At 44.0% G+C, this 61,591-nt stretch overlaps 2 protein-coding genes across 6 annotated transcripts in view; both read right to left on the minus strand.

The window, feature by feature from the left end:
* The window catches only part of ARRB1 (arrestin beta 1), a 171,521-nt gene extending 157,635 nt beyond the window's left edge, over positions 1 to 13,886 (minus strand). For both annotated transcript variants that reach the window (XM_042459400.1, XM_042459398.1), the window contains exon 1: positions 13,715 to 13,886. In XM_042459400.1, coding sequence (XP_042315334.1) covers positions 13,715 to 13,734 — 20 coding nt within the window. In that variant the 5' untranslated portion in view covers positions 13,735 to 13,886. The remainder of the gene's footprint in view (positions 1 to 13,714) is intronic.
* Positions 13,887 to 21,880: 7,994 nt separating this feature from the next.
* ATG16L2 (autophagy related 16 like 2) lies at positions 21,881 to 60,711 on the minus strand. 4 transcript variants are annotated; one of them, XM_042460023.1, is made up of 16 exons: positions 60,581 to 60,711; positions 58,701 to 58,774; positions 57,614 to 57,856; positions 55,180 to 55,245; positions 53,890 to 53,985; positions 52,345 to 52,407; positions 45,928 to 46,036; positions 40,485 to 40,590; positions 39,759 to 39,829; positions 36,715 to 36,786; positions 30,529 to 30,649; positions 30,275 to 30,380; positions 29,283 to 29,432; positions 27,743 to 27,790; positions 25,242 to 25,343; positions 21,881 to 22,735 (listed from the first exon to the last, which is right to left on the minus strand). In XM_042460023.1, the coding sequence occupies exons 1-16, from the start codon at positions 60,683 to 60,685 to the stop codon at positions 22,648 to 22,650; spliced, it is 1,620 nt and encodes a 539-aa protein (XP_042315957.1). In that variant the 5' UTR covers positions 60,686 to 60,711; the 3' UTR covers positions 21,881 to 22,647. The 4 variants fall into 4 exon arrangements, 3 of the variants coding, with proteins under 3 accessions (XP_042315957.1, XP_042315959.1, XP_042315958.1); XM_042460025.1 differs by lacking the exon at positions 52,345 to 52,407; XM_042460024.1 differs by lacking the exon at positions 27,743 to 27,790.
* Positions 60,712 to 61,591: the final 880 nt, after the last annotated feature.

Below are 61,591 nucleotides of genomic sequence, written 5' to 3' on the forward strand. Positions count from 1 at the left end.
AAGTCAACAGGTTTCACGAGAAACAAAGTCATGCCAGACCAACTGATCTCTTTCTTTGATAAAAAATTACCAGCTTGGTAGATGAAGGAATGCTGTGGATATAGTATATCTTGATTTCACGAAGGCCTTTGACAGGTTTCCCATGGACATCTTGCAAACAAGCTTGTAAAATGTGGGCTGGACAAGGCAACTGTTAAGTGGATTTTGTAATTGATTGACCGGCCAACCCAAAGGGTGGCTCAAAATTGCACCTTTCATCCTGGAGGAGTGAACCAGTGGGGCGTCCCCACAGGGCTCTGTCTGGGCCCAGTGCTATTCAACATCTTTATCACATGACTTGGAGGAAAAAATTGGCGGAATACTTATCAAATTGCATGATGACACTATAACGTTCAGGCAGCATAGTAATACTCCAGAGGACAGGATCAAAATTCAAAATGACCTGAATAGACTAGAAGCTGGGCAGAGCTAACAGAATGAAACTTCACACAGGGAGAAATGTAAGGTACTGCACTTAGGGCGAAAAAATGAAATGCACATAATAGGTGGGAGACACCTGGCTTAAGGAGACAACATGGAAAGGGATCTAGAGTCCAAGTAGACCACAAGTTTTGAACATGAGTCAACAGTTGTGATGATGCGGCAGCTAACAAGGCCAATGCGATTTTAGGCTGCATCAATAGAAGTATCGTATCCGAATCCAGGGAAAGTAAAATAGTGCCACTATATTCTGCTCTGTTCAGGCCCACCTGGAATATTGTGTCCAGTTCTGGCACCCCCAATTCAAAAAGGACATTGAGAAACTGGAGCGTGTCCAAAGGCGGGCGACTAAATGTTGAAAGGTCTGGAAACCTTTGCCCTATGAGGAACGACTCAGGGAGCTGGGGATGTTTAAGCCTGGAGAGAGAGGTTAAGAGGTGATATGATAGCCCCCTATTTAATACTTGAAGGGATGGGATGTCCATATTGAAGGAGGGAGCAAGCTTGTTTTCTGCTGCTCCAGAGACTAGACCGGGCGAAGCAATGGATGCAAGCTACGGAAAAAGGAGATTCCACCTCACATTAGGAGGAATTTCCTGACAGTAAGTGCTGTTCGACGTGGAACACACTTCCTTCGGAGATTTTGTAGTGGCGTCTCCCTCCTTGGAGGTCTTCAAACAGAGGCTGGATGGCCATCTGTCGACGCATGTTTGATCTGGATTTCCCTGCATGGCAGGGGGTTGGACTGGATGGCCCTTGCGGGTCCTTCCAACTCTATGATTCTATGATTCTATGGGATTCTATGTTCGGCCTGGTCAACCAACTACAAATCCACCCTAACAGTTTTATTGTCAACCCTCTCTCAACAGCTTGGACTGCACCGCAATCCCAACATGAGTTAACGGAGGAAACGGAGCATTTGGGAAATCAATTAGCTGATGCTTTCCTTTCTGAAAAAGAAAGAAAGCTCTTGACATTTCTGCACTTTCCCAGCCAAAAGCTCAGCGTAAACATTTTGTTCCCAGTTGGCAGAGAGATGATGGGAAGCACACAGCAGGGCTCCTACAACTCTGTTCGTCCGTTGCAACGAATCCCTACACACTCCTCCATGCATCTTCCCTTCCAAACAATCAATCCAGTTTTTTATGCAAACCCGAAACAGCTCAGAAGGAACAAATCGCCGGCCAACTCTTGTTTCAAATTCCTTTTTATTTTTAGGGCTGGGTGGAGGGTAGATGTACCTTTGAATGGTGGAGGGAGTTTTTTCAATCTGCTGTTGGCCACTTTATCTGATCTTCTTTCTGGTGCCCAGCATGGACACACCACCTTCCAAAACTCCCCTACCATTGATAGATTTCCTCTCCAACCTGGCCTTGGGCACATCCTTCCTCCTGCTTTTGTCCCCAATAACCATTTTATAGCTGAACTTATCACCTCATCCCCAACCCACATGTTTTGCTTTCCATAGATAATTGACCAGTCTATGAAGCTTTGGTCCTTCCTGGGCCCCAGTTCAGTCCAAGTATCTGAGGAAGCAGACCAAGCCTAGGAGTCTTTGTCCTCCTGGGCACAAGTTTACGACATGCATCTGGTGGAAGTAGCCCAGTCTATGATGAAAGCTTTAGTCCTTCCTGGCACCAGTTCCCTCCCATCCATCTGAGGGAAGTAGACCAAGTCTTATGCAATGAATCTGGACAATACTTCACTCCATGCATTTTTAGAGCAGGTGTAGGCCATCATTTTTGAGCCAGGGCCGGGTTGCTGTCCCTCAGAAAAGTTGTGGGGGGGGGGCCAAGGCTGGGGGGGAGGAGCTTAGGAGCTTCCACCCCTCCGGGGGTGGGTGGTGTGGGGTGGGTGGTCTCATGCCAGAGGTGGAGCTTCCATGAAGCCCTGCGGGGAGGAGGAGCGTGTGCCCGCCCCCTCTCCTCCTCGGTCCCTTTCTGGCCAACAACCCCCCCCCCCCAACCTGCCATTCCAAAACACACACAACCGCACATTTGTGCATTCACATGGCTTTACTTAACATGGCTCTTGCATATTTCAGAGGCTTATCCCATAACCAAACCCCTTGGTTTAACACTTAGCATGGTTAACAGGTATGCATTTGAACATGACAAGGTGGTTTCAACCGTTCTTGCACCCAAGTGTACTTCTCAGAAGGTGTACTTGTCAAGGGACTTTGGTTTTTCTTCACTGCGCATGAGTTTAGATAAAATCACAGCAATTTCCATTGGCCATGCCTAGACTAGCTTGCTGATATCAATCTCACCATTAAAAAACCAAACCAAACACCACAGAAACAGGCACTTTGGAACGTCACACTCTCTAGGCTTCAGAAACAGCGCCGTGCACGCCTCTGAAGCAGACTCATATCATTATCGTCCTCGTCTCACGTCCCACAGCATCACACTACATTGTCAAAGCAAGGAGACCTTTTAGCGTTAAAAGCACCAAAAACACACTTTTGAAAGTGACACTCTCTCGCTCAGAAACAGTGCCTGCATGCCTCCAAGCTGACTCATATCATCATCACATCATCCATCACTCACACACACCACCCTCTCGTTGTTAAAAGAAGACCTTTTAGCATTAAAGCACTGAAAAATACACAGAAATACACTTTGGAAAGTCCCAACTGTATCACATTAAGAAAGAGACACCCCCAGACAAACACTCACACTCCTACTTACTTTCATCATCCTTACATCCCTCACTTCCTCCTCTCCTCCTCCCTTACCTCCTCCTCCTCCTACTCTTCCCCTTACTTACTCCTTCATCCTTCCCTTCCTCCATCCTCCGCTCCTTCCTATCTTCCTTCCTTCCTCCTGGTCCCCTTCCTTCCTTCTTTCCTTCCTGCTCCCTCCTTCCTTCCTTCCTTCCTTCCTTCCTTCCTCCCTCCCTCCCTCCCTCCCTCTCCCTCCTCTTCCTCCTCCTCTTCCCCTGCGACCCCCACTTCCTTCTCCCCAGGCCTGCAGCTCTGTAGCAACCGCGGGTGGTTGGGGAGAAGGACGAGGGGGAACCCCCGCCTCCTTCTCCCCAGGCCCCGGCTCTGCAGCAACTGCGGGTTTGGGGAAAAGGACGAGGGGGACCCGCCTCCCTCTGCCCAGGCCGCGGCTGTGGAGCACACCGCCAGGCTTAGGAAAAGGACAAGGGAACCCCACCTCCTTCTCCCCCAGGCCCGCGCCCCAAGCCTTCTCCTCGCCCGTTTCTGGGGGGCCTAAGCCTCTCACAGAGGGGGGGAAGGAGGGCACCGGTGGCAAACGCGCTGATGCGGGTTTGCCGGCGGCCCCAGAGGTTCCCCCCACCCCTGGGAGGGCCGAAGCCTCTCACAGGCGGGGAAGGAGTGTGCGGCGGCGCAATCGGCAGCAGGGCCGACCTGGGGCTGCTCCCATGGTCTCCACGGGCCAGTCCGGCCCGCGGGCCATAGGTTTGCCAACGTGTGCATTAGAGGAACTAACCAAACTCTATGAAAGTTTTCATCCTTCTTAGCACCAGTTCTCTCCATCCATCTGAGGAAGCTGACCAAGATATGAAGCTTCAGTCCTTCCTGGGCATCATTCACTCCATGAATCACAGAGGTAGACCAAGGAGATTATCGCCCAAGTCTGTGAAAGCTTAAGCTACAACATATTTCACCCAGTTAGTCTCCAAGTTGCTAGTAGTCCCTTTGCTACTCTTTGAAGCTGGAGTCATGGAAACCCTGCGCTTCTCCATTCTGGCCCATTCCTAATGCAGGCCGGGTTCCCCACGATCAGGAAGCATTTTGCCATGGATCCTACGAAGCCCCCTTTAGGGACTGTTAGGGACACTCTCGAATACAGACCACTTTATTTAGCTGTCGGTAATGAGCTGCATTTGTGCAGTCTTATTTCAGGAGATTTATGAGGATTTCATTCCTCTCTATGTAGCAGAGCAGCATATTAAACCTGTATCATTGATTTCCTTAGAACACTCAATGAGAATGAACCACGACTCACCCACAATTTTATGCACTCCCAATTGCCATAAAAAAACACCTGATGTGTGGAGGAGAGAGGCATGGCTTGGGAGGGAGACGAACATGGGGTGTGTGTGTTATGCTCCCTTGCAATGAGGCCATGCACCATTGTGGGGTTTGGGAAAAAGGCATCCCCTGGGTCTAAAATGCTCCATGGGCAAGTAAAATGTGGCAAAACCACACTCCTGCCCCCTACATGGCATCAGAGAGCCAAAATGTGATATATTTTGCAGGGAATAGTGAGGCTTTGGCCCAACCAAGGTTTCCACAGAGGGGATAATGTAGCCCCCTAGCTTTTTGACGTTGCCCACCCTGGCAGCATCCTATAGGACCTTGGGATTTGTAGTTGCCTGAGAAACTTAGAATTCCAGCCAGATAGCTCCAATGCCTCCCCAAACTACAAATCCCCGAACTGCCAAGGAATGCCACTGGCAGTTTAAGTGCAATCAATGTGCTAGAATACACAGTGGTGAAGGACATATCCAGGGATACATGTTGCACGCTTCAAAGCTCCACTGCTTCTTCATCAGGCAAAGGTGTTAAAAATCCAAAAGGAGAAAGAAAGAAAGAAAGAAAAGAAAGAAAAGAAGAAAGAAAAGACGAAAGAAATATTTTGACCATGTTAGTCATGCCCTGTATTTTGTTGTTGTCCTCAGTTCAGATGGTCAGAAAGAACTCAGTAGATCAGTCCTCCATGCCTATCTGAGTTGCACAACTTTTTGTCATGACAGTCCAAATGTACACACACTGAGGCTATCCACAATGAAATCACCAATATCAGGCACGTTTTGAGCACCCAGGAGAAGCAGACTAACCATCCTTAAGTGTTAAGGTTGCAAACCAGAAGCTAAGCCTACTTTGCAGGGTTGGAAGGCAGGTTCGCTGAGCTTCTCTTAAAGCCCTACCAGGCAGGTTAGCAATCTTTGCTAGCTATTCCTTGGCCAAACACCCTGCTGGAAACCCATTTTCCTGTTTCTCCCTTACAACCTTCCAAAAAGGACAAACCACCAGACAGATCACTTGTAGAGAGATAAGTATCTTGCTAGGAAAGATGGATCTTCACAGTGAAAAGATGTATCACTGAATATCAAAGTTAGGTCATCATAGGAACATAGAGTTGGAAGAGACAACAAGGGCCACCCAGCTGAACCTCCAGCCATTTCAATGTATGGCACCAAATCCCGTCAGATCTTGGAAGCTAAGATGGTTCAGCCCCGTTAGTCCTTGGATGGGAGACCACCAATGAATATCAGGGCGTGTAAGGCCTATTGCAGAGAAAGGAAGGAACAAACCATCTCTGAGTCTTCCTTGCCTAAGAAAACGCTCTGAAATCCAGGAGTTGCCATAAATCAACAGCCGACTGAAGAACATATGTACATACATATTGCCTAAACACCCTAAAGGCCACCAGATCTCATCTGATCTTGGAGGCTAAGCAGGGTCTGCCCTGGTGAGCCCTTGGATGGAGGACCACCAATGAATACCCGGTGCTATTGGGTCAACTCAGCCAAGAAGCCACAGCGGCCCTGGCTTTGCAAACCTGAGCCATGCTGCCAATACAGCGTCTCTGATTCAGGAGATTGTTGAACTGAAGTTGTCTTGAGGCATATAAACAGCCCGGCCAGCCCACCCTCCCTTTCTCCCGCCCCATATATGTGCAAACCTGGCTTTCAAGCTGCCCAAAGGCGATTTATCAAAAGGCTTAAGTCAGGAAGATGAGAGCAGCAAGGATTACATCCCAGGACAGCCAATCCAATTAAGAGGAGAAAGGCAGTCATTCTTAAAAAAGGAGCCGCAGGCGAGAAAAAAGCACCCGTCCGATAGGCCGACAGCTCCCAGGAGCATCCATACTCCCCTTATAGAACCATAGCATCCTAGAGTGGAAAGCATCCCCAAAGGACATCTGATTCAACCTCCGTCTGCCATGCAGGAACTCACATCAAAGCATCCTCGACAATGGCCATCCAGCCTCTGTTTAAAGGCCTCCAAAGAAGGAAACTCCACTATAATCTCTGAGAGAAGAAGTTTGTTCCACTGTCAAACAGCCCTTATTCTCAGGAAGTTCCTCCTAATGTTGAGCTGGAATTTCTTTTCCTGAGCTTGCATCGCTGTTCTGTATTCCTATTCTCTGGAGCAGCAGAAAAACAGCCTGCTCCTCCTCAATATGACATCCCTTCAAATATTTCAATCACCCTCTTTGGATAGGCTCCAGTTTCTCAGCGTCCTTTTTGAATTGTGGGGCCCAGAATGGACACAATATTCCAGGTGAGGCCTGGGCAAAGCAGAATAGAGTGGCACTATGCTTCCTTCGATCTAGACACGTATACTTCTAGCCTAGAATCGCATGGTCTTTTAGCTGCGCACTCACAACTGTTGACTCATGTTCAACTTGTGGTATGCAAAGACTCCTAGACCCTTTCCATGTAATTTTGTCAAGCCAGGTGTCCCTGTCCTAAATCTATGCATTCATTTGTTTGTTTGCCTCCTAAGTGCACTATCTTACATTCTCTGTGTTGAAATTCATTTTGTTAGCTTTGGCCCCGCTTTCTAATCTATTTGGGTCATTTCGAATTTTGATCCTCTCCTCTGGAGTATTAGCCCCTGCTCCTACTTGTGTGTTGTTGTTGTTGTTGTTGTTGCTTGCGCCATATATCGTTTCTGGCTTATGGTGACTATAGGGGTTTTCTTGGCTATATTGTTCAGAGGAGGTTTGCTATTACCTTCCTGCGAGGCTGAGAGGGTGTGACTTCCCCCAAAATAATATTCTTTTTTAGTGTAGTCATTTTTTGTTAAATATAATGGAAGGAGATGCAAAACTCTTTCCATCATTACAAATGGCTGTGTGCCTTCAAGACAATCCCAAATTATGTCAACCCTAAGAGAAACCTATCACAAGGTATTCTGACAAATTCCTCTTGAAGAAAAGGTTTGCCTTTGCTTCCCTGAGGCTAGAGAGTGTGACTTTCCCAAACACACTCATGTATTTCCAGGCTGAACCGGGATTAAACCCTGATCTCCGATTCATAGTCCAATGCTCAAACCACTACATCAACCAAATATCCCAACTAAAATACTGTCCACATAAAGGGCTGGATGTGTATCTGAAGTATAACATTTTACCAAATGTGTCCAGATAACATCTTACAGCACATGAAAAATATTACTTTCCCAGAAAACCCACATCGCTCCTCCTAAGGGTCGTCCAGATCCAACTTCACCGGTAGTAGAGAAAACTATAACATCCAGAATTCCACAGCACTGAACCACCCCAGTGAAAGCAGCATTAAACTGCATTAATTTTTGCAGTGCAGATGTAGCCACATGATGACATCTTAGTTCCCCCTGCTATGCGAACATTGCATAATCATGCACGAAGACACACCGGAAAGTTTTCAACGCCTTCCCTGTTTCGCAGCGGAAGTTCATTATTGGATGGATTATTTGTTGATTGATTTTCTATCCCTCCTTCACAAGAGCGAGACAAGCGGCTGACAGCATGACCAAACAACCAATACAATTACAGTGGAGAGAGTGGGTTGTAAAATGCAATGGAGCTGATTACGCTAAGCAACAACCCACTAAAAAAAACCACATATATTTACTTCTGCGAGACTCAATGGGGCTTTCTCCTAAAAAAGACATACTGTACTATACTCATACAGGGCTACCTATTGGCCATATAGCAAATCCAGTAACATCCCAACAATGATACCCTTATCAGTCCAACCAAAATGCACAAAATACACGATGCCTATGACTAACATTTTCAGTTTCTTTGTCCTTTTCACCTGGAAGAAGAAAATAGTGTGACTTAGAAGCTTGCACACATATAATTGTGTATTTGGTTGGTCTAATAAAGGTATCACTTGTTGGGAGGTTACGGATTTGTAGTACTCATGTAGGAGTCTAGAAATTTAGCTGAAACAATACAACCCAAAAAAACCTGGGTCAGTTATCCATGGGTCAATGTAAGTACGTATTTTAACCCATATACATATATGTGTGTGTATGTATGGTGAAAGGCAAGTGTTTAACCTGCCCTGGAAGCACCCTTTACTGATGCCTGCTGGAATTTTGTAAGTTCTTTAGCATTATTTTCCTTTACTTCTACTTTCATCCTTCATCACATGCGCCTAAGTTTTACTCTTCACTTAACCATGGGTGATAGCAAAATCCCTATTTTTGCCCTCAAACCTGCCCTCTATTATATGGGGTCAACACCAGACTCATGTATATACAGTATTTAAGCACTGGATTGCACACTCGAATTCTCCAAATATGTGGCCAAAAAAAAAAAAAAAAAAACCCCAAAAAACCAAGGAGGTCAAGATGGCAAATGTTCTTAAGGGGAGGGAGGGTCACGACCAGTTAAGACAAACTGGAGCGTTGCTTTTTCATAGAATCCTAGAGTTGGAAGAGACCCCAAAAAGGGCATCCAGCCACCCCCCCTTCTGCCATGCAGAACTCTCAATCAAGCATCCCCGACAGATGGCCCTCCAGCCTCTGCTTAAAGACCTCCAAGGAAAGAGACTCCACTATACTCGGAGGTAGGCTTCCCATATCCCGCCTGGGGGCGGGACTTTCCCAATTTGGGGCGGGTCCACACGGTCCCGCCCCGATTTGGCCCCGCTCCCGGGACTCCCCCCCAAGTGAGTCCTCCAGGCTTGGCTGGGGCTTGGAGGACGGCTGTCTTCCAAGCCCCAGCCATGTCCTGGGGGCTCCTCCGCGATCGCGGAGTCCTCCAGTCTTGGCTGGGGCTTGGAGGACGGCTGAAGCCAAGCCCCAAACCTTGCCTGGCTGCCTCCGTCTCTGGGGGGGCGAATCCCAGAGGTGGGGGCAAAATGGCGACGGAGGCAGCCAGGCAGGGGAAAGAGCCTTTCCTCTTTCTCCTCCTCCTCTTCTTCTGCCTCCTTTTCTTCCTCCCTCCTCCTCTTCTTCTTCCTCCTCTCCTCCTCCTCCTCTTCTTCCTCCCCTTCTTCCTCTTCCTTCTTTTCCTCCTCTTCTTCATCTTCTTCCTCCTCCTCTTCTTCCCCATCTCTTCTTCTCCTCTTCCTCCTCCTCTGCCTTTTCCACTCTTCCTCCTCTTCAATGCCCAAATATGCTGTTTGGAATGGGGGGGAGGGGGAGGTTAGCCAGAAAGGGAAGTACATTTCTGCCATCTGTCTAGGAACAATGCCAAAATGTCCTCCATTTTGATCATGCCTAAGAAACATGCATTTAGATTAACATTTTGTAAAAAATCATCAATTTTTTTGCGTGTCCTCCATTTTAAAAAATGTGTCCTACATTAGAAAATTTTGTCCTACTTTTGTCCTACATTTGTCCCAGTTTGGAGGTCCAGAATTATGGCAACCCTACTCGGAGGAAGGAGTGTGTTCCACTGTTGAACAGCCCTTACTGTCAGGAAGTTCCTCCTGATGTTGAATGGAATCTCTTTTCCTGGAGCTTGCATCCATTGCTCCGGGTCCTAGTCTCTGGAGCAGCAGAAAACAAGCTTGCTCTCTCCTCAATATGACATCCCTTCAAGTATTTAAACAAGGCTATCATATCACCTCTTAACCTTCTCTTCTCCAGGCTAAACATCCCCAGCTCCCTGAGTTGTTCAGGGCATGGTTTCCAGACCATTCACCAGGGGTTGGCAACCTACGGCCCGCGGGTCAGATCCGGCCCGGTGAGGCCTTGGGACCGGTCCCAGCCCGGTCCTGCTGCCGATTGCCGCCCCCGCCGCAGCTTATGCGCCACTCCAGGTGCCATTTTGAGTTCAGCCCCCCAGTTGTCTGAGGGACAGCAACCCGGCCCCCGGCTCAAAAAGGTTGCCTACCCCTGCACCTTCACCATTTTAGTCGCCCTCCTTTGGACACGCTCCAGTTTCTCAATGTCCTTTTTGAATTGTGGCGCCCAGAACTGGACACAATATTCCAGGTGGGGCCTGACCAAAGCAGAATACAGTGGCACTATTACTTCCCTTGATCTAGACACTATATTTTTATTGATGCAGCCTAAAATTGCATTGGCCTTTTTAGCCGCCGCATCACACCGTTCAATCATGTTCAACTTGTGGTCTACTAGAACTCCTAGATCCCTTTCACATGTTGTCTCCTTAAGCCAGGTGTCCCCCGTAATCCTATATCTGTGCATTTCATTTTTCCACCTAAGTGCAGTACCTTACATTTCTCCGTGTTGAATTTCATTTTGTTAGCTTTGGTCCAGCTTCCTAATCTATTCAGGTCATTTTGAATTTTGATCCTGTCCTCTGGAGTATTAGCTACTCCTCCTACTTTGGTGTCATCTGCAAATTTGATAACCATGCGCTCTATTCTTTCATCTAAGTCATTGATAAAGATGTTGAATAGCACTGGACCCAGGACAGAGCTCTGTGGGACCCCAATGGTCACTTCTCTCCAGGATGAAGAAGAGGAGCCATGGCTGAGCACCCTTTGGGTTTGCATGTGTTTAAGCTGAATTTAAAATTGTGTCTGTAATCTTGGTTGGTTATGTATGTATTGTAATGTAATGTAACATTTGTGTTGCATTTGTTCAGGTGAATATATTTGATATTGGATGTCATGGTTTTTGCGTAATGTGTTAATAGCAGAGGAAAATATTATTCAAAAAAAAGAAGAAGAATCTAAGGAGGATTTAGAAAAGCAGCAAACGCCGCTATGCTCACATCCTTGTCAAATGATATTTGGAGATTTTAACAATAACAACACATGGAGTCTTTCCTCACTTCTCTCCACCTTATCCAAAAACACTCATGTGCAAAATCTATCACCAGTGAAGGCATTATTTCTTGGAGCAGAGTGCATAAGGCACCGAGCACATTAGAGAAACAGGCGTATGAACACAGGCCGGATTGCGCATCACAAACAGCCTTGCTGGAAACCATGTAGGAAAACAAGTCATTCCTCCAGCCAGATCCCATCCTAGGAAATTCATGTACCAAAAGCCCTCCTCTGTCGCTTGCACCCAGGATGCAACGGCCAAAGGTAAAATGCTCCTGAACATAGAGATCCCACTGATGGCAGCACAGGCCTTAAAAAGCAAAAGGGAAAACCCAAGGAAAGCAAAGGGAAATATTCTGCAGCAAAGGCAGCTTTCCTTCCAGATAATGTTTCTCAGCTGGATGGGAAAAAGACAAGAATGAGGAACACAAAGAGGAATACGTTCTGAGCCTCTGGAAATAGATTTATGCGCATTTTTCAGCCCCTGTTGCTGAGACAATGAACAACGCAATGAACAACGGCACCAGATCTGGGCTCATTCATTCCAAATTATAGGTTGCAAAGAATACTCCTGCTTCACGCCATTGATTCAACCGGTCAATTTACTGGGAAAGCCAGGTTCTGTTTTGCTAGATATGAGAGAGTCCTCTCTTGCAATCAGAGGCCAAAAATCTCATTTCGAACCCCAAGCGGCGCAAAATCTATTGAAGCAACGGGAGTTACGTAAGTGTCAATTTATACGAAAACAGATAATAAAGTTGGACTAGCAATAAGATACAAGGGAGCTTCCTTTGATCATTCCCACACCCCAAATCTAAAGCCCCCCCCCCCCCATAGCACCATTCTGGACATGCACAGCCCTGTCTGGTTTTGGAAGCTGAGGAGAGTCAGGGCTGGATAGTTCTTGGATGGGAAACCTGCAGGAAGGAAGGAAGACCAAGAATTGCCAGGCAATCCTGCCTGAAATCTTGGAGGGTGCATCTCTACGCTGTAGAAAGAATGCAATTTCAGCCCCACTTTGCCATAGATTCACAGAATTCCCAATCCTAGAGCTGAAAGAGACCCCAAGGGTCATCCGATCCAACTCCATTCTGCCAGGCAGGAAGACACCCTTAAAGCAGCCCCTGACAGATATGCCCATCCAGCCTCTACTTAAACACCTCTGAAGCATGGCTCCATCCTACAGAAGACTTGGATTTGTAGTTCTGTGAGACACCAGCAGTCTTGGGCAGAGAAGGCTCAAGGCCTTGTGAAACTAGAAATCCCAGGATTCCATAGTATGGAGCTACAGCTCTTAATGCGTTGTCAAATGGCATTATTTCTACAGTGTAGAGGCACCCAGTATTGGCCTTCAAGGGTCTGGGTCACTGGCTTCCTATGTGCCAATTACTGGGATGGGAGACCACCAGGCGAGAAGACCAAGGCTCTCCAGGTGGGAGAAGAAACCTGCCTGGGACCCTAGAAAGCCCTATTTGCTACCAGTCCGAGTAGATGACCCCAGGCTAGAAGGACCCTCAGGGTCTGGCTCATCGAACGTGAGACTTTGTGGTCTGGCTCATAGAAAGGCTGGTCTATATGTTCCTTTGACTGGATGGGAGACCACCAGGAGAAAAGACTGAGGCTCTCCAAGTGGCAGAGGGACCCTGCCTGGAATGCCCTGTTTGCTGCCAGTCAGAGGCTAGAAGGTCCTTCAGGAGCTTGGTGCCATCCTCAGCAACCTCAACCCATCTGGTTTCAGAAGCTAGGAAGGGTTGGACCTGGTTAAGGCTTGGGCAGGAGACCCCCTGGGCATCTCTGGGTGAGGTTAGAGAAGATCAGGGAGCCCTGCTGCTGCCAACCAGAGTTGGCACTATGGGGCTGGCAGGAGCTCTCCCCCAGCTTCTCTTCTGCCTTGGAAGGGAGGCCACCAGGAGAGGGCAACAGGGCTCTCTGGGGGGCCTTCAAGCTGGGGAGCCCTGCTGCTGCTGCCAACAAAGGATGGCAAGACTGGGTCAGAGGCCAAGCGATGCCAGCGAAGATGGCTGCTTGCGGTCTGCTTCTGCCCATCCCTCGAGGTCCCTTCGGGGCTCCTCCAAAGGCCCTCCTTCCTCCTTCCTTGGCATCCTTCCTCTGCCCCCCTCTCGGCCTCCTGCCAAGGGCTCCAGGCTGCCTTTCAGACCCAAGCTCGGGGAAACACGTGTCTCCCCCGCCCCTTCACACGTTACACTGGCAGAGGAGGAGGAGGAGGAGCCAGGCCCGGGGCAGGTGGGCATGGGAGCCGGCGGGTCATGCCCGATGCAGCCCAAAGCCAAGCAGCCTCCTCCTCCTCCTCCTGGGGCTCCAAAGGCATGCCTTCCTCGGAAGCAAGACCGGGGCGAGTCCACAGCCTGCAGCCAGCGCAGCTCCAGCGGGGGCTCCAACATCCCCGCCCCAAAGCAAGGGCCGAGAGGGCGCCTTTACACCGGAGTAACCCCGGCTGGCCCAATGGGGCTCCTCCTTCGGGGCTGGATCAGGCCCTCTGGCTCTGGCTCACCTGGTGCCTTTGTCGCCCATGGCCCCCGAGGAGGACCCCCGCAGGGAGGGAGGGAGGCTGCTGCCTTCTTTCAGGGGCCCAGAGGCGGCTGCTTCATCCCCGGCTGCCCTCCTCCTCCTCCTCTCGCCTGCCCTCTTTCCCTCGGCCTCTGCTTCGCTCTCCCTTCTCCTCCTCCTCCTCCTCCTCTTCTTCGTCCCCACGTCACGCTCCGGAGGAGGAGCAGGAGGAGACCCATCTAGGCCCTCCTCCCTCCTTCCATTCCCTCCCTCCATTCTCTCCTCCATCCCTCCTCCAGTCCTTCCCTTACCCTTCCTTCCATCCCTTCTTCCACTCCCTCCTTCTGTTCTCTTCTCCATCTCTCCTTCCATTCCCTCCACCCTTCTTCGAGTCCCTCCTTCCATTCCTTTCTACCATTCTCTCCGCTATCCCTCCATCCATCCCTCCTCCACTCCTTCCCTCATCCTTCCTTCCATCTCTGCTTCCATTCCCTCCTTTCCTATCTCCCTCCATTCCCTCCCTTCTTCCCTCCATCCCTCCCTCATTCTATTCCCTCCTCCATAGAACTATAGAATGATAGAGTTGGGAGAGACCCCCAAGGGCCCTGATCCAGTCCAACCCTCTTCTGCCATGCAGGAACTCTCCACCAAAGCATCCCCAACAGGTGGCCATCCAGCCTCTCTCTGCTTAAAGACCTCCAAAGAAGGAGACTCCACCAAAATCTCTGAGTGTTCCTCTGTCAAACAGCCTTTACTCTCAGGAAGTTCTTGCTAATGTTGAGGTGGAACCCCTTTTCCTGGAGCTTGCATCCCTTGTTCCAGGTCCTGTTCTCTGGAGCAGCAGAAAACAAGCTTGCTCCCTCCTCGATATGACATCCCTTCAACTATTTAAACAGGGCTATCATATCACCTCTTTGATGCTTTGATTGAGATTTCCTGCATGGCAGGAAAGGGTTGGACTGGATGGCCCTTGGGGTCTCCTCCAACTCTACGATTCTGTGATTCATGGCATTCCTACTTTTGTGGAACTGTTGCACTTCTAACCCCAACAAAAACTGAGGTCTGACTTTATGCCCAAATAGGTGGCTGCCCCTGAACACATGGCGCCAAAATGAATGAGCTGTTAAGTCGCTAGCCCTCATTGCTACTCGCATGGAGCGTTGGGCAGACAGTGTCACTTGTGAATGTCTGCAATTGCAGATTCCTGCTGAGAATGCAGGAAAACGTGTCTCAAGGCCCAGCTGCAGGGTCTGCCTCAGGATTTCTTCATCTGTCAGCTCTTCTGGGAAGACTTCCAAGTGAAGAGCTGGGTAAAAAAAGCTTTAAATAAATAAGATATAAGAGAATTGTCCCTGGAGGCTCTTCAGGGGGTTAGGAGATCAATGGACAGCTCCTGGAGAGTTGATTCAGTCTGTAAATGGGGCTGTTCTGTGATTTAAACCTCTCGATCATCAGTCACTGGGCTCCAAAGAGAATCCCAAGCCAAAAATGGAGAAGGGGAAATAAAACAGGTCTTTGCCCCAAGAGGCTTACAATCCAGATTTCTCACGCCAGGGATATAGCAGAGAGAGATGATGGGAGGAACAAGTCAAGAGGTAAATACGGTGGCAATGCGTAGAGGGGTTGCATTTCAGTTCAATATTTCGATATTAGTGGGAGTGTGAAGTCGAAGGCTTTCATGGCCAGCATCCATAGATTTATGTGGGTTTTGGGGGCTCTGTGGCCATGTTCTAGAAGAGTTTATTCCTGACGTTTCGGCTGCATCTCTAGCTGGCATCTTCAGAGTATGCTGGCATGGAAGAGAGTTGGGTGTATGTGTATGTGTCTATAGATACACACACACAGAGTGTGACCCAACTTTCTTCCATGCCAGCATTCTCTGAAGATGCCCGCCAGAAATGCAGGCGAAATGTCAGGAATACATTCTTCTAAAACATGGCCACAGAGCCCCAAAAACCCACACAAATCTTTAGTGCAGGTGGATTTTAAAGAGAAAAGACAATGGTCCAAGCATGGAAGGCCACAAGGGAGATGAGATGCTCTACAGCTCCACATATTAGCCCTCATGTGATTTTTACATGCTTTGTTTTAAGCAATTTCATTAGGTTTTGATTCACTTGAAGTCTTCAGGAAAGGCTTTTCAACCAAACAACAGGACAATCCACACTGCACACTTACAGGAGTTTGATTCCACTTTAAATGCCATGGCTCCATCCTATGGAACCCTGGCATGTGTAGTTTGGTGAGGAACTACAGCATTAAAGGCTGTTTGGTGAGAATTCTAAGTTCCACACGAAACTACACATCCCATGACTCTATAGAAGGATAATAGACTCCTAGAATTAGAAGAGACCCCAATGACCATCCTAGTTCAATCCCATTGTGCCATTCAGGAACTCACAATTGAAGCACCTGAGAGATGGCCATCCAGCCTCTGTTTAAAGGCCTCCAAAAGAGAATCCAGCATCCTCTCTGAGGGAATGTATTCCACAGTCCAATAGTTTTTACCATCAGGAAGTTCTTCCTAAGGTTTAGGTGGAACCTCTTTTCCTGTAGCTTGCATCCATTGTTCCAGGTCCTATTCTCTGGAGCAGCAGAAAACAAGCTTGTTCCATCTTCAGTGTGACACCCTTTCAAATACTTAAACAGGGCTACCATATCACCTTTTGACTTTCTCCTCTCCCAACTAAACCTACCCACCTCCCTAAGTCTCTCCTCAAAGGTCTTGGCAATTTCCAGACCTTCCACCATGTTGGCCACCCTCCTTTGGCCACCTTCAAACTTGTCCACATGCTTCTTGGATGATGGTGCCCACAACTGGACACATAGGATGGCACCATGGTGATTAAAGTGGTATCAGTGTGCAGTAACTGCAGTGTGGGTTTTCCTTCGGACCTCAAAATCCCTTTGTAGCTCCTCAGACCTCTACTGGGGCCCATTCTTGACTAATACTGCCTTCCCAATGGTACAGTTCCACCATGGTGGCTTTCACTCATCTACTCAGAGCTTCTTCTATGCTGCCTTCCACTAGGTTGCTTAGAACTTCCACATCATCAGTTTCTGCTGAACTAGCTGGATCTGGGTGACACAATTTAAAAAGGATGTTAAGAAACTGGAGCTATGTGTCCAAAGGAGGGCGACCAAAACCATGCACTATGAGGAAAGACTTAGGCAGAAGAGACGGTTAAGAGATCATATGGCAGCCCTGTTTAAGTATTTGAAGGGATGTCAAATTGAGGAGGGAGTAAGCTTGTTTTCTGCTGCCCTAGACTAGGTCACAGAAGAATTGAGTAAAGCTAAAGGGAAAGAGATTCCACCTCAACATTAGGAGGAACCTGCTGACAGTAAGAGTTGTTCAACATTGGAAGGAACTCTTGGAGAGTAGTGGAGTCTCCTTTGGAGGTCTTTAAACAGAGGCTAGATGGCCATCTGTCGGGGATGCTTTGATTGAGAGTTCCTGCATGGCAGAATGGGGTTGGACTGGATGGCCCTTGAGGTCTCTTCCAACTCTATGATTCTATGATCTGGATCTTAAAACTAATGCTTTGTGCCAGTCACCTCCATTTCCAAAAAAACCCCTGTGCCATTCTCTGGGCTCTCAATTGTGTAGGTACAGCTCACTGGATGTCTCTGATGTGCCTATGCTCCTTTACCCCAGCATTATCCCTATATATCCAGTATGCACATATCAGACTAAGCAAATCTCTATCTAGACGCTTTTCCTTTAGAGACGGTGCCTTATTCTTTTGCTTGTTTGATTCGGCCTTCTTTGCATCCGCACACTCCATTTCAGTTTCTGCTGGTGTCAAAGCAGGCAGGGAAAGAGGCGTGCATTATGATCTATGCATTAGCTCAAAGGCTACGGGAAAAGCTTGGCCTCTTGATGCCACGGGGGAAGTGCTGATGTGGTGCCGACCCCCGCCATAGGAAAACTTAATTGCAGAGAAAAAACTATGACTTCATGCCAAGACAAGGAGCGGTAAGAGCCCTCTGGGTACCAAGGTGACTCATAACCAATAACTATTGTGTTAGACAATCTATGCCCTGCTTCCCCTGCCTCTGTCTGTAGGCTGTGGATGAAATCTCATTTGCAAATGTGTTCTTAATGTGTTCACCCTAAATCTAGCTATTAGTGGACCAGCAAAACTAAAGACACCATATAAATGTCTGACATATATAATGCCTTCTTGGCATGCTACACATATTAGAACACTGGTTAACATCCCAGCCTCATGAGGATGCTCTTAGCCAGTTTATCACATCTCTTTTCAGGTTCCCAGCCTGCAAACACTATGTTTGAAAACTCTCTCTAGTATTCATCCCCCACCTGGCCTTAGGCAACTTCCCTCAATGACCATTGTTCAAACTGAATTTGTCACCTTATCAGCAGACCCACAGGTTTTGCATTTCCATGGCTATTTATCCAGCTTGATTATAAAAGTCCTTCTTGGGTACCAGTTCACTCCATGTATCTGAGGAAGTAGACTTAGGGGCTGGACAGACCTTCTCTAAAAGGGGGCTCTGTGCCTCCCATGGAAGCGCTGGCTTGAGGATGAGGCAACTGCATGCCACACCTCCAACCCAGCAGGTCCGCAGCGCAAAAAGAAGCCACAAAAAGCAGCTTCTTTTTACGTCGCAGAAAGGGCGCCATAGCCGCCCCTGCCATGGCTCTTTGGTGCAACCTTCTTCACACTGCGACAAACATGTGGTGTGATGCTGCTCGCCATGTGGTGGGGTGCATGGCATGATGCCGACATGACGCTGGTATGGGGATGGGTGGCATGCAGTAGCCATGCCCTCACTCTGCCCTCACGCCAGCGTTACTTGCTAGTCTGTTGAGGGCCTCAGGGGCTCAATAGATGGCCCCTAAGAGGCAGCTCCATGCCGCCTCTTTCCTTGCTGGATTGGGGCCGCAGCAACCACACAATGCAGCTCCAATCTGGCCTTTCTGCGGTGCAAAAAGAAGCCACAAAAAGCAGCTCCTTTTTGCGCTATGGAAAGGGCGCCCTAGCTACCATAGCAGTGGCTTCTCACCGCTTCTTCAGTGCAGCACATGTAAGCGCTGCGCCAAAGATGGGTGTGACGCCGGCCACCATCTGTTTGTTAGAACACCACTATATTAAATGAAACCACAACAATAGTTACAACTCATCCAGAGTGGTCTAAAGGATGAGTTCTTGCAATACAACTATTTGGATTTTGCTGGTTGTCGCCTCAACTCGTTCCCTTCTTTCTGTTGGCTGTTTGTAGCAATTTCTTGCTTCTCACCTGGGCTTTTTCAAAGTTGTTTATTGTTTTAATACTGTGGGATTTTCTCTTTTTTCCTTAAGAGTGTAAAAGTGTCATTGCGCTGATGCATGGCCGGGGGTTGGACTGGATGGCCCTTGTGGTCTCTTCCAACTCTACGATTCTATGATTCAATGAACTATAACGCTATTTAAAAACAGAGAGAGGGGACAGGAGATAGTAGGGTACCTTTCTGCTCTGAAATGTCTTGGAATTATAAAAACATCTACTCCAGAGCGGCAGTAAAATGTTGCAGCCAGTGCTGGGAATCATCAGGAAATGGATGTTCCTCCGTAGCAGGGAGTTGGGCAGCATAAACTTTGTGGTCTCTTCCAACTCTATGATTCTAAGGGACAACAGAAATATCATTTGGAATTTTGTTTTTAAATTCTCAAGTACTACAGCAATAAATATTGCAACCTTCAGCAACTTCCATTATATTTGCCTGTTTGGGGATATATATGTTTCCCAAACATACTTCACCAGTGTATTCACTGGCATCTTGCTGACTTCATTAGCTAAAAAATCGCAACCGCTCTTTTTCTTAGTTTCATAGGGGCTGAGCAGGCTGCCCCTTTCAGCACTGGATTGGGGCTGCGGCAATTACATACCGTGGCCCCAATCTGGCATTTCTGTGGCACAGAGGGGCTGCAAAAAGTGCTTCCTTTTTGCACTGTGGAAAGGGTTCCTTTGCCGCCACAGCAGCACCTTCTGGCACTCATTTTGGATGAAGCACCAAAGGAGCGCTGTGATGCCCCCCCCCCTCATAGAGTTGAGCACACAGCGTGACGGTGGCATCAGGGCAACATTGGAGCATCCGTCACGTGGACACCATGCCCACATTCTGCCCTGAGGCTGGCGTCTAATGCTGGTCTGTACAACCCTAGTCTCTAAGGAGTTTAACAGACAAGAGAAATTGGAAGTATAATCCAATGGCAATCTGAATGCAATCATGAGGTTTAACGTTATTGCGTGATAACCCACTACACGTAAATTCGGGCAATGGGAAGTCAGTCCAAACACAATCATGGGGTTTCACGTTATTGTGTGATAGACTGCCACATGCAAATTTGGGCAATGGCATGCTATTTTGGGGCAATGGGAAGTCAGTTTGAACGCAATGCACATTCACGTAATTGCGTTAAACTAGCGACTTTAAGTGAATGCGTTCTGGCCCCACTTTCTTTTCATTCAAATTTAAGAGAAATTCCTCCCGTTTGATAAACTCCTAAGAATACAGGTTTGGAAGGATGTAGCAGATCATGGTGCAGTTTCAGAAACCAAAAGGGTCCTTAGCAAGCTTTCCATGAGATCACAGAGCAGAGTGTTAGAACTGGTTTCACTTCACTGGAATTAGCAGGTTAGATTAGGTGAAATACACCCAGATCACAGAGCTTGGCTCTCCATACTCAGGAGTTTTGACTCACTACTCTCAAGCAGATCATACATTGCAGCTGCCATGGTTGAAAAGGTTGAAAAGAATTAAGATACAGTACAGAACACCTGGAACACAAACCTTGCAGGAAAAGCTCAAAAGAACTGGTTTTCCTTGCAAAAAGGCTAAGGAGGAACAGATTTGCTAGATTTACATTTTGGACTACAGCTCCAATGGGTTGCCTTGGGGTCCTAAGAGCTATAACTTTTCCAAGTTCCCAGGAGGAAACCACTTTTGGGAGAAAGTGAGGCACAGTAAGTCTACTTTGGCGCTCATAGGGAGAATGTGGCCAGTCAGCAATGGTCAGCAAAGAGGAAATGCAAAATGACACGAGGAACTTTGTATCACGCTCTTTCCCAGTGGTCAGCCTGTGGGCAACAGAGTGTCCTCCACCCCCAAATAATGATGTTGACCAAGCCCAGACCAAAGGATATCTTCCTTTATTAAAAACATGGCATTGTGACCATTGTATGTGCCATATTTTCTAAAACACTTGGGTGGAGCACACAGTCCAAACAGGTTTGCAGTTATATATAAAAAGAAGTCATCCCAGCTCCTTGCATAGGCCTGCTGGGTGCACTGAAAGATCAGCCAACCATTTGGAAAAAAGACCAGCTGTGCCCACAAAATAGAGTTTCAGAACAAATCCAGAACATCCCTTTTGTCTTCCTCACCTAAAAAATGGGAACTTGATCAAGAATTGGAGAAATGCTCACCCTTCAAGGAACTTGGCTTCTTGGAGAAGACACAGGACCTTCTGTTGTGGCACTTCAACTATGATCTATTGCCACAGATGGTATCTCGAGACTATTGCCACAGATGGTATCTGACCGGAGGTCAGATTAGTTACTACCACCAGGAGGGCCTTCTCTATCTCTGGAACTCGCTTCCCGATGAGCTCCGCTCGGCCACCTCACTGAACCAATTTAAGAAGGGGTTAAAAACACACCTCTTCGAGCAGGCATACTCCCGACTCCCGATGTGCGCCCCCCCCCCCCTCAGCACCGTTGAGCTGGCACAAGATGTGGTTTTATTGCTGTAGTTGGTGTTCTGATGTTTTATATGATGTTTTGTATTTTGATGGTTTTAGATTGTATTTGCACATGTTGTTAACCGCTTTGATTTTTAGAAAAGCAGTATATAAATAAAAATTTTATTTACTATTATTTATAACCAGGCAGGCTCAACAAGGCATGCAGGGCAGAGGAAGAGAGACTGAGGGTTTGATAAAACAGAACCATGAGCCAAAACTGGCCCATAAATTGAGGGGGTCTCCTCCTATACATCGGCTGGATTCCTAGGGGTTAGTCCTAATTAGAGCAGATCCCTTACATCCATTGTACATCATTGTGCATCAAAATTGATGCAACAGGTCTGATTTAAGCCACATTATCTCCTCCTCTTCCCCTCCCTCCCTCCCTCCCTTCCATCCATCCATCCATCCATCCATCCATCCATCCATTCTGGTTAGGCTGCAAGTGTGACTGGCCTATAAACACCCCAAGAGAGTTTCCTGGCAAACCAGGAATCTGAATGTGAGCCTCTCATCTCCAAGTCCCTGGTTCTAACCACTGCACACACTGTTATCAGCTACATTCTCTTGGGCTGATAATGAGGAAAAGTAGGAGGCAGTCAGAAAAATACAATACAGGTGTATATGATTCAGTCAAGAAGGCCATTCCTGCCCTGAGTCTGCAAGACCCAAACAGGGTTGTTAATAACAGAGTCTTTGGGAGCTTTCTCACTCGGAGGGGCACTTTCAGTCAAAATTGACTAGACAGCAATAAACAACAACATGACAGCCTGTCACTCCTGAATTTGTCTAGTTCTCTTGCAAAAGGATCTAAGCTGCCATACAATGCTTGAGAGATTCCCTGTGGTTAAAGACCCCAAACTATTTTCTGCTTTGCAAGCAGGCCTTCTGCTTTGGTGGAGGCCTCTTCTGACTTTTAGAGGCCTGGGTTCCAATCTGCAAGGCCCTGCACCAGAGAGCTCTGTCCATATTTTGGGGGGTACCAACATGAGGACCAAAATCTACGTCCAATTGCCTACAAGACGACTCAGCTTCTCCTGCAACCGCAAGTTTCTGATGTTCATTGACACCCACAGTCCTGAGCACAACAAAAAAAGGCACCGAGAGGCCAGTCTGGAGAGGCAAAAGCCTGTGAGGAAGGAAGCCTGGAAACCTCGCCCATTCGGTGTCTGTAAAGCTGGTGCTATCTCCATAAAACCACCTTCCTGCAACGGTCCACACTCCCCACGTATGTTCCAGAGGAACCCCAAGCCACAGCATTCACAGGAGACCTGCAGTAGAGGGAAGAGGGAAGAGGCATTATCTCTGGTGTAGGATTGTCAAACTTTCTGCAAAATTCATACTCCTCTTGTGAATCTGATTGGCCACCGTATGAACAGACTGATGCTTTTTCAGGGAGCTGGAGCATGTTCAAAGGAGGGCCACTAAAATAGTGGTCTGGAAACCATGCCCTATATGGAACAACTTAGGAAGCTAGATATGTTTAATCAGGAGAAGAGAAGGTTAAGAAGTATATGATAGCCCTGTTTAAATACTTGAAGGGATGTCACATTGAGGAGGGAGCAAGCTTGTTTTCTGCTGCTCCAGAGAACAGGACCCAATAGAGCAATGGATGCAAGCTACAGGAAAAGAGATTCCAGCTCAGGATTAGGAAGAACTTCCTGATAGTAAGGGCTATTTGACAGTGGAAGACATTCCCTCAGAGAGTGGTGGAGTCTCCTTCTTTGGAGGTCTTTAAGCAGAGGCTGGATGGCCATCTGTTGGGTATGCTCTGATTGAGAGTTGCTGCATGGCAGAATGGGGTTGGACTGGATGGTCCTTGTGATCTCTTCCAACTTTAGGATTCTATGATTCTATGGCTATTTCATTCTTGGAAGCAAAGACAAATCAGAACAGTAACTTTCACCCCAATACAAAACAGCAACTATTTTGCTACAGTATTCACCTCACATTTGACTGTCCCAAAGTGTTGTTGGATCATAGAGTAGGAAGGGTTCCTAAGAGCCATCCAGTCCAACCCCCTACCTTTCAATTTACACAGCTAAAACACTCTTGATAGATATGCCATCCAACCTGTTGGATCTTCAAAGATGGAAAGACCATCATCCATGGAGGCAGTCTGCTCCACTGTTGGACAGCTCTTACCATCAAAAAGATCTTTCCAATACTAAGGTGGAATCTCTTTTCTTGTAATTAGAATCCATTGGCTTCTATCCTTGCCTCTGGAGCAGTAGAAAATAAGCAGGCTCCACCTTCTACATGGCATTCCTTTTGATACTTAAAGATGGTTGAATCATTTCACTTATCAGCCTTTCTATATTCATGCTAAACATATACAGCTCCCTTAGTTGTTCCTCATAAAGCTTGTTTTCCAGATCTTGGATCAACTTGGTCGCTCTTGTCTGGACACCTTCCAGCTTGTCAATATCCTTCTTGAATGGTGATTCCCAGACGTGGGCACATTAATCCAGGTGACGTCTGACCAAAGCAGAAGACAGTATCTCCACTCCTTCGCCTAATCTAGGCACAATGCTCCTATTGATACAGGCTAGAATTGCAATGGCTTTTTTAGCCACTGCATCACATGGAAGAATTATTCTGCACAGAAAAGCATGGCGTTGTTTGGCTTTTTTGTTGTTGTTGTTGCAAAATCTCCATTTTCTGCAGGGGAGAGACATTTTCTGTGCAGGGAACCCATTACCTGAGCGGAAGATAGAAGGGTCACCCCCCCAAACAAAAAGTGTCTCCCCCCCCCCCCACGGAATAATTGCTTTGCAACACTTTGGGATATTCAAATTCCAGGAGAAACCTATGTAACATTCTCCCTGGTCTATGTCTCCTCCTCACTGGGTTTCTGTCTGGCTTCCTGCTGGGAAACTTGTTTTTAAAGGTTGGAACAAAAAATTATTAATATTCTTTCCATCCCTAAGGCTGGACTAAGTGAATCTTGAGGTCCCAAAAGTACAACTCTGTGATTCATGCATCTTCTCTTTGTTTTTCTGCTGCTCCTGCACTGTTCACAGGTTCCTTGGGCAGGCCTAAGACAGAGTGATGTGCACCCTGTTCCCCTCCCAATACAGAGCGAGATGCTTGTTCTACATTATAAGGAACATTATAAAAGACAATTAGGTATCCATTTAAGTTCTTCCTCTGGCACTTCAATCAATGATTTCCAGAGCTTTGAACTGCATTATAGTTAAATTAACAATGGTAAGATATACAGTAGTGTTTTGCACTCGTCAATAGTGCAATAACTATTGGTGACATATGCCAGCACTGCTTAAAAATATGGAAGCGAAAGTCAGCTGACAGGCAATCAAAACTCTCTCTCTCTCTCTCTCTCTCTCTGTGTGTGTGTGTGTGTGTGTGTACGTCAGAGAGAAAAGGTGGGTTGTCTTCACATATTTCACAACTCTCTGACCCAAACACGTTTTTGACCTGTTCTGGCAAGTTTGTTAATTTTGAAGGGGTGTCACATTGAGGATGGAGCAAGCTTGTTTTCTGCTGCTCCAGAGACTAGAACACGGAACAATGGATGCAAGCTACAGGAAAAGAGATTCCACCTATACATTAGGAGGAACTTCCTGACAGTAAGGGCTGTTCGACAGTGGAACAAACTCCCTTGGAGAGTGGTGGAGTCCTTGGAGGTCTTTAAACAGAGACTGGATGACCATCTGTTGAGGATGCTTTGATTGTGAGTTCCTGCATGGCAGGGGGTTGGACTGGATGGCCCTTGGGGTCTTTTCCAACTCTTCAATTCTATGATTCTATGATTACCTATGCACTCCAGCCAAAGTGGTCTCCAGCTTGCCTGTTTCCATGTTCCAGATGAAGAGGGTGCCATCTGCAGATCCAACCATGGCATAGCTCTTATCAGGGCTGGAACCAGAGAAAATAACAATAACAATAACAATAGTAGTAATAATAATAATAATAATAATAATAATAATAATAATAATAATAATCTTCCCACCTCTCCCCATGGATTGAAGCGGGATCACAACAAGGTTAAAATCACAAAGTTAAAAATTACAACAACATTAAAACCACAATAAAATAAAAACATAAAACCTAAAAAACATCAAATCTAAAAACAATAGCATCCATCAATCAAGAGGTTAGCTGGACTCATTCCATACTAATGATCTCCATAGGATCATTATGAAGGACAGGACATTAGCCAGGAAACCAATCCAGGCCTCAGATGGACAAGCAACCCCAACCGTAGCCTTTTGGGGAATACTATGGAAACACAAGAACCTACAATAACATTCCAGAGTACTCAGAATGCCTGAGGTCCAGTCCCTGACATCAAGTGCACCAGATGATGGGAAAAAAACCTCTCTCACTCCACCTAAGTCCGTAAAGAGCCAACATCACCCACAGCAAATGATGAGCTAGCCTTTGGAGCTGAACATCTCCTGAAACATCTGGAAGACCAAAGTTGGAGTGGTTAAGTAGAAGAGGAGCAACTATTCTCCCTGCTGCATCCCTTCCCATGATGGGAATTGTAGCCCAATGAATCCAGGGGGCACCTAGATGGGAGAAGCCGATTTAGGCCCCATACAGACAGGGCAAAATAAAGCTGCTTCAGGTCACTTTGGAGGTATGCTGTTTAAACGATGCATGCATTCTAAGAGTCCGTAAGCCGCACCAAAGCCATGATCCAGTCCTAAGAACTTGAGCACAGCTTTGACACAGCTTCCAGACTCTTAGGACACATGCATCATTTAAACAGCATACCTCCAAAGTGACCCAAAGCAGCTTTGTCTTGGCAGCCTGTATGGGGCCTTAGATACAGTTGGGGAATGCTGATTTGGTACAGTTGGGAAAAGCTGATTTAGATACAGCTGATGTAGATGCCCTTAGCCATGGTTTTGCTCTCTGCGGTTTCGGTTACCCACAGTCAATCGTGGTCTGAAAACATTATTATCATAGGTTTCAGTACTATCTGCAGTTTCAGTCATCCATTGAGGGTCTTGGAACATATCTCCCACAGATAAAGGACGATTGTATGATTGGCCCTCCAGATCCACAGAATCCTTATCCACGGATTCAATCACCCACAGCTTGAAAATGTTTTTTTTTAAATTTCAAAAAGCAAACCTTGATTTTGCCATTTTATATAAGAGACATTTTACTCTGCCATTGTATTTAATGGGATGTGAGCATCCACAGATTTTGGTTTCCTTGGGAGACAAGGAACCAAACCCCAGAAGATACCAAGGGCCTACTGTATTAGCATAACTTGTTCTCTATGGAGTTTGTCACACAGGGGACAATGGGAAGTATAAACGGTGATTAACCTACTATAATCTTGCAACTGCGCTAATAGTCGAGGCAAAACATGATTAAAGTGCCATTAACCCATGAATAACCAGGCAAGAAACAGCAGTAAATCATTCACAGGATTTTCCTGTGAATGACTTTTTGTTGTTATTGCCTGGTTATTCCCCAGTTATTCATAGGATAATGGCTCTTATATTAATCTCACTTTAATCACATTTTAATGTCAGTTGCATGATTTTCTTGGGTTAATCATAGAATCATAGAGTCGGAAGAGATCCCAAGGGCCATCCAGTCCAACCCCCTTCTGCCATGCAGGAACTCTCAATCAAAGCATCCCCGACAGATGGCCATCTAGCCTCTGCTTAAAGACCTCCAAAGAAGGAGACTTCACTGTTCTCCAAGGGAGTGTGTTCCACTGTCAAACAGCTCTTACTGTCAGGAAGTTCCTCCTAATGTTGAGCTGGAATCTCTTTTCCTGCAGCTTGCATCCATTGTTCCGGGTCCTGTTCTCTGGAGCAGCAGAAAACAAGTTTGCTCCCTCCTCAATATGACATCCCTTCAAATATTTAAACAGGGCTATCATATCCTCTTAACCTTCTCTTCTCCAGGCTAAACATCCCCAGATCCCTGAGTCGTTCCTCATAGGGCAAGGTTTCCAGACCTTTCACCATTTTAGTCACCCTCCTTTGGACACACTCCAGTTTCTCAACGTCCTTTTTGAATTTTGGACACAGAACTGGACACAGTCTTATTCCAGGTGGGGCCTGACCAGAGCAGAATATTACTTTTCTTGACCTAGACACTCTACTTTTATTGTTGCAGCCTAAAATTGCATTGGCCTTTTTAGCTGCCGCATCACACTGTTGACTCACTCTTGACTCACTGTTTAAACTCCATGTTTCCCCCGGTGTGATAAACTCCTATGATGGAAAAGGATCTTGTAGCACCTTTGAGACTACCACGTTTTCCATGAGTTGTCAGACCCTCACCTGAACACTGCTTTGGTCCCATCTGAACCGCACTTGAATCCCTCAGCTCTGTGGAAAAAGGGACAGTGAGCCAAGAAAGTGCTTCAACCAAAGTGTGGGAAAGTTACTTTTTTGGATGGCAACTCCCCAGTCACAAGAACCTCTGCTCCAAAGAATAATTTTTAGAAATTCTAGAAGTCTTGATGCAAACATAAAGGAAGAGAGAAAAGGCTGCTTGTCTTGAGTCCCTTTCTGGATAAAAGACTAGACAAATGTGAAAATGGAGTGGGGAGATAGTGGTTTCATATGCTTTAAGTCTGTTTAAATATTTCCCCCCTGTTTCAAATAGGTTTTAAGAGGGTAAACTCATTTTACTCTATGTCACACTGAGATCCCATGATATAGGATAGAAGATAACTAAGTAAAATTTGTTTTTTTTTGTTTGTTTTTAATTTGATTTGATTTTTCACAAATTCTCACAGAGTTCCCAAATTCCATCCACCCCCCCAAAAAAATCAGACAATCAAAATAGAAAATGCTTTAAAAAACAAAACAAAAACCCTGCCTCATAAATCATGCCCAACAAGACAAATTATTTTTCTTCTTTTTGCATTGAGAATAGAATTTTTAAAAAATTACAATCCTTACAGCACTACAAAAAGCTTGGGTCCAACTCATTACATTCTTTATTAGATTCAGACTTTTAAAATCTGGAGAAGATTTTCCAGATCTTAGTTTAAAAAAAAAATGACTGGAGGGGATGAATTCTGCCCATGGATAGCCTAAAATAAGTGATGCTTGCAAACTCTGAGCGTTCCCATTTCACAGATGGAAATGAGGCTGGATGCAAGTGACTTGCCCCAAAGGTAAAACAATCTAGTTCACTCAGCTCTCCCAAGTAGGAGAGAAAGGATATTAAAAATATTTTAAAATGGTTGAAAAATGTGTTTCCTAAGCATCAGGAAACTCTGGAGAAGAGAATCGTGGAATGATGAGACTCTTAGCAATTCAGAACTTATTCTGTGCAAGCTTTGCACATGGGAAAAGGCAGCTTCCTGTACCAAATATGTTTTTTCCCAAATACACACTCACACACACACACACACACACACACACACACACACACAAAATAATTTCTGTGAATTGGCCTTTGAAAATGGCAAAGTTTTCAATTACTTTCTCACAGTGGGAAGAACACTCTTACAAATTCAGTCAACCCACCAAAGCCACAGATTTTTTTATCCACAGATTCAAGCCTCCATGGCCTGAAAATATTTTGAAAATATGTAAATTCCAAAAAAGCAAACCTTGATTTTGCCATTTTATACAAAGGACACTGTTTTGCTATGCGTTGTACTTAATTGGAATGGAGCACCTACGGATTTTGCTATCCATGTGGGGTTCTTGAACCAAACCCCAGCAGATACTGAGGGCCCACTGTATTTGCTTTGTGCAGGAATGCTATTAGTAAAAAGATTACAGCCCTACCCTCAAAGCAAAACCCAACTGGCTGCTGGTCTACCTCAGTGGCTCAACAATGCAACAGCTCGCAGCCCATCACCTGAACACTTGTCGGATGTTGTGCATGCGGAGGTCAATGACTTTAAGGGCGTTATCTCGGGAACAGCTTAGGAGGTGCATTTGGTCAGGACTGATGCTCAGGGAGGTGACTGTGCCTTCCACGGGGATCACTTGGGTACAGCGGACATCCCTGGAGAAGGAGATAGGAGGAGAAACGTCATGCTTTATTAAGTTGGTAAAAGAAACAGCAATACAACAACAACATTCATTCATGAAACCTCTATACATTTTGTAATTTTGTAATTTTTTGGAACCCGCCTCAATCCGAATGGGAGAGGTGGGCTAAAATTATTATTATTATTATTATTATTATTATTATTATTATTATTATTGAACAGAGAAACTAAAAACAAAAACAAAAAACAACAGTAGTGACAAAGGCAAAAAACAAAAAAAATTGAAGCATACATAGGCACATCTATAACGTGACTGTGACAATATTTAACATGCTACTTAACAAACTAAAAAATAGACTTCCTTGGTTCTTGGTTTTTTCACAACACCACCAAACATGATAGAAATATCCTATTTCTTTCCCACATTTCCAGCATTAATTACCTGGTTTTTTTTTACACATTTTAGATAACTTTAGACAACTGTGAAACTTAATGCTTTGGGAGGAGAGAAACTTTATGCATTAAATATTTATATCCTGTTTTTGCTTCCCAAGATCTCATGGTGATACATAATAACATCAGTTTAAGAGAATCATATAACCTTAGAGCCACTGAGGACTCTAATAGCCATCTAATCCAGCCGCAAGCCACAAAGGAATCCACAGATAAAGTCTGCCTGCAAGACGCCCATCCAACTTTTGCTGAAAGACCTCCAAAAATGGAGAGTTCATTCCACAGTCAAACAACTCTTATAATAAAAAGTTCTTCTAAACATTTGGGTGGGATCTCTTTTCTTCAAGTCTGAATCCACTGGTTTGAGCAACACATATCTATGTCCAGCAGCTTGCTGGCTCACCTGCTGTCCCAGAAACGGATTGTCTTGTCATGATGTCCACTGACAATGATGGTATCACAGCACACAAGGTCATTGCAGTACGAGAGGACATCAATGGTTCGGGAGCCTGCCAGAAGGACAGGGATACATGTGTCAGGGAGAGGAAATGGGTCTATAAGGAACGTTTAGCACTATGCTATAACTCTGCCATACAGTGTGGCTGCCTTGCCAGATCAGGGTCCCCTTCCCACCTTAGAGGCAGCCCTGCCACTTACAAGCCCCTTTGCTCAGATCCCACTCCTTCACAGTCCTGTCTCGGCTGCCTGTCACAGCCTGGTGCCGGGTGGACCTGAACTTGGCAGCCGTCACTTTGTCCGTGTGGCCAGTGAGAATCTCCTAGACAAACAATCAGAGATATGAAGAAAAGGCTCCTTTTTCATTTAAGAAGCAGAAGGTGGCAAACATCCATTGGAACCCAGGAAAGAAACTGGAGACACAGCTGAAGATTATCAAAAGCATACCCTCCAACCATCCCAGTTGAGCAGAGTCACTCCCAATTAATCCTCTGTCATTCCACTTTTTTAGCTGTTGTTTAAACGTCTCAGTTTCTCCCTCTTCCTCCCACTTTCCCTCTTTGTTCTCTGTTTACTTCAGTTGCTGCAGACTAAGCTCACAATGCAAAAGGAGTTTGCACTCAATTGACTCAGCAGAGGAGAGGAGGGAGCAGAATTTTTTCCTATCCTGGGAGCTCAAGCAAAAGCAAACCGCTGCAGCCTTTCCTAGTCTAATTCATTAAAATTGGTTAAAACAGCCAAAGTGGTTTCAAGGACTGAATATCTTATGAGCCATGAGGGATGTGACAAAAGCTCGTTGTGCTTCATTAAACATATGTGATTTTGGTTTTCTCAATGCTATTTACAAGCTCCGAAATTTGGCACCTGCTCAACCATGGTGTGAGAATTTGCAGATATTTCATTTGCAAAAGAAGTAATGAGGCAGGCACTTCATGGGAAAATCAATGTTCAGACCTTTTTTGTTTATGCAATAAAAGTGTCAGTGCCTCAGCCATTCATTTTAATTGTGTGAGTCTCAGTCAAAGCAATCTGAATTACTTCACTGGGCTGCAGGAGGGGAGAGGGAGAAGAAGGAATTTCTAAGGATAAACACAGACCATTTTTCTTTCTTTGATACTGTGGAAAGGTAAGACAGCTGAGTGTTTTATGGCCCTCTCCAGCCACCACACAAAAAAAAATCATTATAACTTCAGATCATAGAGGTTTATGGAAACCATGTCTTTCTTAGGGAGCTGGGGATGTTTAGCTTGGAAAAGAAATGGTTAAGAGGTGATATGATAGCCTTGATTAAATATTTGAAAGGCTGCCATATTGAGGATGGAGCAAGCTGGTTTTCTGCTGCTCCAGACAATAGGACCCGGAGCAATGGATGCAAGCTGCAGGAAAAGAGATTCCACCTCAACATTAGGAGGAACTTCCTGACAGTGGAACACACTCCCTCAGAGATTTTGGTGGAGTCTCCTTATTTGGAGGTCTTTAAGCAGAGGCTGGGTGGCCATCTGCCGGGAATGCTTTGATTGAGAGTTCCTGCATAGCATGGGGTTGGACTGGATGGCCCTTGGGGTTTCTTCCAACTCTATGATTCTATGTGTGTTTCAAGTGCAGCTGACATTATACATAAGCATACACAGCAACAGCAGTATCACCTAGATAATGTGATATTCCCTATTTTAATTGTATTAGTCTCAGGGCTGAAACAGATGGTCCTTTTGCACCACCATCTGGGCAGCTTCAGAGTGCGGTGTTTATATGCTGTACATCTTGAAGCTGCCCTGAAGCCACCTTTGCTTACATGTGGGTGGCTTCAACACACTCCACCAGCACACCATTTATGTGCCGCACGCCACTGGAGCAACTTAAAACTGGCTTCCGGCCATGGTAGGGTGGGAAAAGCCGGCTTTGCCGCTCCTTTTTTGGCCAGGGAAAAGGTGGATTGGGGCTGTGGTGTATGTTTGCCACGTCCCCTATCAGTCTTTGGAAGCTGCCCTTTCTGCCAGTCTGTTTTGTCCCTCAGTCATGAAAATTTGAATTACTTCACTGGGCTGAAGGAGGCAAGAGGGAATTCCATTCTAAAGATAAACACAGGCCATTGTTCCCTGTTAGACACTGCAAACAGAGTTTTATGGTCCACACCACTAATTGCAAGAAGAGTTAGCGAGGGAAAGACAACAGAGTTTTTTTATAGCCCTCATTCTTTGGAAATTTGTTCTCTGTGAGGGGTGACCCTGTTAAAATATCTTGCTCTCCACATGAGCAAGAAGAGTAATAAAAATTCCCCTGTCAGGAATGAGAAGAGCTCTCTGAAAATGCCAGCCACAGATGCAGGCGAAACATCTGGAATAAATTCTTCTAGAACATGGCTTCACAGCCCGGAAAACCCGCAAAAACCTATAGAACCTTTGGAAAGTTTGCAAGCTATTTATAAACGTAAAAGATGGACAGCAAAAAAAAAGGTCAAGAGTGTGAAAAAACAACTTATTTAAAATGCAGTGCTGGACAAGTAAATAACAGAGAAATAAATGGGTCTCACGAGCAAATCAAACCTGAACTTTCAATAAAAACCAAAAAGACTAAACTGAGTCTATCATATTTGGACATATCTTGAGATGATGCAACTTACTGCCAAGTAAAGTGGAAAGCAGTAAGAAAAGAGGAAAACTGTATTATAGGTGGATTGACTCCATGAAAGAAGCCATAGCATGTCGAAATGCATCTGAGGAAGTAGATTCTAGTTTGCAGAAGTTCATGCTACCAACTTCTCCTGTTAGTATCAAAGGCGCTGCTAGGTCCCTTTGCATACTTATTTTTCAGACACGGCTATGTCTTTGAAAGGCTGCGCTGAGTTTGCAAGACCTGAACATGGTTGTTAACACCACAGTCTCTCGGAGGTCTCCCATTCCTTGTGTTTTTAATAAATGTTTTAATTGTAATTTGTTTAATCCTGTTTTAAGGGGGGGAATTTGGGACATAAATTTGTAAATGTGGATTTTAACGTGTTGTAGCCACTTTGATTGTCTTGTCACAGAAAAGTGGGATATAAATAAAAGTTTTATTTATTTATTTTTATTTCCTAGGGTTGTCCTACATTGAAGCCAACTTGGCAGCACATAACAAAAACCAGGCAGTTGCTGGGGATGTCTCAATGTAGAAGAAAAGCAAGAACAAAAGGAGGGGGGAATAAAAGAAGAGAGAATGAAAGAGAAAGGGCACACACTCGTCACATTCCAAGTTTGGGAACTTTACTTGGTTCACACAAACAAGAACACTTGAAGTTGAAAGGGCAGAATTCCAGGGACAAGAATGTAAACTATTTCAAAGACAGGGGTAAGCAGAAGCTCAGAGAGGGTAAGGATTGCAATTAAGTCTGCCAAATGTGATGGTCCAGGAATGTTGTCCAACTTGGGGCACTGTCAAGAGCAAACTTCATCATGACCCAATGTTTGATGAACACATATACAAATCTGCCTTCTTTCATCTGATTCTTAACACTCCAGCACCCACAGTCTTCTATAAGATATTTCTCAGCATACAAAAGGCCCTGATTATTTCTTATCTGACTAATCTTTTAAACAGGCTTGGGAAGAACCCAGCTTGGCTCCAAAGTCTAATCAGAGCTTGGGAAAGTTATTATTCTTATTAAGCAAAAGATCCTTGCAAATGGCTGCAAGAGAGAAATGAATGCCCAGCTACACAACAAATGATTGCAAGAATTCAGGGCTGGTTATGGGGCAGAAACAGCCTCGGTCAATCTGCAGGATGAGCTGCACGGGGAGCTGGACAAGAAAGTGGGGCTTTGATAGTGCAGTTGGATCTCTCAGTATTATCACAGTATCTTGTTGGGCTGTTTAGCTGATAAGGGGCACTGTGATGCAGTGGTTCCAGTTCTTTTTTGGCTGGATATCCCCAGATGACGGGTCTGGGGGGGGGGGGATCTGTTCTTCTGTGTTTTGACCATAAGCCTGTGGGGTTCTACAGAACTCAGTACTGTCTCCTATGCTTTCTATCATATTCATGAAGCTACTGGGGATTGCTATCCAGAATTTGGGGGTCAGGTGTCATCAGTATCCTGTTGACAGCAATGCTCCCTCTTTCTTATAACAGATACTGGCTCTTATCTCTGTTTTATATGCCAAGGAAACTGTGGATTTCCTGGATTGCTGTCTAGGTGCAACAAAAGGACTGGATGAGGATGAACAAACTGAGCTTTAGTCCAGACTTCATCTGGAATCCACTGTCCAGTTCTGGGCACCACAATTCAAGAGGGATGTGGACAAGCTGGAGTGTGTCCACAGGGCGGCAACCAAAATGATGAAAGGTCTGGTAACCATCAAACCTATGACAAGTGGCTTAGGGAGCTGGGTATGTTTAGCGTGGAAAAGAGAAGGTTAAGGATTGCCATGATAGCCCTGTTTAAATATTTGAAGGGATGTCATATTGAAGATGGAGCAAGCTTATTTTCTGCTGCTCCAGAGAACAGGTCAAGGAACAATGGATTCAAACTACAAGAAAAAAGAAAAGAGATTCCATCTCAGCATTAAGAGGAACTTCCTACAGTAAGAGCTGTTTGACAGGAGTATATAATCTTGGAGAGTGGTGGAGTCTCCTTCTTTGGAGGTCTTTAAACAGAAGCTGGATGTCCATTTATCGGGTGTACTTTGATGGTGAGTTCCTGCATGGCAGAAGGAGAGGTAGGACTGGATATCCCTTGAGGTCTCTTTCAAGTCTGTAATTCTATGATTCTATGAAATATTTGAAGGGATGTCATACTGAGGATGCAGGAAGCTTGTTTTCTGCTAGGAACACAGGGGAATGGATTCAAACTACAGGAAGAGATTCCACCTAAACATTAGGAAGAACTTCTTGATGGTAAGAGCTGCTTGCCAATAGAACATGTTGCCTTGGAGAGTGATGGAGTCTTCTTTTTGGGAGGTTTCTAATAAAGGATGGATAGCCATTTGTCCAGAGTGCTTTAATGGTATCTTCCTGCATGGCAGAATGCAGTTGGACTGGGTGACCCTTGGGGTCTTCTCCAACTCTAAGATTTTCTGATTATGATCCAGGCAAGTGCTATTGGTCATTAGGAAAGCTAATCTAGGACTGATATTGCATTCTGTTTTTCATAGGCGTGCATTCCCTCTGAAATACCAGCTTCATATATTGCCATGCTCTTGGATTCCAGGAAGACCAAGTGGCTTCAGTGGTCCAGGAATGCCTTTGCCTGTCTTCAGTTGGCACACCAGCTGTGCCCTTTCCTAGGGAAGGCAGACCTGGATAAAGTGGTTCATGCCAGTCAGATTACTGTAATTCACTCAATGTAGAACTGCCTTTGAAGACTGCTTGGAAGCTACAGCTAGGGCAAAATGCTGCAGCCACGTGTGCAATTCAGAGACCACATAATGCTGGTCTTACAAGAATAGAACTGGCTTCCCTCTTGCTTCTGAGGTCAGTTTAAGGTGCTGATCTTGATCTGTACAGCCCTACATGACTTGGGGCCAGGATATCTTAAAGACTACCTCCTCCCACATGAGCCTGCCCAAATTCTAAGATCATAGCCGAAGCCCTGTTATGTATCCCACCATCTCATGAGGCTAGGTAAAGGTAAAGGTAAAGGTCTCCCCTTGACATGAATGTCTAGTTGTAACTGACTGTAGAGGTCGGTGCTCATCTCCGTTACTAAGCTGAAGAATTAGCATTGCCCGAGCATTACACTCCAGTGATCATGTGGAACACTGTTACCTTCCCACTGAAGTGGTACCTATTTATCTACTTGTATTTGCATGCTTTTGAAATGCTAGGTTGGCAGAATCTGGGACTAGTGGTGAGAGCTCATCCCATCATGTGGCACTTGGGCCTCAAACTGCCAGCCTTCCGATCATCACAAATGGCATCTTAACCACTAAGCCACTGCATCCCTATCATGAGGCTAGGCTGGTAAGAATCCATGACAGGGCTTTCCCTGTGCTAGCATCCCAACGGTGGAACTCCCTCCTAAGGGAGGTCAGTTTGGCTCCATCCCTTCTGAGTTTCTGCTGGTCAGGGAAACTGTGCTGTTTTGCAGCGTCTTAGCCTCTTTAAATCAGGGGTGTCTGCTCTGGCTGTGGTTTTTTTTTTTAAAGTTTGTCTGGTTTTATGAACTGCTTTTAGTTGGTCTCTACATTAAATATGTCTTTAAATACCTATTTAAAGACATTAAATAGGTCTTTTTAATCTATGGTGCACTGCCTGTAGGTCCACAATGGGTTGAGACACAGTGAAGGAATAAAGAAATAAAACAAATAAAAGAGAATTTGATGTCCAATTCCCTGAGGCAACATATCAAACTAGTCCCTTCCCACTCTCCCCTTCGTCCACACCCCTCACCAAATTGATAATCCTGGATGAACTCACCTTGAATTGGCAATCACCCATTTTCCACAGCTGAGCAGCATTGTTGTACGTAGCAGCCAAGATGTGACAACCCTGGCAGGGGGACAAGAGACTACTGTAAATGAGCCATGAAGCAGACTAGTGCTGGTGGTGATCCACTCTGCCTTGCCTTATCATGGGAACGGTGCCTTCCAAGCCCTTATAGTTTTAAAACTGGTCCTAACTGGGAGCAAGAGGAAGGGGAGTTTGGGGCAGGGGAGGATGAAAGAGGTGTGGTTCCTCCACCTCTGGCTCTAAGGCCCTACCTGCATGGGCCAAATAAACCAGTCCCCCCCTCCCCAATCCTCTTGGCAGGGAGTGCCCAAAGCCTGAGTCTGGTGAAAACAGATAGAAAAATGTCCAGCCCATTCAGTGCCAAACCTGGAGAATACTCCATTTGGAATACATTTAAAAACTAATTTGCTGGATGTTCCTGGAAGATCCAAATCCTTCCATTCCAATGCCAGGGAGGTGTTTGAAATGTGGTGCACTTGCCACATAGAATCATAGAATCATAGATTTGGAAGAGACCACAGGGGTCATCCAGTGCAACCACCAGAGAAGGAGATTTCCCATTGCTCCATGTACTAGTCTCTAGAGCAGCAGAAAACAAGCTTGCTCCATCTTCACTATGACCTCCCTTTCAAATATTTAAACATGGGTATCATATCAATACTTAGCCTTCTTTTTTCCAGGCTAAACATACCCAGCTCCCTAAGTCACTCCTCATAGTGCTTGTTGGCTTTTGGACTTTTCACCATTTTGGATGCCCTCCTCTGGACACTCTCCAGCTTGTCCACATCCTTCTAGAATTGTGGTGCCCAGAAATGGACACATTATTCCAGGTGAGGTCCAACCAAAGCAGAATGGAATAGTACTATTCCTTCCCTCAGTCTAGACACTATACTCCTATTGAGGACAGAATGAGGTGCCCAGCCATGTCACCAATGCTGGGTGCCTCATTCTGAGGTCAGGAGGAATGAGAGACTCACCAGCCCTGTCCCAGGTGGCATAGCGGGATGTGCATGTGAACAGCCATCCAGTGTCACAACAAGGGAAGATCAGGGCAGATCCAGGGCCAGCATACTCTGGGCTGCCCCTCTCTCATAACTGATACTAGCTCTTATCTCTATTTTACAGCTGATGCCAAGGAGGTTGTGGATGTCCTGAGCTACTGTCTGGACACAACAAAGGAATGAATGTGGACGAATACACTGAGGCTCAGTTCAGACATCATGGAGGCGCTGCTGGTCAGTAGGAAAGCTAACTTGGGATTGAGATCACAGCCTGTTCTGCATTGCATTTCACTCCCTCTGAAAGATTAAGTTCATACCTTGGGGTGCTCTTCGACTCCTAGAAGGCCAAGTGGCTTCGGTGGCAAAGGCATGCCTTTACCTGGCTTCTGTTGGCACACCAGTTTTGCTGTTTACTAGGAAGGGCAGACCTGGCTACAGTGATTCATGCCTTAAAATTACCTCCCAATTAGATTACTATGGTGGTGGTGATGATGATGATGATGATGATATATTTATATTCTGCCTTTTCCCAAGGGAATCAAGGTGGATTACAACTCTGTGTGTTGCTTCCCTTGACGACTGCTTGGAAGCTACCGAGATAATGCAGCAGCCAGACTGTTATCATGTGTGTGGGACTAAGGGTCTGAAAGTTCAGTGGCTACTTAGGCTTGTTAATCTGTGTTTAGCTAGAGTTCCTTCCAGTTCACTGTTTGGTCACCTTAGGTTCTCAAGGCTGTAAACAAGTGTATTGTGTAACACAGTATTGTGCAGCAAAGTGCAGACCCTGCGTATTTTTTGTGGCTTTCAACACTTCCGGAAGCCACACCTTTTCTGAGTTAAAAAAAAAGCCAGATATAGGAAGGGGGAAAGAAGGAACATGTGTACACACACACACACACAATTTTCAAGGCAGTGCTCTCTTCCTGAGATTCTTCCTCCGTCTCTGAGGAGCAGAGAAAAAATCAAGGCCAGTCCCTGACATCTGGAAACTTGACCAGCAATAAATCCTTGCAACAGGACCAGAGGTGGGGAGCAACTAGGCTGTTCCTAAATTCTGCTTGTGAGGAAAATTACCTTTTTGGACTATTCCCCAGCCAAAAGATTCTGGGAGGTGCAGTCCAAAAGAACATCACATTGAGCTGACATAAACAATAGACAGGTTTCCAAATCAGGAACTGACCCTCTCAATCAAGTTATCAAAACATATCATGTATGGACGCCCTCCACTTAGGGATGGATGGGTGATGGAAAGTTTCCTTTCTGCCTTTCCTCCAATTGCCTCCACTATTTTGTTTAACTTTTCAAGACCTCGGATCATCCTGCTAATGAGCTCCGGATGTTCACAAGTTTAGCCTCCAGCCTTTCTCCTACCAGGTGGCTGCAGCTGCTTAGCAAACCATCACCACACTGGTTCCTCTTCTTCCAGCCTCACTGTGGAAGGAGAAACAGGGTGTGTGTGTTGTGTGATGTTTACTGCAAAGAGCCAGTGTTGTGTTGATCTGGCAATGGCTTTTGGGTACAGCTCTGCACTGACCTCTGGTGCCCACATAGAGGAAACGTCGCTTCCAAACTTGCTCTCTGAGGTCATGTACATATCAGACATGTATAGCACTTGTTACGATTTTAGCTCCAGGGGAATAGCAGGCCACACTCTCTTAGCTTCAGAGAAAGGCCATGGCAGACCTTTTCTAAACAAATCTACCCAAGAAAACCCATTTCTAGATTCATCTTAAGGTTTCTGTATGTGGAAAACGACTCAAAGACACACAACAACATGTGGTGGTAGGACCAGACCTCCCAAGTCTCCTTCTAGCATCCCATAGTTGTGCATTCCTGGTATAAACAAAGATATAATGGAATAGGCAGCATCTGGTATTCATATGAACGGTGGTTTCCTCCCTCTGCCAAGGAAATCCTTTCCACACCTCCCACCGTGAGCAGAGTGTGCATCTCCTCCTAGTTGGCCTAAGCAGTGTTCACAAACAGCACTGACCCTCCTCTCACACTCACCGATGGGTCAAACTCCACACTGGTGATGCTTCCATTGGCCCCTTCCAAGCTCTGCATGTTTTCCAGGTGACCTGAAGGAGGACATCAAACAGAAAACCCAGGGTGAGCTCACCAACTGCCTTTTCCAACCCCAATAAAAGCAGCAGAAGTTATAAATGAGTCCTTGAAGGGCAATGAGTACCACCCAATCCTTAAATGTCAGCCAAGATTGGTATTGTTTTATTGTTATCGTTTACAATTATGTTTACAATTATGATCGGAGTGTGGTGGTGCCTCTATGAACGAGAGGCCTCTAAGAGACCTGGTTACCAACAGCCAATTTGCAAACCCAGGGTTGTGGCTTCCTTGGTTGAGTCTATACACCTGTAATGTAGCCTTGCCTTTTTTCCTCCTCCCTTCTAACTTTCTAAGCATCATTGCTTTTTCTACTGAGTCATGACATGAGGAAGGTAATGGCAAACTTCATCTGAATGAATTTTGCCAAGTGAAAACTATTTTTTATAACCAGCATAGTGTACTGGTTTGAGTATACATTGGGACTTCAAGAGACTAAGAAAGTCCTCTGATAGAGTTTGCCATAGTTCAGAAGAAATCTGAAAGTTCATAACAAGAACATAGGTGGAAGATAGCTGGGGAAAACTCTCAATGCTTTTAGACATTCAAAGCTTCCTTCTGCTGTTGTGAGTTAAGGCAAAGAGCAGGTCGTATCTTTGGGCATGACCTTACCTGCAACCACATTCCAGAGTCTGATGCGTCTGTCCGTCCCACCAGTCGCCAGCATGCCTGAATTGGGACTGAACTTGATGGCATTGATCTCAGATGCATGAGCTTCCTGGAGAGGGAAGAGAAGAAGGAGGAAGAGATGCTATGGTCAGTCCAGGAGTTTCAGCTCCTGAAGACTCATACAGTTGGAAGACATCCCAAAGGGCTATCCAGTACAACCCCTGCCATGCAGGAAGACAAAACCAAAGCACCCTGGACAAATGGCCATCCTCTAAAGAAGATTCCACCACGAAGGAAGCATCTTCCACTGTTGGACAGCTCTTCCTCTCAGGAGGTTCTTCCTACGGTTTGGGTGGAATCTCTTTTCCTGTAGCTTACATCCATTGCTCTATGTCCTAGTCTCTGGGCAGCAGAAAACAAGCTTGCCCCATCCTCAATATGACATCCCTTCAAATATTTAAACATGGTCATCATGTCTCCTCTTAACTTCCTCTTTACCAGGCAAAACATATCCAGCTCCCTAAACTGCTCCTCAGAGGGCTTGGGGGTTTCCAGACCTTTTGCCATTTGGTTGCCCTCCTCTGGACATGTTCCAGCTTCAAAACATCCTTCTTGAATTGTAGTGTCCAGAATTAGACACAGTATTCCTGGTGAGGTCTGACAAAGCAGAATAGAGGTAGTATCGCTTCCCTCAATCTAGACATGATATTCCTATGAAGTTTTGAATTACATTGGCTTTTTTAGCTGTCACATCACACTGATGACTCATGTTCAGCTTAAGGTCTCTTAAGACTCCTAGAATCCCTTTCACATGTACTGTAGTTCTGCTAGTGTGAACCATTATCCCAAACCGCATCTTCCCAACTATTCTTTCCTTTCTTTCTTTCTTTCTTTCTTTCTTTCTTTCTTTAGAGATGCAATTCTTCATTAATTTTATTCTTGAAGGAAGCACCAAGTAAAGTCACAGCAATTTTCTTTCTGGTGTGAGAAAGTCTTTGAAAACTGCAGTTTTTGAGGACTATTTGCAGTTAATGATTTATTCTGTGCAAAAATGTTTTTTTTGTTTTTGCACAGAAAACAATATTTACTGCACAGAATCAACTGTTTCTTGTTCAGAAATTGCTGTTGATCAGTAAAACCATGTAGAAATTTAGCACAGAAATAATTCTTACACAGCAAAGATTCTTGACAGTCAATGTTCTCTCTCTTCAGGGTTTTCCAACATTTGATAAACATGATTTTTGGTTATTTTTATATATATACTTTTTATTCCTATTCTGTTCCCAGAACGTTTGGAGAAAACAACCAGGAAAGGACTAGATGTTCAAATTCTTGTGCAAGATGGCTAATAGGTGTAGAATGAAGATCTACAACCAGCATCCTGTTAGTGACATATATGGTTGCACTATGCAAGGAGATTTTGTACACAATGATACAACAGTCATAACCACCTGCCAGCAACACAAACATATGGATTTATCATACATGGGGTACAGGTTGAGTCTCTCTTAATTAAAATTCTGAAAGGTGAAATAATCCTAAAATCCAAACTTTTTTCATGGGTGGCTGAGAGAGTGAAACCTTTGCTTTCTGTCAGTTCAGTGTACACAAACTTTGTTTCATGCACAAAACTGTTATAAAATATTGTGTAAAATTACCTTTAGGCTATGTGCATAAGGTGTATAGGAAACATAAATGAGTTTCATGTTTAGACTTGGGTCCCATCTCCAAGGAATCTCATTATGTATATGCCAATATTCCAAAATCTAAAACATATCTGGTCCTAAGCATTTCAAATAAGGGAGACTCAACCTGTAGTACAATAAAATACAAAAAGCAGCTTGCACCGTGAAGGCACAGTACACATTGCAATTGTGCAATGGGATCTCAGCCATGTGCACTGACCATTCATCCACTTATGTTGCATATTGTTGCTATTTAGTAAAAGTGTTGTGTTATCCAAGCGCAACGTAACTCTGCCGGTGGATATTTATGCTACACTGAAGAGATGGAGGATCTCAAACTGTGCCAGAATTGTGCAACCGCTGAAAATGAGATTGGGTTCAGACTAACGGAAGCAATGTGCACTTAGATGCACAGTAATTTATGTAAGATATTTATACCATGCCTTTCCCCGTAATGGTATAAAACAGCTGGTGAACAAGAAACACAACAGATGATTAAAAAATACATATCCACAGTAACCAAGCAGAGCAGCAGGCAGAGAAATAAACATACTGAAATGAGCACAAACATATCATAAAAGAACTTATAAATAAACCACCCAAAGGAATAACACTGGACAAAGGGTGACAAACAGGCCTTTTAAAGCCTTTCTCAACAGAAGGTTTTCAGATTATGGCGGAAGGCGAAGATGGAGAGGGATGCTAGATCTCCCAAGGGGAGGAACTCTCAAAGTACGGCTGAATCTGCCAACAAGGCTTCTCCCTTGCTCTATTCAGATCAAACCTGAGTGAGTCTGGACTTGAAGGCTGAGGTCTATGAATTGGATAAACAAAACAACAAAAGAGTTCTGGCAAAAACTATAAGGGAACAACAGCACCCTGGAGCAAAAAAAAAACAATGTAATGTCTAAAAGGGTAAAATTACCCCACTGAAAGATCTAAAAATGCTAAGGGTGAATAGAATATTAAAAATACAAAACCAGAGAAAGTAAACCCTGGTGAAAAGCCAATAAAACCACCGAAAGGGTGAAGAAAAGCCCCCTCTGTTTTTTTTTTCTTTTGGCAACTATAAACAATACTAATAATAAAAACCAAAAGGCCAGAGGCGTTTCAACCGACGTCTTCTTCAGTGGAAGAAGCTTTTGAATTCAGCAAAGTCACTTTGTACATAGCTTCACAGCAATAAATGGTATCTATCCATTCAAACCCCCAAAACACACATCTTGGAAGCTTTAATTTTGAGGTACTCATTCCCCCATAAATTCCTAGGCAATGAGACCATCTTGGCTGAAGGACTCAGGGAATTGTAGTCTAAATAATAACTTCTCCAAGTTCTTGACTGGACTAGGCAGCCAATAAGATGCCCCACTTCTTACTCTGTGACTATATAACACACTGGCGGGAATTGTGTAACCTTCCAGATGTTGTTGGACTGCTATTCCTAGCATTCCTTTCCAGGAGTGGGCAACCATTGAGGGCTTGGCATTAAAAAAATAAAAGATGGTTTTTCATATATACTTGAACAAATTTTGGAGTGCATCTGTTTTTATGCATATTGGGCCCTGTGTTGTTGCAGTTATTGTGGGCCTTCAAGTTGTTTCTGACTTATGATGACCCTAAGGTGAACCTATCATGGGGCTGAGAGTGCGTGATTCACTCCAGTTCACCCATTGAGTTTCCATGGCCGAGCAGGGATTCGAACCCTGCTCTCCAGAGCCAGTCCAACACTCAAACCACTACACTATGCTGGCTCTCCACATGTGGCCCATCCCTGCTTTATGGGCTAGGGCTGGGCTCTGTAATATTCTCAGCCACAATAAGATATAACTTCCAAGGGAGTAAGTCACATTAGTTTGTTGCAGCAAAGACAATAATAAGCCTTGTGTCACCTTAAGGCTGAACAGATTTACAGTGGCATCTCCTTTTCTGAACTGGGGTTCTCTTCGTGAGATGCATAAGTTATTGTCCTTTATTGACAGGTGAACATATATTTGGGCATCCAAATTCAGAAAAGATAATTCAATTAGGACTGAGATATTCCCAAATGGTTTCTGTTGTTTGTTGTTGTGTACCTCCAAGACATTTTTGACTAACAGTAACTCTAAGGTCCAGACAGTAAGGGCAGTTTGACAGCAGAAAATGCTCCCTTGGAGAGTGGTGGAGTCTCCTTCTTTGGCGGTCTTTAAATAGAGGCTAGATGGCTGTCTGTCAGGGATGCTTTGATTGAGAGTTCCTGCATGGCAGAATGGGGCTGGACTGGGTGGCCCTTGGGGTCTCTTCCAACTCTGTGATTCTAAGGTGAACCAATCATAGGGTTTACTAGACAAGACTCATTCAGAGGGGGTTTGCCATTACCTTCGCCTGCGGTAGAGAGTGTTTCTTGCCTAAGGACACCGAGTGGGCTTCTATGGCTCAACAGGTATTCGAGTCCTGCTCTCTGAAGTCCAATGCTCAAAACACTATGCCACACTGGCTCTCTTGTTTACAACTTATAGCAAACCTAAGATGAACCTATCAAGAGATTTTCTTGACAACATTTATTAAGAAAGCAGTTTGCCTTTGCCTTCTTCTTAGGCTGAGAGAATACGACTTGGGCTTCCAAGGCCAAGAAGGGATTTGAACCCTATTCTCTAGAGTTGAAAATTCAAACCATTACGCCATGCTGGCTCTTGAAGCTGTTGTTCTCTCTCATGAAGTCAACTCTGACTTGTTGGCAGTGAACCATCCCCACCACAAGGCTGAAAGAGTGTGACCTGGGTTTCCATGGCTCAGTGGGGATTCGAACCCTGCTCTCCCAGACTCCTTGTCCTACACTCAAACCTTGTGGGCTCTTTTTCCTAGTTAACTGATCACTCACACAGCAAGTGGCAAATTTTAAAACCTGGCAATTTTAAACCAGACTTCTCATCTATGCAGTTTTAATATGAGTTCTCAAGTTTACGAGTTTACAAGTTTCTTTATTGCTAAAAGCTTGAAGCCATCAGAATTCAATACAGTTAAGGTAAAATACAAACAAACTACAATAACAGCAGTAAATTTAAAATAGAACACAGGTAACAAGAAAGCAACACAAATATATGTATGTATACAAGTGCCAAAATACAAAATCATCCTAATAGAATTTATCTATCTATCTATCTATCTATCTATCTATCTATCTATCTATCTGCTTCCTTTCTCCCACAAGGGACCTAAAAGCTCTCGGATCAGGTAACATGTGTTAAAAGATATACTATGTATTAATAGATGCAATTTTAATATATTTATTCCATCATACTATATTGATATTTTATGACTAACAGTTTGATTTAATGTGAAGTCAAAGGCTTTTATGGCCACTATCCATAGATTTTTGTGGGTTTTTCGGGTTCTGTGGCCATGTTCAATAAGAGTTTGTTCCTGACATTTTGCCAGCATCTCTGGCTGGCATCTTCACACAAATTTCTCTGAAGATGCCAGCCACAGATGCTGGCAAAACATCAGGAACAAACTCTTCTAGAACATGGCCACAGAACCCAAAAAACCCACATTTTTTTTATTTAAGTATTTATGTGGCCCATTGGCATAGTTTTAACATGCATTCAACATGTTGGAATGGTCTGTTGACTGCAATAAAGTAACACATCTCTTCCAATTGATTGATTTCAAGTACCAGTTTGAAAGCTCTGGGAAATAACAGCCACCATTAGAATCTTAGGAAATACAAGGAGGACATCAAAGAGTGAACAGTGGAGGCGGTAGTTCTGGAATCTCCGATTTACCTGTATGTCACTCACTCCGGAAGGGAGGCAGGCCGCCATGCAACAGGGAAGGCTGCAATACCGGTCCTCCGACACGCTGCTGATGGAGTTCCCCCGTTTCAGCCTGAAACTAGCCAGAGCAAGGGAAAAGCTTGGTAATACAGTCATGCCTCAGGAATATAATTACTGGTCTGCTTTTGGACTTCTTGGTTTGATCCTTGGTGCTTGCTCATAACCACACACACAAACACACACACACTCCTTTCTATCCCAGTTCCTTCCATTGCTTCTTGATTCAATGGAATTATTTTATTTATTTATTTATTTACCCGTATATACATATATACTTATATACAATAAGTTGACCTTATGTATAAGTCGAAGGCATATTTTGGGGCCAAAATTATGGATTCTGCTATGACCCCTAGATAAGTCAAGGGTAAAACTTAGGGGCATGTAACAAAGGATCTAAAGGATGAAGCAAAGCAAAACAATGTCAAAGAACGTACAAAATTCCAGCAGACATAACTCTTTGTGCTTATTCTTATGGCTGGATGGATGAGAGAGTAGAGGGGGTCGGTGCTTCACATATTATACTCTTGCTTTTCACCAGGAGATGGTTCAGTCTTTTAAATAAGAGTTAAGATACAATATTTACACTGACGATGGATAAGTCGACTCAAGTTATTTTTGGTCAAATTTTTGACCTAAATTTCTAGACTTGTACATGAGTATATACAGTATTTATTTTTATATGCCACCTTTCTCCCAGAGTGGAACCCAAGGAGGCTCACCATTATACTTATGCTTAAGAGCAATTAAGGTTTTTATTATTTTTTAACCTTTATTTTAGTATACAAAAACCATCACATAAAACATTTACACAAACATGTATAGGTCTAAACATTTTAGACAAAAAAAATTGGCCCAAGAACCCTGCGTCAAATTATCTACTGGTCAAAGTACTGTATTTAACCATTCCCTGGTGAAAAGCAAGAGTGTAATTTGTATTGGAAGCCCCATCTATTCTCTCACCCATCCAGCCTTTAGGATGAGCATAAACAGTTGTGCCTGCTGGAATCTTGTAAGTTTCTTTAGCATTGTTTTCCTTTGCTTCATCCTTTAGATCAGCGTGTTTTGGACTCTCAAAACCCTCAGCCAGCTTGGCCAACAGTCAGGAATTCTGGGAGCTGAAGTCCAAAATATCTGGAAGACCAAAGGTTGGGAATCATTATTTTTGGCCCAGTACAGACCGCCAGTTTGCGGCAGCCTGGGGCCAATTCTAGGGTTCCAGAACGTATGGATGGTGCCATCTTTACGTAGCGCTGTCCATACGGGGTTGCGTGCAGGACGCAAGCGGGCACTGCATCCGCACCTCTTGGCGCCGCATTTGCATCCTGGACACATCACAGTGCGCCAATAGCACACTGATGACAGTGTTCCTGCGCTCCCAGAAGAACCCGTTTTTCCAGGTCCTTTTGGGTCTGGAGGGACACTGCGCAGTTTGAGTGCTGCGGTGTCCCTCTGCAGGAAAACTGGGTGCCTCCAGCCCACCCTTTTGAGGCGGTCTGGAGAGCCCCATAATTCTTTTTACATGCCCCTAAGTTTTCTCTTTGACCTACCCACAGGTCATATCAAAATCCCTAATTTTGCCCCCAAAACCTGCCCTCGACATATACAGTACATGAGGTCGACTTATAGTAAATTTCCAACGTTCTTGTTCAATATTATTTAGTATAATGTAATAAATTCTTTTTGTATAAGTATCATCATCCTTATCTTCCCTTATTAACTACCTTTATTCCTTCCCTTTACACTTCCCTTTGTAATCTAGTGTGCAAAATAAAACATTTCTAATTGTTTCCATTTATGACTTCAAATTTCTAAAACCAAAGATTTTTTTTCTTTTTCATCTGTCTGATTATAGCTCATACATTTCCTTATCTAGACCAAAAAAATACAATCACACTCATTACAGGGAAGGTTTTTAATGAAGATGTATGTTTTTTCTGTTGTTAACTTTGGTATGTTTTCAAATCAGTGTTATGGTGTTTTAAATGTGGTGTTTTTACAATATGTCTTCAATTGTTTGCTGCCTTGGGTCCCGTTCTGGGAGAACGGTGGCATATTAATAAAGTAAAGTAAGTAAGTATGTATTTTGCTGGGATTTCAGAATCAAGCAACCTTATGGCTATTAATAATATTGTTGCTCTTGTCGGTATTAGCAGCAGCTTTATTTAGAAGACTCCATCCTCCTCTTCCAAATTAAATGCTTACAATATAATTAAAAATATACAAAGGCACAACATTAAAACAGAACCAAGCTGTTGGGGATGTTAAAAAGTATTTAAAACATGAACTTGTTTAAAAGAATTTTTTAAAAAAGCAGTGGAAAAACAGTCCAGTTTAAAGCCACACAGCAGCCTCTTCAAGCCCTTACTTTAAAAACCTTTTAGTTTTTAAAAACGTTCACAATAAAGAAGCCTTTGCTTGCAATGCCAACAAAAGGACAGCAAGGAAAGGGCCATTCTGGCCATTCTAGGCTCAGTCTGCATTGCAGAATTAATGTAGTTTGATGCTGCATTTTTTCCCCTCATGAAATAATTTACATTCGCTCCAAATCACCTTACTATACATATAATTTGCTTCATTCCATTCACGTAACCGTTATGAGCTTTTAAATTGTCTCCAACTTTAACTTAAGATCTGCTTCACCTATTTGTGGTCTTTACTTATTATCCCACAATTTCGCAACCTCCTTCCCTTTACCTTCATATTGTTGGACTGTTTTATTATTTACATGCATTGACAGAGTATCTAGAATTCCTAAGTCGTTCAGTTTTAAGATCCATTCATCTACTGCTGGTATTGCGTTTAATTTCCAATATTTTGCATAGGTCATATGGGTGGCAGTGATCATATAAAGCAAAACACTCATTTTGTCCTGTATCAAGTTATCAGATATTACGTCTGTTATATTTAACAGGAAGAGTTCGGGTCTTAATGGTATTTTTTTTAAGTACAGTCAGCCCTTCTTATACACGGATTTTTTATACACAGATTCAAGCATACACGGTTTGAAAATGTTCCAAAAAAGTATAAATTTACCTTGATGTTCCATTTTTTTTTTATAAGGGACACCATTTTGCTACGTCATTATATTTAATGGGACTTGAGCATACACGGGTTTTGTTATACACGGGGGATCTTGGAACCAAACCCCAGCGTATTACAAGGGTCCACTGTAAATATAATGTTCTTATGAATTTCTTCCCAAACTCTTTTTTGCTTGATCTCACTGCCACCACAAATGATATAATGTTTACATTTCCAACAATTTTTTTAGCATGTTTACCTATATTTGCCATCTTAACTGGAGTTAGGTACTATCTATAAAAAAATTTGTAGTAAGTTTGTAAAGTGTAGATTCCTCTTCCAAACATTTTCCCAACTGGAAAGGGGTATTTCATTGCCTATATTTTGTGCCCATTTAATGATGCTTGTCTTAACTGTTTCTTCATGTACTTCCTATTCTAGCATATGAAATTTTCTTGATTAGTCTTCTTCTATCCCCTGTTGTTATTTTGTCAAATCTGGTCTTTTTGATGTAAAGTCGAAGGCTTTCATGGCCGGCATCCATGGTTTTTGTGGGTTTTTGGGGCTCTGTGGCCATGTTCCAGCAGAGTTTCCTTCTGACGTTTGTCTTGAGGATGCCAGTTGCCACAGATGCTGGCGAAACGTCAGAAGGAAACTCTGCCGGAACATGGCCACAGAGCCCGAAAAACCCACAAATACTTTGGTCTTTTCACTTTCTATACCTTGATCTCTAATGTATTTTTCTTCAATCCTCTTTTATTTGCCAATATTGTAACCAGTCGAGTCCTGGGTCTTCTTTCAAGATTTCATTACTTGCTTTAAGTTTATCTATCCCTTCTGGTCTTGTTAGGATCTTTTCATAACTTAGCCATTTTCCTGTAGTATCTTTTTCTTTTTTATGAAAAGCCCATCTTGGAACTTTCCTGTATAAATATTTCTTATATGTGTTCCAAATGATTAAGAGTGCTCTTCTTATGAAGTGCTGATTAAAGCCTTTATTGTATTTGCTAGTTTTATAACAAAGATAGGCATGCCAGCCTAGTTCCATCTTGCAACTTTCCATTTCTAGATTCTTCTTATTGTCTAGGTTAATCCAGTCTCTTATCCAGATCATTGCAGAAGCATTGTGGTATATTTCTAGACTGGGCAATCCCAGGCCTCCTCTTGCCATAAACTTCTGCATAGCTTTGTATTTTATCCTGGGTCTCTTCCCTTGTCAAACAAAATTAGAGATGTCTTTTCTCCAGCAGCTGAATGGATGTTTATTAGTTATAATGGGAAGTATTTGGAAAAGAAATAGCATCCGGGGTAACACATTCATTTTTCTTGTTGCAATTCTTCCTAGTAATGTTAACTGTTGTTTCTTCCATCTTCCCAAGTCGATCTTAATAGATTTCCAAACTTCTCTATAGTAATTCTTATACAAATCCACATTGTTCTTTGTCAAATCCTAGATACAGGGGTACCTCGGGTTACGAAATTAATTCGTTCCGCCGCCGCTTTCGTAACCCGAAAAGCCTTCGCAAGCCGAAAACCCATAGGCGCTAATGGGGAAAAGCCGCGATTTCGTGTGAAATAGCGCCGAAAAGCACCAAAATTTTCTTCGTAACCCGAAATAACCTTTGTAACCCGGAACAGTTATTTCCTATGGGATTTTTTCGTATCCCGGAAATTTCGTAACGTGGGTATTTCGTATCCCGGGGTACCACTGTATTTAATTTTGTCTACCAATTGGAAATCTGTTATATTTTCTAATTCTTCTTCCCCTCTCCTAGAAAGATTTTTAGTTAGGATGCCATTCTTATTTTTGTTGACACTAAATCCTGCTAAACTCCCAAATTTCTCCAACATTTCTTCTAATCTATGTATAGTTTTCTTTGGATTCTCCAGGAAGACTACCAGGTCGTCCGCAAAGGCCCAAATCTTGTAGCTGAATTTACCTATTTCTAAACCTTGAAGTTTAGAATCATTCCTTATTTGGTTATTTAGTACTTCGATCACCAATATAAACAGTAAAGGAGATAGAGGACAACCTTGATGTGTACCTTTATTGATTTTAATTAGATTAGTTTTTCCCCATTCACAATTATTCCTGTGTATTGTTTGTTGTGGATATTGTTTATCCAATTTGCAAATCTTCCTCTGATTCCACACACCTTTATCAATATCTCTAGAAAATCCCAATTTACATTGTCGAATGTCCAAGGATACCATCCCTAGCTTCCTTACTTTATTAATTTTGAAAACATCCATCACATTTAACACCATCCTAATGTTATCCTTTAGATGCCTCCCTGGAAGGAATCCAGCTTGGTCCTCTTGAATCAATACAGAAATATAGAAAGCACTTTCTTTAGTTGTTCTGCTAGGATAGAAGTGTAAATCTTATCATCCAGATTTAGAAGTGAAATTGGACAGTAAAATTCCTATTTGTTCCAAATCTTTGTTTTCTTTTGGGATTAGAGTTGTTGTTGAGTGGTTCCAACATAATCAATTGCTTGTATTGTTGTTAAGAGTGGTGGAAAGAGTTCTTCTTTAAATGTCTTTTAGATTTTTGCCGTTAAACCATCAGGTCCGGGCGCTTTGTTGTTCTTTACCTTATTTATTGTTCTATCTGGTTCCTCCGATGTTACTGGAGAGTTTAAGTTCTTCAATTATTGTTCTGTAATTAGAAGTCCCACTTCCTTCTTTATATATTCCTTCATATTTACTCTCTTCTCTTGTGTTGATTCTTCTAATGTATATAATCTCTGAAAGTATTCTGTAACAATCTGTTTTATTCTTTCTTGTTGTGTAAATTCTATGTTATTGACTTTTAATTTCAATATCATCTTTTTTTCTTTTTCTCTTCTGAGTGAGCCATCTTCCTACTTTATTCGTGTTTCCAAAGTCGTGATATCTTGGTATTTGTAATTATATCTGAGACTTCTTGTATCATGTTTTCGTTAATCTTGTTCTTGATTAATTGAAGATCTTTGAATGCCTTAAGATCATTGGGTTTACTTTTGAAGTTTGATGTGCTTTGACTGTCATGGCACAATGCTATGGAATTCTGGGACTTGTAGTTCTCTCTGATATTTATCCTTCTCTGTCGGAGAACTCTGGGGCCACAGTAAACTACAAATCCCAGGATTCCATAGGACGGAGCCATGACAATTAAAGCGGTGTCAAACAGCATTAATTCTGCAGTATGGCAGCAACCTTAGAGACCTTTGTTCCCTCATTACATTCCTGAAAAGGGAGGAAAGCCAGCTCACACAGCAAACTTCAAGCAAAAGAAAAACAGAGATCCAAACCATGCTGAGGCAACTAACTGACCACAAAGCTGAACAACCAACTTACTCAAACAAACCCTTGAAAACATCCACATATCTGGTGAGGGTCATGGAGGTGGCGGATGCGGATCTAGATGAGAAGGCAAATGGAAAAGACGGTGAAAACATGAATGGAAAAATGAAAGGATGGGGAGGAGGTGGAGGAATTGTGGTGGAGGGTGAGGACAGGGGCACAGTCAGTATGTTAGCGGATCTGGAGGGTGACCATCAGTGCTTTGCTACAGGTACAGGTTGAGCCTCCCTTATCTGAATAGTGACACCTTCGCTTTCTGATGGTTCAGCATGCACAAACATAGGATCTTATCAGACGGGGGAAATTAAGGGTTTAAACACCGATTATCCCGTGCAAAATGTGATATCGCAATTAAGATTTTCACACACATTGCTATTAAACAGCAACAAATCATTTTCAGGATTTCCCCGTGAATTATTTGTTGCTGTTTATTGCCTGTTTAATAGCGACGCCTTGTGGAACACATTGTCATATCGTGTTTTGCATGAGATAATCATTGCTCAAACCCCTAATTTTGCCTGATTTCCCCAGTGTGGTAAGGTCCCTAGTTTCACGCACAAAATCGTTAAAAATATTGTGTATAAAATTACCTTCAGGCTATTTGTACAAGGTGTATTTGAAACGGAAATGAGTTTCATGTTTACACTTGGGTCCCATCCCCAAGAAATTTCATTGTGTATATGCAAATATTAAAAAATCTGAAAAAATCCCCAAAGCTTTTGTTCCTGAGAATTTGGGATAAGGGAGATTCAACATGAACAAATAATGGACCCTTATGAACATTATGGAGTCTAGACGAACCACTTTGCAGGCCAGAAAGCAAATCATTCTATCTCTGCACTGAAGCTGAAAATTAAGACGCACATTGCTGGAGTCTCAGTTTGTGGGAGAAAGGCAGGGTTTACAGTGATGACAATTACACCCAAAATCCATTTGGACCAGTTATCTTATTGCCCTGTGTGGTCAACCATTTGCATCTGTGATGCCTACCAGCTGGGTACAGATGTAGTATCTCCCTCCCTTGTCACCTGCATTCACAGATGCTCCCTTGCCACTGCCATTTGCAGACAGATGTCACTGAATATGGAGGTTCCATAAAACCATCATGACCAATAACCACAGATTGTCCACCTCTTTCTCCTCTAACTCCTCCTAACCACTTACATGTTGGCCAAAATCCTTTACTGTGCTTGAGTAGTGTAAATCTGTGTCTATGTAGTCATGTAGTGGTTGCAATGCACCCCATCCTCTGCTGAACCGCAACATTATGCAACCAATTGCGTATCTGCTTTTTGTCCTATTTTGTAATGGGAAATACACAGTGGCTGCTTCTGATTCCACAACCTCATCATGCATACGAGAGGACAGGTACCATTTGACCATTCATCATTATGTGACCCTGATTCCCAGTGATGGGCAATTCAGAATCTACAAGAAGAAAACCATGAGATTAAGAAGAGAAAACAATCAATTCTGAAGGCAACTTTCCAATCTAGGACAGCCACAAATATTCTTCTCACTCTTAGGTTAGCATCTTACCTAAAGGGTCTTTTCCTTAACCTTTCACCATTCTGCTCTTCAGGAACATCTGTGGTTTCCATCTTCTGCTTATCTGCCTTCACAACTTCTGGATATCTACCAGGGAGAAAACACAAAGTAGATTTGGAAGTGCAGAAACAGAGCACTGTATAAATATCTACCCACCCAATGACTTTCCCACTGGTTAAACAGCAATTGAATAGTGTGATCCTAAAGCAAAGGTATCACCTACGACAATCCTAAGGCAAAGTTATCACTGGGTTTACTAGACAGTATTTCTTCAGAGGGGCTTCCTCTGGGGCTGAGAAAGTGTGACTCAAGCTCACCCAAGCAATTTCCATGGGCAGGGGGGAATTTGAACCCTAATCTCTAGAGCTGTAGTCCAATGCTGAAACCACCTACTTGTTTGAGCATTAGACTACAGCTCTGGAGACCAGGGTTCAAATCCCCACTTGGCAATGGAAACTGCTTGGGTGAGCTTGGGTCAAACTTTCTCAACCTCAGAGGAAGGTCATGGCAAACCTCCTCTGAACAAATTCTGCCCAGTAACCCCTGTGATAGCATTGCCTTAGGATTGTCCTAAGTCAGTAGGGCCATTCCTTTGTGCTTTGATCAGGCAGGAGTCCTGTGTCCACTTCTGAACTCCACAGGTCAAGAGGATATTAAAAGCCAGAATGTGTCCATAAAAAAGCAACTAAGATGGTGAAAGGTCCGGAAGCCAAGACTTATGAGGAATGACTTAGGGAGCTGGGTATGCTTAGCCTGGACAGAAGAAGACAAGTGACATGATAGCCTTCTTTAAATATCTGAGGTGTGGTCAAGTAGAAGATGAAACAAGTTTATTTTCTGCTTCTCCAGAGACTAAACATACTCAGCTCTTTAAGTCACTCCTCTGAGGGATTTATATTTTCCAGACGCTTCACCATTTTGGTCATCCTCCTCTGGACTAGCTCTAGCTTCTCAACATACTTCTTGAATCGTGGTGCCTAGAACTGAGTACAATATTCCAGGTTACACATACAAACATCTTTGTGGCCAAGCCCCCAAAAAACCTAGCTTCAGTTTTCCCTTCGTTGTTGCTGTTATCATTGTTGTCATGTGCTGTTGAATTAACTTGACTCATGGGGACCCTATCAAAGAAAGACTTGCAAGAGATCATGTTCTTAATAGGCTACAGTTGTCCCTTTGCTCAAAGGGGAGTAGGAGAGTGAAGCAAAGAACAAGGGGAGGACGGGGGAGAACCAAACACCAGCCCTTTGCTGTTCACCCAGGCCTGAGTGTGGGACTTACACCTTCACGCTGACCCTCGTCTTGGTTGCCTTCTTCAGCTCCTGGGAGACCCTGGCGTGCTTTGCTCTGCAAGAAGAGGAAGAGGATTGTGAGATTGTGGGAAAGACTCGCCTTCCATCCACCCTCTGTTTGGTCGGCTCATGCAGGTCCTTTGCAGGATGACTGTAGCCGTGCATATTGCTTAATAATAATAATAATAATAATAATAATAATAATAATATTGATAAAGAATAATGAAACTTCATTGTGATAGTCATCATCAACTTCATAGTCTACCAGAGCAGCAAAAGGTAGGACACAGCTTGGGTCCAGACTATGTGAAAGACCCATCTCCTTGTACCTCCATATTCTCTATTCTCTGATATTTGCAGATTTGATTATTCACGGATTTGATTAATATGTTCTCTCTAGGAATATCTAGGTCCCCCAGTACAACTCTATGGTCAACTTTAACTGAAAGTTGCACTGAAAGACTTAAGAGATTCCTATAGAGAATACTAGAGAGAATACTAGAGAGGCATTTGTAGCTCCTTCAGAGTAGTTCTATGGTCAGTGTGTGTTGGACACTGACCATAGAATTGCACTGGAGGACCTAGAGATTCCTAGACAGGTGTCCTGTCAGGTAAAAACATTTTTCTTATTTGCAGATTTTCCAGATTCACAGGGGTCTTGTGCCCCTAATCCTAGTGAATATGGAGGAACAAGTGTAGTCTCTTTTGATACTGACAGGCTGTTCTCACAAATAGCCAGCAGGGGTCACTGCAGCCAATGACTTCAGCCATTTTAGGCTCACTTTTACTCAAATCCTGCTCTAGAGTATTGGGAAAGTTACATTTTTGGAGTACAGCTCCCAGAAACCCCCCCCCCCAGCTGTGGTCCAAAAAAGTAACTTTTTCAAGCTCTACATTCCTCCACTTGCTTGGCACTGAAATTCAGGGCCACTTCCCAGAGATTTAGAATAAGCAACCTTGGGGTCCCTTGAACCGTTTTCAGAATTCTTCCCAGGGTGACCAGATGCCCTCCTTTTCCAGGACACGTCCTACATTTCAACCTTCTATCCAAGAGGACTTTCAAAACATCCTCCATTTTCAGCCTGACTCAGAAGCATCCATTTACATTTACTGTATATGAGTGCTTTTAGCTTTTACTTAGTGAGTGAGGTCCTACATTTTTTCTTGAATGTCCTACAACCCTGTCCTGGGTGCGTGTAGAAAAGCTGAAATGCAATAGTGCAAGAGACTGCAATTCAAAAATCTTAATGTGCAATTCCATTTTGAGCCCTGGCACTCTAGCCTGTCAAAACAACCAGGCTGCTGCCACAATGCAGAATTAATGCAGTTTGGCACTGCTTTAACAGCCATGGCTCCATCCTATTGACTCCTGGGATCTGTAGTTTGTTGTGGCACCCAAAGCTCTCTGATAGTATGCTTCTGCCAGAACATTGACCACAGTCATGCTGGAGAACCTAGAGATGCCTAGAGAAGTTTTCTCCCCAGGCATTTTTCTTAGGTTCTCCGGTGCAACTCTATGGTCAACTTCTGGCATAAAGTGCCTGGGACGCCGTGCAAACGCAACTAAGGATTCCAGCTCACCATTATATGAATAATATGAACTAGCATAATGCAGGGTCCTACGGTATATTGTGCTCTTATAACGTACGACATTTGAAAGGCAATTAAACTGTTTCAAAAGCTATAAAAATAGTTCATTAAAAAAATATACAGCCTCCAATCTGGAGATTATATAGAATGATAGAATCTTGGAGTTGGAAGAAACCTCAAAAGTCATCCAGTCCAAGCCAATTCTGCCATGCAGGAAGACACACTCCCTGTGACAGATGGCCATCCAGGATCTGGTAAAAAAAAACCTCCAAAGAAGCTCCAAAAAACCTCCATTGTCGAACAGCCCTTACTGTCAGGAAATTCCTCCTAATGTTGAGGTGGAATCTCTTTTCCTGTAGCTTGCATCCATTGTTCTCTGTTCTAGTCTCTGGAGCAGCAGAAAACAAGCATGCTCCCTCCTCAATACAATGCCCCTTCAAATACTTTAACAGAGCTATCATATCACCTCTTAACCTTCTCTTCTCCAGGCTAAACATCCCCAGCTCCCTAAGTCTTTCTTCATAAGGCTTCATGGTTTACAGACCCTTCACCATTTTAGTCACCCTCTGGATACACTCCAGCTTCTCAACATCCTTTTTGAATTGTGGCACTCACAACTGAACACAGGATTATTCTAGGTGAGGCCTGACCAAAGCTGAATAGTCTGGGACTGTGACTTCCCTTGATCAAAAAACTGTACTTCTATTGATGCAGCCAAGGAGCATATTGGCTTTTTTAGCTGCTGCATCACACTTTTGACTCATGTTCAACTTGTTTCTACCAAGGCAGATTGTCTCTGCCTTTCCCTTTTGTGCTCAGGAGAGACCACTTACCTCTCAATCCTCTCGTTTTCGTGTTGGGCAGCATCTGCCTTCACCTGCATGAGGCACCTGAGTAGCTCTACGCTTCTCTCGGCCGCCCGACGAAATTCCCCCTCTTGGTGCCCGTAATGCTGGCGCAGCGTGTCGTATTCCTCTTTCAGGGTGGCGTTCTTGCGGTTCAGTTCGTCCACTTGGCCCCGGAGATGATACTGCTTGGCCTCCAGGTCACAGAGCTCTCCTTCCAAGTAGGCCAACCTGAAACAGATCAAACCAAGGGTTTTAGCCTTCCCAGTCTGGTTCTGTCTGGTTCCCACTGGCCATGCTGGCTGAGGGAGTCTGGGAAATGTTGTCTCAAAAAGTAATGTTTCCAAGCTTTGCCTTAAGCTCATCTTGTGTTCATATCAGAGTGTGAGAATTTGGGTTTGTTTTTTGTTGTTGTTGTTAAATTCCTCTAAACATTCTGTAGACTGCTTCGTCCCTAATAGCTTCTAAATCTCGATTGAAAACTTGCTTGCTTTCCAAAGCATTTGGAATTACAGTTAAATATTGCAAGCATGTTGTAAAACTCTGGAGACCAGAATTCAAATCTCTGCTTGGCCACAGAAACCCACTGGGTGACCTTGGGTGGGTCGCACTCTCTCAGCCTCAGAGGAATGCAAAAGCAAACCCTTCTGAACAAATCATGGCAAGAAAACCTTGTGATAGGGTCGCCTGAGAGTCTCTGTAAGTGGGAAACGATTTGAAGGCAAACAACAACAACATGTTTTATTTTATAATCTTGTTTTATAATCTTGAATATTTTGGTTATATGTATTTACCAGCTTACTTAATATACTATTGCATTCTCTTAAAAAAACAAGGTACATAAAATATGTTTTCTACACAGGCATTTTTGCTCCACACAATCATTCCTCCACGACACTTCGAGGTGTTTGAATACAGGAAGAAAGCTGTGAAAAAAGCCTCACAGCTCTATGATTCTTCTGTACAGGGTTCCTGGATTCTTGGGAAACCTGTTTTTCAATGCAGAAACAAATAATTGCAAATGTTCTTTCCGTCTCTGTCGTGAGGTCACACTAACCACACAGAGAAACTTTACCTGTCCTGCTGCTCCTCCAAGGTGGCATCTTTTGCTTTGAGGAGCATGTTCCGCTCATAGATTTTGTACGCCAGCTGAAAAAGAACAGAGAAATTTCCCCTCAGTCATTTTTAGGTACTGGAATTGTTGTTCATGACAGAACTGCAGAATGTTTTGAGGCATTTTAAAAATGGTTCTGGAAAACATGAAGGCAACAGGGCAAAAATAGTGATTTTTTTCTCTCTCATGCACAAGGGGAAATCCCCCAAATGCATCCATAGTGTTCAATTAAGTGAAGTTTGAAGTGGTCCAGGGCAGTGGCAGTAGGGTCACTGAGTATCACCCAGCACAGGGGATGGGGCTTCTGTGGAACAGGACCAAAAGAGCATACCCTCTCATCTCACTGCTACATGGCGCTCTACTCATGAATAGAATGGCACACGGCAGGGGTGCATCGTGCACTCTCCCTCTCATGAGTACAACAATGCATGGCAGAAGGGGGTGCACTGAGCTGGGTGTCATTCCTCTTCTGCAGTGTCACCTGGTGCAGTCCATCCTCCCACCACTCACCTTGTGATGCCACTGTTTTTGGATATGACTTCTTTAACAGAAAATTTGGTATCAGAGGAAAAATAACACGGAAAGAATATGGATAGGTTCCTAGCAGTTCAACATGTTGCAGCAAAATTTTTAAGCAAAAGAAGCATAGAATCATAGATTTTGAAAAGACCTCAAGTGCCATCTAATGCAACCTCATTGTGCCATGCAGAATCCAAGCACTCCCGACAGATGTCCATCCAGCCTGTGTTTAAAGACCTCCAAAGAAGGAGATTCCACCACTCTCTGGGGGACAGTGTTTCACTGTTGAACAGCTCTTACTGTCAGAAGGTTCCCTAATATTGAGATGGAATCTCTTTTCCTGTAACTTGCATCCATTGTTCTGGGTCATATTCTCTGATGGAGCAAGCAGAAAAAAAGCTTGCTCCATCTTCAATATGATACCCCTTCAAATATTTAAACAGGGCAATCATCGACTGGGTGTTGCCCGGTGCTGTACACACCCACACTTATGATGTCACTGTTCCTGGATATGACTTCTTTAACTGAAAATTTGGTATCAGAGGAAGAAATAACAAGGAAAGAATATGGATAGGTTCCAAGCAATTCAATGTGTTTCTGAAAATATTTTATTCAAAAGAAACATGAACACATTCAATGCGATAACATGATCAAATAAGGCTTGCATAGGTAAAGAAAAGTGTTTAAAACTGTTAAAATATATTTCTAAATTATATTGAAAATGTTCAGATGTGTCAATGGTTAACTAAGGTTTAAAATGGTTCCTGTTGCAGGCCAGAAAGCCTAGGCCTGGAAGAGCAAGTCTTCAAGGACATTGCCTGAGACATAATATACACAAAATGTATTATTGTTATGGTCTTGTGTTACATGGTGACTTCATGGGAAAGAGGTGTGTCCACTTGGTGGGAAGGTTGATCTTTTGAGAGAACAAAGACTGATGTCACATTCGAGCTTCTAGCATGGACTCTGAAAGAGCATGGATGTATAGTAGCCTGCTGTAAAAGTGTAAATAGCAACAAAGTCAATAAACCCTCATTTGAGTGAAAATCTGTGTTGAAGTTACTTTGTTCCTGAGTAGCTAAGAAGACTGCATCTGTTCCAGTTGGTACCAGTTCAGAACCACCGGCAGAACGAGACATCACCCATCCCAAGATCTTTTTCTCTAACAAAAACTTCTAGAGACAGCCAGGGATGGTGGGTGAGGCAGGCACACGTATCTGCTTTCCCCTGTTCTCTTTTGATGTCCCCACACGCTCAATAAGGGATTCTGGAATGTACCTTGCCTGTTGTAGGTAAACAGGCAAAACTATAGTCCAGCTCACCTCTCCATTGATGCTCTCCATTTGCAACCTGTGGCCCTCATGGCTCCTCTTCAGGCTCACCAGCACTTCCGTTGAGCCCAAGGGGCCACCGGAAAACTCTTCCATGACTCTGCAAGCGAAGCAGCAAATTTCAGAGCAGCAATCAGAAGGCTTCTGAGTCCCACTTGTTGAACACGCTTCAGAATCAATTCTTTTCAAAAGAACCACCAAAGGAAGGAGCGGGTTTTTTGAATTGCCTTGCTTCATTGCGATTGAAACCGATCACAGTAGGATCAGAACCGGTTTCAAATGGGAGCGGCAATCATATAAACCGATTGGCAATTCGCTTTAAAGCATAGTGGGAATGAGTCCTAGAACTGATGAGAATCTTGACAGGTTTGGAGACATGGTGAAACATTGTAAAAAGTGACAAGATGCAATTAGGGGCAAAACCATTAGGAGTTTTTTTTTAAAAAAAATATAGGGTACAAAAATAGCCATAGGGCCCCACTTTCTCCATAGAGTTTCATAGAATCATAGAGTTGGAAGAGACCTCAAGGGCCATCCAATCCAACCCTCTGCCATGCAAGAACTCTCAATCAAAGCATCACCAACCAGACCACCATCTTCTCAAAGAAAGTTTATGGAGAAAGAAGATAGGGGACCCAACAGGCCAGGAGAAAATCTTTGGATGTGTGCGTCCCAAAAGAGAGAGTGACCTAAGTCACACGGTTAGTTTGAATGAAGGGGTGGTTACATGCAGGAAATCCCTATCTATATAAAGAGGGGGAGAAATACAAAACTCATCCAACAGAATTTTACGAAAGACCCCAATTCTCCTGTATGAAATCATGAAAAACTCTGGGAAATATAGCCTTATGAACAGCCTGATCCCAAGCCAGGATGTCAAGATGTTCAACAACAATGTCAGGAGTTATTTTTCCCCAAGGGAAGAAGGGGAAATGGCTTTTCAGCCTCAGCTGAGTAGCCACTGCAAAAGGCATGAAATCAGTAGTTGTGTAAGAATATAAT

This window comes from Sceloporus undulatus, chromosome 3, assembly GCF_019175285.1.
Source record: "Sceloporus undulatus isolate JIND9_A2432 ecotype Alabama chromosome 3, SceUnd_v1.1, whole genome shotgun sequence".
In the NCBI taxonomy this organism is placed as follows: Eukaryota; Metazoa; Chordata; class Lepidosauria; order Squamata; family Phrynosomatidae; genus Sceloporus; species Sceloporus undulatus.

What these genes read in the sequence shown, in the direction of transcription:
- ATG16L2 (XM_042460023.1), bottom strand. Translation starts at nt 60,685, where the DNA reads ATGGAAGAGTTTTCCGGTGGCCCCTTGGGCTCAACGGAAGTGCTGGTG. An exon ending in GTTTTCAAGGGTTTGTTTGA is followed by an intron (nt 46,037 to 52,344) that starts GTAAGTTGGTTG and finishes TGCTCTGGCTAG; the next exon opens with TTTCAGGCTGAAACGGGGGA. An exon ending in GGATCTGAGCAAAGGGGCTT is followed by an intron (nt 30,381 to 30,528) that starts GTAAGTGGCAGG and finishes TCCTTCTGGCAG; the next exon opens with GCTCCCGAACCATTGATGTC.